General features: G+C 41.5%; 10 protein-coding genes across 12 annotated transcripts in view; 5 read left to right on the top strand and 5 right to left on the bottom strand.

Moving 5' to 3' along the window:
* The window catches only part of pusl1 (pseudouridine synthase like 1), a 14,085-nt gene extending 8,589 nt beyond the window's left edge, over positions 1-5,496 (top strand). The window contains exons 5-8 of the mRNA XM_069157551.1: positions 51-221; positions 3,966-4,020; positions 4,254-4,416; positions 5,372-5,496. Coding sequence (XP_069013652.1) covers positions 51-221; positions 3,966-4,020; positions 4,254-4,416; positions 5,372-5,412 — 430 coding nt within the window. The 3' untranslated portion in view covers positions 5,413-5,496. The remainder of the gene's footprint in view (positions 1-50; positions 222-3,965; positions 4,021-4,253; positions 4,417-5,371) is intronic.
* A 1,149-nt stretch (positions 5,497-6,645) lies between these two features.
* On the bottom strand, positions 6,646-12,979 carry LOC138203028 (ATP-dependent RNA helicase DDX19B). 2 transcript variants are annotated; one of them, XM_069157527.1, is made up of 12 exons: positions 12,783-12,979; positions 12,333-12,372; positions 12,153-12,257; positions 11,893-12,028; positions 11,632-11,724; positions 11,357-11,459; positions 11,082-11,196; positions 10,792-10,969; positions 10,460-10,697; positions 9,825-9,987; positions 9,213-9,404; positions 6,646-7,887 (listed from the first exon to the last, which is right to left on the bottom strand). In XM_069157527.1, the coding sequence occupies exons 1-12, from the start codon at positions 12,837-12,839 to the stop codon at positions 7,826-7,828; spliced, it is 1,482 nt and encodes a 493-aa protein (XP_069013628.1). In that variant the 5' UTR covers positions 12,840-12,979; the 3' UTR covers positions 6,646-7,825. The 2 variants fall into 2 exon arrangements, with proteins under 2 accessions (XP_069013628.1, XP_069013638.1); XM_069157537.1 differs by having other exon boundaries at positions 12,153-12,242.
* Positions 12,980-28,286: 15,307 nt separating this feature from the next.
* On the bottom strand, positions 28,287-31,246 carry camk2n1 (calcium/calmodulin dependent protein kinase II inhibitor 1). Its single transcript, XM_069157514.1, has 2 exons — positions 30,413-31,246; positions 28,287-29,613 (listed from the first exon to the last, which is right to left on the bottom strand). The coding sequence occupies exons 1-2, from the start codon at positions 30,579-30,581 to the stop codon at positions 29,540-29,542; spliced, it is 243 nt and encodes an 80-aa protein (XP_069013615.1). The 5' UTR covers positions 30,582-31,246; the 3' UTR covers positions 28,287-29,539.
* Positions 31,247-32,586: 1,340 nt separating this feature from the next.
* Positions 32,587-38,742, bottom strand: LOC138199335 (trypsin). 2 transcript variants are annotated; one of them, XM_069151363.1, is made up of 5 exons: positions 38,396-38,535; positions 37,327-37,486; positions 35,368-35,509; positions 34,751-35,017; positions 32,587-33,296 (listed from the first exon to the last, which is right to left on the bottom strand). In XM_069151363.1, exons 1-5 carry the CDS (start codon positions 38,451-38,453, stop codon positions 33,123-33,125), a joined length of 801 nt encoding a protein of 266 aa, XP_069007464.1. In that variant the 5' UTR covers positions 38,454-38,535; the 3' UTR covers positions 32,587-33,122. The 2 variants fall into 2 exon arrangements, with proteins under 2 accessions (XP_069007464.1, XP_069007473.1); XM_069151372.1 differs by lacking the exon at positions 37,327-37,486 and having other exon boundaries at positions 38,396-38,742.
* On the top strand, positions 35,372-44,846 carry LOC138199347 (serine protease 1-like). The gene is made up of 6 exons (XM_069151384.1): positions 35,372-35,395; positions 39,614-39,648; positions 42,735-42,869; positions 43,089-43,230; positions 43,685-43,939; positions 44,697-44,846. Exons 1-6 carry the CDS (start codon positions 35,372-35,374, stop codon positions 44,844-44,846), a joined length of 741 nt encoding a protein of 246 aa, XP_069007485.1.
* A 971-nt stretch (positions 44,847-45,817) lies between these two features.
* Positions 45,818-48,093, top strand: cdab (cytidine deaminase b). Its single transcript, XM_069157500.1, has 4 exons — positions 45,818-46,071; positions 46,773-46,884; positions 47,268-47,325; positions 47,672-48,093. Exons 1-4 carry the CDS (start codon positions 45,885-45,887, stop codon positions 47,792-47,794), a joined length of 480 nt encoding a protein of 159 aa, XP_069013601.1. The 5' UTR covers positions 45,818-45,884; the 3' UTR covers positions 47,795-48,093.
* A 747-nt stretch (positions 48,094-48,840) lies between these two features.
* On the bottom strand, positions 48,841-56,674 carry LOC138203012 (dnaJ homolog subfamily C member 16-like). The gene is made up of 15 exons (XM_069157486.1): positions 56,281-56,674; positions 56,009-56,075; positions 55,698-55,843; positions 55,116-55,291; positions 53,812-53,996; positions 53,445-53,549; positions 52,999-53,157; positions 52,770-52,900; positions 52,500-52,677; positions 52,123-52,305; positions 51,911-51,987; positions 51,584-51,664; positions 51,192-51,281; positions 50,732-50,902; positions 48,841-50,525 (listed from the first exon to the last, which is right to left on the bottom strand). The coding sequence occupies exons 1-15, from the start codon at positions 56,466-56,468 to the stop codon at positions 50,045-50,047; spliced, it is 2,418 nt and encodes an 805-aa protein (XP_069013587.1). The 5' UTR covers positions 56,469-56,674; the 3' UTR covers positions 48,841-50,044.
* Positions 56,675-57,470: 796 nt separating this feature from the next.
* On the top strand, positions 57,471-61,426 carry b3galt6 (UDP-Gal:betaGal beta 1,3-galactosyltransferase polypeptide 6). Its single transcript, XM_069157472.1, has 2 exons — positions 57,471-57,758; positions 58,535-61,426. Exon 2 carries the CDS (start codon positions 58,545-58,547, stop codon positions 59,562-59,564), a length of 1,020 nt encoding a protein of 339 aa, XP_069013573.1. The 5' UTR covers positions 57,471-57,758; positions 58,535-58,544; the 3' UTR covers positions 59,565-61,426.
* Positions 61,427-62,048: 622 nt separating this feature from the next.
* Positions 62,049-63,575, bottom strand: LOC138200161 (actin-associated protein FAM107A). The gene is made up of 3 exons (XM_069152653.1): positions 63,560-63,575; positions 62,988-63,192; positions 62,049-62,166 (listed from the first exon to the last, which is right to left on the bottom strand). The coding sequence occupies exons 1-3, from the start codon at positions 63,573-63,575 to the stop codon at positions 62,049-62,051; spliced, it is 339 nt and encodes a 112-aa protein (XP_069008754.1).
* Positions 63,576-64,922: 1,347 nt separating this feature from the next.
* Positions 64,923-68,566, top strand: tmem167b (transmembrane protein 167B). The gene is made up of 3 exons (XM_069157459.1): positions 64,923-65,070; positions 65,957-66,088; positions 67,045-68,566. The coding sequence occupies exons 1-3, from the start codon at positions 65,061-65,063 to the stop codon at positions 67,125-67,127; spliced, it is 225 nt and encodes a 74-aa protein (XP_069013560.1). The 5' UTR covers positions 64,923-65,060; the 3' UTR covers positions 67,128-68,566.
* The last annotated feature ends 208 nt before the right edge of the window (positions 68,567-68,774 follow it).

Below are 68,774 nucleotides of genomic sequence, written 5' to 3'. Positions count from 1 at the left end.
ATTTTCACGGTCCCTTTTCACTCCTTCCTTTTAATTCTGTCTCTCATCAGGGAACTGGATGTGGACGCCGTGCGCGAAGCCGCCACCCTGCTGGTCGGGACTAATGATTTCAGCAGCTTCAGGGCAGTCAACTCTGACATGCCCTTTAAAAGCCCCGTGAAGACGCTGGACGTGGTCACCGTGCTGCCTGGAAACTCCTTTGCACGTGCACACTTCCACAGGTAGACTACAGTATATATTCAGGTAGCCCAATCGCATTGGTTAACGGGAGTCTGCACATCTGCTGACTTCAGAAATGTCTCAATTTTCACTTTGAAGCTGCATGAATTTGGGGTAGCACAACAAAATGTAAACAAATCATTGATATATATCGTCTCATTTTACAATTTAAATGTGTAAATAAGCAAATGTTTGCCCACACGTTCGCCATGTCAAAGTAAAAATGACGATGTGAACACTGTGCTCACAACTTGTCTTAGTTATTGCATGTTTAACACCAAAAAATTACAACGTTTTAGACAGACTCACATCTTCTAAATCCATTTAAGATAAAAGTTAGTTGAGAAAATCAATATCACTCATGCAGTCTTATGAATATGGATCTGGAGCAGCCACTTATCTTAGCTTAGCTTAGCGCAGAGACTGGAAACGGAGGGCTCGCTAAATCCTCTCCATCAACACCTCTGAAGCCCACTAATTAACATATTTTGTAGCTGCTTCCTTGCTCTCCTTCTTGTAAAATTATATAAAAAAATGTCACTACAAAATATGCGCTTTTTACAGTTGAAACAACAGAAGATGTAACAGAGGAAATAGTGCTTACGACGAGCTAACACGTCCAGCTGTTCGATCATACAAAATCTAAACATTGTTTGTGTTAATGAATGTGTTGCGTGTGATTGTATGTCAAGCAGGTTTAAGTACTTTAGACAATGAGGGTTGAGTTTAATCCGCAGCAGAGATGGAAAGGTCGAGTGCTGGAAGACCGAAGCAGAGAGAGGGCCGCGCAGGCTTTGAGAGATTACACGTCCATGGGGGTCGCTCTGCATGCCAAATACCACTTTCATGGGCATTCATTATTTGCCCTGAAAATACGGTGCACAATATGGGCATGGGCAGACTGTTAGCAGTCTGTAAATGCCACACAGTCCCTTAACCCCAACACACTTGGTGCACGAACAAGCTGTGAGCACCAAGGTTACAGATCTGTAAAATCTTTTAGAGCATACTTGCACTTAAGCGTCTGTGGTTGCATTTTCAACAAACTAAAAACCTTTTCCCTCTTTTTACTCGACAGGTTTCCCATGAATGAGCCGATACGAGCTAACATTTGTACCAGTCAGGTTTTGGTCCTATTGAAAGCATACAGTTGAGCTGTGTTTAATTTTTCATGAGGGGTCACTATTCTAAGTAACAGGGATGAAATAAGAAGAAACTGAGTGATAAATTATTGAACAGCCAAACGTTGAACTCAATTTTTGATCCTAAAACAGGGAGATGTAGCCGAATTCTTTGGTCTTCTTTCAACACAGAAAAAAATTGGTTATTTCTTTTTCCCTCCTAAAATTGTTGATATCATTTTCATACACAAGTGAACAGCTTTCCATTTGCGTGAGCCGAACTGTATTAAGTTTGAGAAAGTGCATGTGTATCCCAGAGGATTACTGCTGAATGTGGACTGTGATAGTCATCAAATGTCTAGATTTGTATGTTTTATCACTATTAAACTCTACTGCCATCTACAGGATTTGAACATGTGGCGTTTAGTCGGCCACAGCTCTAACTCGTAATGTTAATGAAAGTGAAAAATGATTAGTGAATCCAGCCTGTGATTACGAACCCATCCAAATTCAATGGGCTCTTCCTTGGTTACACTCTTCCAACACATTTCTGGACAATCAAGCCGCTAGTTTTTCCATAATCCTGCTGACAAACAAACAAACAAACTGCACCAAAAACTTCACTTCGGTGGATATATTTCTCTATTTTTTTGGTTAGAATTGTAATCACAAGCATGTTAGCATGAGAATATTAGCATGTAGCAAAAAGCACCACTGTGCGTAAATACAACCCCAGAAAGGTGCTAGCATGCAGCCTCTTAAGTCTTGTTGATTGAAAAATTTATCTTTTATTAAAACATTTCTGAAAAAAGTAATTTAGTTTTCATAAACTAACTTATCTGTAAGTTTATGAAAACTAAATTGACTTTGACTTATCGTTTCACCCTACCGGCCGTCCATCTCAGTAAAACCAATAACTCAAAATAGTCTTGTATATCGAGACCGGAGAAGCAAAAACACATCTTAAAGGAGCAGTGTGTAGGATTTAGTGTCAACTAGTGGTGAGGTTAAATATTGCAACCAACTGCAATCCCCTCGGGGATTAATAAAGTGTATAAAATAAAAAAATAAATTAAAAAAATAATGTGTCTCATCACAGTTCAGTTGTCATCCATTCAGCTGAGACTTTAGAAAAAAGGGGCGGCACGGTGGTGCAGTGGTTAGCACTGCCACCTCACAGCAAAAAGGTTCCGGGTTCGAATCCGGTCCTGGGCCTTTCTGTGCGGAGTTTGCATGTTCTCCCTGTGTTTGCATGGGTTCTCTCCGGGTTCTCCGGCTTCCTCCCATCATCCAAAAACATGCACCTCAGGTCAGGTTACCTGGCGCCGCGCTAGTGGCAGCCTGCTGCAGCAGCTCCCCCCTGAGAGCCCCCCTGCTGTAGTGAGGAAATTTCCCCTCGGGGATTAATAAAGTGTATCAAATCAAAATCAACTGAACACCTCCCACCTCACCCTCCCTTTCCAAGCATGCAAGTGAATCTACACTGCGGAAAAAACAATTCTTAGTTTCAGTTGATTGTATGCTAATGAAAACAATTATGAATATTATATTACATTTCTGCCAAATCCTACACACTGACCCTTTAAACGATCACACTAGATGTCACTAGATGTCACACCAGACATTACATTATGCACATTTATGTTACACGTTACTCCTATTCATTAAAACAGACACACAAATAAACAACATATGACAACATGAGACAGCCATGCTTTATCCTAATTTGAAGATACTGTACCTCAAAGAGTCCATGAGATAACAGCCTGCTATATAAATCTGTCTCCACATTTATTACTCTTCAAATGTATTCAGACGGCAAACGCTGAGTTAAATTTGCATTTGACCCAATTCTTCCCATGTGCCTGTTTGTTCTTTTCACGCTTTCCTGTCCAAAATAAATAAAAAAAAATTTGTAAAAGTCAGGGAGTTGAAATAAGGGTGCTCTAAATCAGGAAAAGATTTATATTTTCTATGGCATTCTTTATTTTCTATGGCATTACACATAATCCTGTTGGGCCTAAACTGCAGTGGCGTTTTCAGTGACATTTAAACAATTGTGTGGAACGAGGAGAGTCCCGGGCTCTATCTGATGAATATCTATCTGCCTCCGACTCCGTCCACGCAGACGGGGATTGAATTGAAATGTTGAACAAAAGAGAGATAAAGGCATCTTTACACATAATAGACATGAGACAGGATTCTTTTACGGTTCGAATAAAAGATTTGTTTTCAGAGTTTGGTAAGGTACAGCGAAAGCACATTCTTAAGGAAACATTTTTATTTGTTGTCATCCGTTTTATTTATTTTTCTCTTGCAAAAATAGGTGTTTTTCTGATCCACCCTGCTCCTTTACTGTATAGTTGTTCCTATGGGACTGAATAATCCCACATTACATCTGACAACCGTTCAAGATACTGTTTTGGTTGCGATGCGACACTGTTACCCCCATGGTAACATTTAACCTTTTATAGTTTTTGCACATTTAGTGATGCCAAATAGACTTCCAGCCTGCAGGGCTTCTTCTTATTAATGTCACATTTCATGAGAAGTGTCGTGAACGTGCCTTAAAGACGTTTCTGTATAAATACTGAACATAACACTGGGTTTGGTTTATTCTTCCAGAGAGATACCCTTCTGGGAGCTGACTTTTACCAGCAGATCTTTCCTCTATAAGCAGGTTAGTTCCTCTTCATTCCTATAAAATGTGTGTGTCATTTATGTTAACTTGTGTGCGATTGTGTTGCAGTTTGTTGTGAGTAAGTAGCACCATCTGCTGGTGATGAATAAAACCCACGCATCACAAATAACGGTCATTCAGCATAAAGGGACCATTAAATGTCCAAGACATGCAAAGTCTTTAGTGGTGAATTCAGTGTATATGAAAGTTGTTTCTGTTGCCCTTTGCTGCAGGTGCGGAGGATGACGGGGGCCCTGGTGGCAGTCGGCCAAGGGCGGCTCTCAGTGCCCCAGATAAAGGGGATACTGGAGGCCCGGGACTCTCTGGCCTACCCACAGGGTCTGGCTGCTCCCGCCCACGGCCTCTTCCTCACCAGGGTGGACTACAGAGAGACGGGTGAGTAAGGACTGAATAACAAACAGCTCGGGTAGGAAGAAGTCAGACAAAATGTGAATCGGCTTCGCCCCAACATCTCAGTTATCCAATTATACTGTCAGAATAGTATTATATGCATTGTATACAAGTAATTACCAGCTGCTTGGTTAGCATAGTTCGACACTGTTACTCTCATGAAGTCAAGTTTACCCAATGCACTATACTAAACATATCAAAATGTATCACATCACAAAGCCATTCATTTTTCCACTATATACCCATTATTGGACTCATATTCAGACTGCAGGGAGGGGCCGGTCTCAAACCTGATGCTAGTTAATAAATATATCAAATAATACCTCCTATACCAAGATAATAATTTAAATAAAATCTTATCTTAAAGTCTTGTAGTCAAACAATTCAGCCCATTCAGTTGGATAACTCAATTGAAACAGCTGATAATGTATGAAGATGTGTTGCAGAATAAGTTGGAGGGCAAGTGTTTGCCTCAGAGATGTAAAGGACTCTGTGGGCCACATGACAAATCCTGTACAGGATCACTGACAAGACAGCAAAGAGGCAAAAAGAACCGCAGACTTTTGCACAATCTTCTTCTCATGAAAATCAAACCATCTGTGGACGCAGTTTAATTTGATGTTGAAATAGGTTGAGAATCACTGCTGTGGAGAATTTCAATGTTGCGCAAACACAGAGAAATCCGCTGTTGGGAACACACAACATGCGCACATCCCTCTGGTGTCTCTAGTTGCTTTCAACATTTATCTGCCAGAAATAATATTGTGAAGCAAAAAACAGTTTAGTTTTTGACTCCATGAGGTTTTTCATAGAAGTCAGACATAAATTAAGTTCTGAGGTTGCAGCGCTGTAGTATCAGTATTAAATGCCCATTTGTTAGGATTTGTGTAAATCTTCCTACCAGCACGTGTGAGTTACCTCTTTGTCTCTGCCTCCTCAGACCTGCAGCTTTTTTCCTCCACTGGCAACTCAAAGAATTAATTCTACTCGAATACCTCAATTCATTTTAATATATTCCAATATTACTGTATGAAATCAATGTAATAAAGCTTGTGTTTATGTGTACACAGATTTTTTTTTTTTTTTTTTTACCAACAGCTTTACTTTGAATCAGTGGTCCACACTTGTACAAATGAGCATTAAGACTACATATAGATGAACTTTTAATTCAACATATTAAGAGTACATAACTGTGTCCATGAACGCAGCTCAGCTACAGAAGACCACACACCTCGAACCTATCATTGTCTACACATGACCTTCAGGTTACAACAGACAACTCACTTTGAGCCCGGTCAGGCATCATATACATTTGTGAACTGGGTTTTCTAGGTTCTCAAAATGATCAAACAAGGTCTACAACATGTGGGGAAGAGTGGTACGTTCTAAAGCCAAAACTGCTTTGTGTCCATGTTCTCTCGTACAGTGGCATTACATCACAGCTCAACAAAAGTGCACACTCTCACTGATAATGTATACATCCAGTTGTCCAAATAAAACTGCATACACTGCTTCTCCTTTCCCCCCCAAATCTTCAGGCCATTCTCGTCGATTCTCGGCACACTCGTCGCTTCACTTCCTTCCAATTTTGGCTGCATCTGTTCGTTGAGTTGAGTGATTTTTCAGCAAGTTGTCCATAAACAGTCCATTAAAACCAGACCGCCACCGGCAGTCTTCTCTGTGTCGCTGGGAGCCAGATGAGGTTTGCAGAAGGTTCAGACTGACCGACCACAGGTCCGAATGTCCCAGCGCATTGATCAAACACACCAGACATCACAGACTTTTTCTTAATTTTTGTACAGTCACCCAACCGATGCAAGATTAGCTGATTTAGGCTCGCCGTACACCAGAGTGCTGCTTCTGTAAAATTGAACCTCATGAGGAATGTTTACTTTTGCACTTCTTAGAAGTGACAATCTCAAGAACTCAGTCACACTATTTTCTTTAACATAAAATTTTAAGTATGTACACAAGTACATGTTTTCTATCCACGCAACCATGTTGGAGCAACACAGTGAATCTGATTAGCATAGGTCCTCGAGTCAATTCAGCATTTGGTTTCAAGAGGATAATTCACACATCCTAAAGATGCCCATAATTCAATATATAATCAAAATTTCAAGTGTTAGTCAGAATATTAAGCCCAATGTCTTAGAATATCAATGACAAAATCCTATGTATATATAATGCACTTGAGGAAGGCATTGCGTTATGTTTTTTTTTTTTTTTTTTTTTTTTTTAATTCACAATCCTTAGTAACAGCACAGTCTGTGTGAAGAATGTAACTGAAGTCAAACTGGAGACCCTGATTGAAAAGATTGTGTGGGACAGCGAGACACAAAGGAAACTCATCAAACCTTAATGGTCACATTTTGAATTCAAATGAGATTTTATGAGACAGATGAAGGAAAAAAAGAAAAAAAAAAGACTTAAGAATTGCAGCTCAGCGGTGGCGCCAAGCCTGTCCTGATCGTGGCCATGTTCGGCATTTTAAAAATGATATAAATAGCATGCGTGTGAGATGTGTGCTTGGCTGATGATGGATTACTGGCGAAACACAGAATAAAACATCTAAATGTCAATGACTTGGAGTTAGTAGTGTGTTATCACTCGAGGCAGCCTTTTTTTTTGGCATTTGACTACACACCCTGATGCTAAAGCTGAGGTTATTTCAGGATTAATTTGTGTCATGTAAATACAGGTTGATAGTATTTGATAATAGCTATCACAGGTTGATAAGTTTGCATAGACCCTTGAACCCCAACCACCACCATCCAATAACATATCTCAATGATTAAACTACTACTCTGAGCAGCATACCCAACTTCACCCTTTGTACTGATTTTGGTACTCATAACAACGCACAAGACAGCTGTAATAGTCCACATGATACGCTTACATTCAGTTATACTTTGTTTCTGTTCAAATTAGAAACCTTGTGGCACATAAAATGCTTATTTTCCTATTAGGGTTTTTGTGAATCTCTTTAAAAGACAAGTTTGTATCATGCCACTAATACAGCCGACACTGAAAAGTGTTTTTGTTTTTAAATTTTATTTATTTATTCATATTTATTCAATAAAACAGAGTCGATTATGCCTGCTTTTACAGCATCACAATACACAGCGATAAACTCAGAGACTTTATTCAAAGAAGTACAAAGAGTGAATTTGGGGTATGTTCCAGAGACTTACAAAACGCTTCTCTGAGAGGAGACATATCCACATGTAAACATATGCTGTGTTTGTGGTTCTGCTATTTCCTCTGACGGCTAAAAAAAAAAAAAAAAAAAAAAAAAATCATAATGAAAGCATAAAACACTGTAGGAGCGTACAGTCCTCGGAGAGCGTAGAGGGGGAAGGGAAGTTAGGCCGGCGTCCTCCGTGCGATGTTTTTAGCTGGCAATTTTCTCAATTTCATCCAGATCATCTGTGTCTAGTTTTTCAATTTTTTTATCTGTAGGGGAGAGACCATAAAATATAAGGGGGGTCATTTACAGGGGAGACATTTGGCTAATTACTGGAAGGCTTCATCTTCCTGAATTAGTAAGTACTCTTAAGAAAAGAAAAGAAAAGAAAAGAAAAGAAAAGAAAAGAAAAGAAAAGCTGACTGCTACAAGGTGTGATCAAAAACTTCAGAGACCGACTGTATAACTTTATTGACCAGTTTATTACTGGTACTGGGGTGGGGGTTGCAACACGTTACAACTGCCCATCAGACTCAGCAACAAGCACACAGATGCCCCGGAGGAAATTAAACTAACTCGTATAACCATCTCAACCCCTAAATAAGGGATTAAAAACAAGGTGGAATAACTTTGGACATCGTGAAAATTAAAATGAGGTTGTCCTCGAGGACTGATATCCAGTTTACAAACAATATCTCCAAATGAAGAAACACATCAAACATCTTTAAGCAGCCTTTTGCACAGATCAAAGTACGCTTCCCGTTTATAATTTTAGTACCAAACATAAAACGGGTGTGTTTAAACGTCAAGAAGAACAAAATGCCGTTTACAGTGACACCGTCAAACCGTGATATTTTCTGAGACGGTTATCACACTGAAAAACTTCTACCCTCGCAACGCTAATTTAAAAGTTACATCGCTGGATCAATATCAGCACCTGAGATTTCTCTCACCACTGACCACTGAAACGGGGACATTTAATAATTATAAACCATTCACCTGAAACGTGAGCAGAGAGCGCACATCAAGGTTGGTCTCAAACTCTGCAATTCGGCAACGGACACCTTTGAATTGCTTCAGAAAGCCTACGGCCACAAAGCAATGAGCTGTTTCGAGTGACATTTATGTTACAAGAAGGGCAGAACGTCACCTTCCAGACAAAAGAAGGCGCGTCAGGTCAGGAGCACAACCAGGTCGCATTTCTTTTGACATTCGCAGAAATGTGCGCCGTGAATTTGTCCCCCGGGGTCAGACTGTCAACACCGAGTTCTACTGCGACGTTCTGAGGCATCTGAGGGAAAACATTTGCAGCAAACGTGCTGAAAGGTCGCCGTTTTGACACTTTGGAGGAGATCCAGCATGTTTAGCAAATAGTGCTTGACATGCTTACAGCACAGCGCTTCCAGGGATCGGTTCAAGAGTGGCAGGAGTGCAGGAAGCGCTGTATCACTGCACATGGGGGACTCCTTTGAAGGGGGGGTGGCGGTAAAATTTAAATCAAGTACGGTTTAAGGCTATGATGGGGCAGTCTCTGAAATTTTTGATGGCACCACGTATGAGAACGAGAAGCGTGTAAAGCTGCTGTCAGACTTACTGAAATGCTCCTGGATCCTGTTGAGGATGTTCATGCTCATCCTGCTGTCCACCATGTTGATGGCCAGTCCCCTTTTCCCGAATCGACCCGTGCGTCCAATCCTGTGCAGGTAGGTCTCGTTGTCTGGGTTACCGTCCTTGTCGACTGGCAGGTCAAAGTTGATGACCACAGAAACCTGCTCTACATCGATGCCTGGATGTAAAACACGCAGAAAGAGAGATGAAGTGTTACAAGAAAAACAATGTGACCGGGCAGTTCAGTAATATTTGTATTTTACTGCAGAACAAGCACACAATCCACACTTCATTTTAGTGTCAAATGCATTTAATTTAAGTCAGAAGATAATTACTCTGTGAATTTAGCTCCCCTTAGTCTAAGAGTAATTAACACTAACAGCTTATTTAAGATCTGTATTCCTGTATTTAAAACATCATGGAATTAATTTGAGGGTTGTACGAGGGTTTGAAGATATTGCACAACATTTTTAAAGATTATCTGACTCGAGTTCAAAGCTGTGATTATATATGGAGATAATGCATTTTCCAAATGTAAATGTAACAGCAAAAAAGAAAAAAAGAGAAGAGATTCTTCCTGACGGCGCTTAGACAATACCTCTAGCACAAACATTTGTGGTGACCAGGACCTTCTCCTTTCCATCTCTAAAGCGATCAATGACGGCAGCCCTCTGCTCCACCTGCATTTCTCCGCTCAGCAGCGCCACCTGGTGGCCTTCCCGGGACAGCTCCCCTGCCAGCCAGCCTGCAGTCTTCCTTGTCTGAATCACACAAGAACAGAGCGAGTGCTGTAGCTACTTCACAAATTCTACCAGACCCACATTCACAGCATAAATGTGTGGGTCTTGTCACCATTTTTAGGGTATGACAATATGTGGGCGGAGCCAGCCAACTTTAACTTAACCAGCCAGTTAGGTGTTCATCATTCAATAATAGAAGTCATGTGGAAAAAACAACAACAGTAGCTTATTTACAGGAGGAGACTGTGTATGAAAGCCCTTAGGTGATATACGATGGTTAAACAAAGAACCGGCTCTTTCTGTAAATTTGCTTATGTTTTCATTATATAATCTCTGAATCACAGATAGAGAGCTCTCTGCAAGAAATGTTGTAGGAGAGCAAATTCTAATGAGGTCACAAGAGAGAAAAACTTAAAAAAGGATTTGTTATATTCAAGTAGAAACTGTAGGCTAATCCAGATCCCGTTTGAAAATGTGAAGCGAAACAACTCACATGGCAGAAGATCATGGCCTGGGCGATGGTGATGGCTCCGTAGATGTTACAGAGGGCCTGGAACTTCTCCTCTTTGCTGTTGCACAACACGTAGTACTGTTTGATGGTGTCCAGTGTTTCCTCCTCTCTCTTCAGCTTGATGATGTTGGGATCGGGCACGATGCGTTGAGCAAAGTTCCACACCGTCTCCTCAAACGTGGCGGAGAACAGCAACATCTGGCAGTTTTTAGGCAACATCCTGTGTGGCAAAAGGTTCAGTTTAAGAAGTTTACTTAGCTAAGCAGTATAGACGTGTGAAAGATGATCTATTATCTACATTTACTTCAACTTGCCTCTGGATGCGGATGCTCTGGTCCTGGTGACCCTGTGTGGCGATCATGACGTCGGCCTCGTCCAGCACAAACACCATGACCTTCTTGGGGTCTATAAACTTGAATTTACTGCACCAGTCCAGCATCGTACCAGGTGTGCCAATAACTATCTGTTCCTGCAGTTTCATGCCCCGCTGCACTGCAACAGACACACAAGAAACACAAGAGCTCATGAACATGCAAAGCCATCAACAAGAACCTTTCAATCCACGACAGAACAGATGTCGAGCAGTAGAAAACAGAAGCCTTACATTTATTTCCTCTGATGGCGTAGACTAGTCTGACCTCAGGATAATGTTTGCCCATCTGCTCGATTACTTTACCAGTCTGAAGAGCCAGTTCATAGGTGGGTGACACACACAGGCACTGATGGAGAGAACGCAGCGTTTAGGTTGAGATAAATGCTCTCCTCATTTAGTTGAAATTGACAGGATTAGATAAACAAGATAAAGAGGAATTAGGAGGAGGCAAGCCACACACATCAACTAAAAACCTTCGTGGAGTAGTGAGGAGAGTGAAAACCAACCTGGGGATACCTGTTGTTGGGGTCTACATGGCTGAGCATGGCCAGGACAAAAGCAGCCGTTTTCCCTGTTCCTGACTGCGACTGAGCAATCAAATTCTGTGGACTGGAGGAAACAGAGGATTAGATCACAGGCTGTTCAAATCGTTTTTGGTGTTGGCACCATGGATGACTCGTGCAAGCTGTTAATTCATTTTGAAGTTATTCAGTATCTCCTCAAGGGTGAGAGATTTCAGTCAGTCTCTGGGAACACAACACGCTGTAATGTGTATACTCACGGTTCAGCCAGCATCATAGGTAAGGCAGTTTCCTGGATTTTGGATGGCCGATTAAAGCCCATACCGTACACTCCCTGAAGCAGCTGCGGTTTGCTTTACAAAAGAGAAAATAGTTAGATGTCAAGTCTCACACAAGCCTTTAAAAGATCTAGACAGAGTGAGGGGACAATCATGAAGCAGGTATGTTTGGAGTCTTGGTCTTAGTGGGAACTCTTTCTACCCACTGTAGTGTAACAAGAGCGACAAACAGGAGTCACTTACAGCCGTAATTCTTCAAAGGACTTGACGGAGTAGAGCGGAGAGTTGGGATCTTTCTGAAGGACTTCCACTTGATTAGTTGTATTGACGAGATTATTCCGGATCAGTTTGTTCAACAAAGACTGTGCCGCTTTGTCATCTGAAACAACAAGTGAATGTTACGACACAGGACACAACCAAGCATCTGACTGAAAGACAATGCAAGGAACTGAAAGATCACTGGATGAGTCATTTTTGAGGCATGTAATTTATTAACTACCCACCTTTGTCGTCATCGTCTGTCGTCTTGACTTCTCCTTCGGTTTCAGACTTTGGAGCTGAACTGATGGATTCCGTTGCATTTGCAGCTGTGCCTGCAATACATAAAACTATAATTTACATTTTTGGGATGGGTGATTTTCTGAATATTGCTTCCTTCCCCCATTTGAGTTGCATGCACTTACCATTTTCCTCTGGTTTCTCTTTTATTTGAAGGCTACCGATCTGTAAAGTAGAACATGGGGAGGTTTAAACTTGTTTTTCGGGAGAGTAACTAAATCGCGGTTACTCCCTCACCAGTAGCGATATTGTGGCGCCTCTTGGATCATTTCCCTGCTAACCAGCTAACTGCTAAAGCTAGTAAAACATGGAGCACGCAGCACCTCAGCTCGAGCTAACTCAACTTAGCTCTGACGCCGAGCCGGTAGTTTCGTTTTTCGGCTGACAAAACTTCACGGACACAAGCTGCCTCAGGGGCCAGTTGAATGACTGACAGTGCTGTCAACAAAAAAATTCCAAATGTCCAAATTAAAAATGTACAGCTTATTTTCTGTAACGTTGTGACAGACCAGGCCACAGCATCCACTGAGCAGGCTAACAACAGGTTAGCTCGTGTTGCGTAAGTTAAGGCTTACCGATTCCGCCGCGGCTTCCTGCTCGTCCACTGCCTGGGCCCACGAGTCTGTAGCCATTGTGGGACAGTTTCTTCTGTATTAATATACTCAAGATAAGTCAACTAGTCAGTGTAGCTCAGACTGAAGGGTCAATAATGAGAGAGTAACTATTTTCCACAATGGCGTGCCGAAACCGATTCGGGACAACTGTGCAACCGCTCACGTTGCCGGGCAGACTCCACGTGCTGGTATATTATGGTTCCTAGCGTAATGAATGTTCCTACCTTTTTTTTTTTTTTTTTTAATATATATATATATATACGGAAAGCCTTCAGCACGACCAGCTCTTCGATCTAAATTTTGTAGAAATATAATGAATTTAAATTTTGCTGAACTATTTTGTTGAGAATTAGCCGATTTCGAGAAACATGACCCTGCTGGGCCTGTAGAGGGAGCCAAAACACTCTGAGAGGACACTCCTGCTAAACACTGTATATGCCTGACTGGAGAGTATAAGAATCTGAAAACATACACACACACACACACACACACACACACACACACACACACACACACACGCACGCACGCACGCACTGACAACAACGATTATTCATAATCCAAGCAAGAGCAGGAGGCTGGGCAGTCCATCTGTCAAACAAAAATGGGGTTTGGATTACAAATCAGGCAACACAAGTAACTGCCTCCTTGGCCCTCAGGGACCCCAAAGGTCCCAGGCTCCCGGTGACAATTCATTAAAAAAAAATTCCATCTATCTCAGTATTTTTTTATTTCACATTTATTTGCTGATATAAAAACCAGTGAGACACAATGGAAGCTTTTTTTTTTTTTTTTAATTGGTAAGGGCCTTAAGGTACCTCCAGGTTTTGTTTTTTTTAACCTGTTCTTCTACATACAGGGATAAAGTCTAGTTCCATATACCTCTAATATTTCAGTTGCTTTCACATTTCCTAAATAAATTAGAATTTAATCAACTAATTACAAGGGTAGACCTGAATTGGGGCCCCAAAGCCCTGCCTTTCATGGTAGTTAACCTAAAGCTGTGAAGCACTGGAAGACAGTCTTATCCCTGAGATGTGATGAGATCAATTAACTGGAGCTACAAAAGTCAGTCTGACTTTGGATTTGAACATGTTTTCATTCCACTACTGTGAACATGAAGTATCACCTCCTGATGATTGCTAATATGGTTGTATGTTCGAGAAAAAAATACTTTCCCTTTAAAGTTTCCATCAATCTAAAATCCCCAAATACTATTCATCTCTGATTTTACCTTCATGCATCAAACTGAATCAGGGTCATCATCATCTGCCCCAGATACCAAAACCACAAAATCAAGAATCTCTGAAGCCTGAATGAACTTCTGTGATGCAACCACTGTATCATCATCATTAAAGAGTAACAAGCAGCACAGAGTGAAAGGAGCTGGATTCCAGGATAAAACAAACTCCCTCTGAAAGTGTAAATCACTGCAGTTTTTGAGCTGCTGGTTGACCACTCAATCTTTTAGATTAAACAACAAATCAGTGTCTAACTACCAAATATTATGTACACGTTTTATTGCCAAAAGTTAGAAAATGCTCACCAAAAAAACAATAACTTTGAAGTAAAATTGAACTTCTCAAACAAATCTTCCGTTTTTGCTGACCCTGAAATATTTTAAATGATTACATACTTAATGAGAGCCAGTGATTCCTTGGTCCTGCATTTGCTGCTTTCCCATTGAAATTCCACCTAGTTTTGTGTTTACCAGTGACATTGCAGGAAAGTACCCAAAATGTAAATTAATCCATTTTAAGGTCTTGACTTAGTTTCATGATAAATATGATTAATGTTAGTTCAAAGTTAAAGTGAGGGTTAGGGCTATTCAGAAATTACACAAATTCACTTTCATTTAGATTATTTACCTGTAATTTTCAGCTGGTCGAGAATTTAGTCCTGGGTGAGGCAGTGTGTGACATATGTTCATGTAGCTACCCATGCAGTTTGAAGGGGGAGAGTGTAACCAAGATTATTTTATCGCTACAATTTAAAGCTGTCCCCTGAACGTAACGCACGCCTAAGACAGGTTTGGCCAAAAATAAGTTTGAAAAGAGGTAAAAAATAGTTCCAATGGTTAACAGTGATTTATTTACCTAAGTTGGTCACCCAAGTCGGGCCTATTTATGAAATGGCTGTATGATGATATTTGGTATTGAAATTTGATACTTAATGAAAAGGCTTTGTTTGATATTCATTAGTAATGAGGTAATTTGGTTGGTGCCATAAAAGCATCAAAGTTTGCTGCCCTGTCTTATGTTATTTATTCATGTTTTATTTTACTTTATTTCATTTACATGTTTTGAGTTAGTCTGAAGTTTATAGTCAGTCTGCACTGAACTGGACTACAGGAGGCGTGTTGCCGTGACAATAACATTCACATGACAGGGTTTTGCCCGTTTTTGGACACAAAACAAAAGTGAACCGGAGATCAACATGATACACCAGCGTCTAGCATCTTATTGTGCACTAGAACAAAATGCATTGTAGTTGGGACCTGCAGATTGGTCCGGCAACACCAAGCTAACGAGCTGCTGATTGCAACTTCCTACAGAATGACTGGTATCAGTTGTCTCGTTTAACTCAAATCGGCATACAGTGTTTTCCTATTTTACAACACTTTACAAGTGCAGCAAGGAATGACTTGTTCTACATTTTACTTGGTGTGATATGTAGAGAGTATGGACTCAAATGCACAACTCTGACAGGCAGTTCAGTTTAATGATCTTTACTGAGAAAATAAGGAAAGTGACAACAGAGGAATCAAAAGGGCAATCCAAGCTCAGAGTCACAAGTACCTTCCACAAAAAGTCCAAAACCAGAGTCAATCCACACAGGCAGAGGTACAGACACAGAGCAGGCCCAAGCAGATCCAGAAATAAACAGGGACAGGTCATACACTCTCTGACACGAAACACCGCTGGAACAAAGAGGTGTGAACCGCCAAGAACTGACGAAGAAGAGAAGGGAAGACACAGGTTATATACACAAGAGGGCGGGAAGAGGATTAGACGCAGGTGGAAACAATCAGGACGGGGCAGACAATCAGACGGAGGAGAGAAGAGAGAGGACAGGAACAAGGAACAGGACAACAGAAACAAGGCACAAGTTGAGTTCCCAAAATAAAGCAGGAAATGAACACGAAAAACTCGGGACAGAGAGAAAGAGGGCCAGAGGACGAGGAAAAGACAGACAAGACTAAACCACTAGAACAGAGTAAAGTGGACGAGAATAATCTAATAAGATCAAACTAAACAACAAGGATCACTGCAGTTTGACAGAAGAAACCTTTCAGTTATGACACATGTACCCCTTTTTGCACGATTAGAGCTGCAGCATAGTTCACTCAGTTTGATACTTTTGTGGAAACTAGGCTATCAGCCACCACTAAGGACCATGCAGGAGCACCGGGGTCACCCCTGGAGTAGGACTGCTGTGACTGGCTGCTCCTTAATTGAATGCAGAATTGATTTCACACATTTCGTCTGCTCCGCTGGGGTAGATAGATAGATGATGACAGTGGCTTTGGATTGTGCTGAAGGAGATTACATTGATCTCTGTTCCGCTGTCATCCACCGGTCAACGCTGCTCTGTGTGCGCCTCACTTCGAGTTTAGCTGCATATTGAGTCAATAACGAGTCAGTTGATCCTGCAGTGTTATTCCACATTAATATGGCACTTTGTGTGTACTTTACAACACGTGTGTGTGTGTGTGTGTGTGTGTGTGTGTGTGTGTGTGTGTGTGTGTGTGTGCGCGCGCGTGCGTACGTACATTAGCATGTCAGCATGTGAGAGAGGACATATGAAGCCTCCTAGATGGTCGGTTTGGAGGCAAATTTGTCAAAGGCTTGAAAGAGCGGAGTTTATTGTTGCCTCCAATCAGCTGCATTGCTGGAGGTATCCATGGTAACTGAAAGAGTATAAGTAAGGTTTGAGGTCTCCAGAGAATTTGGAAGAAACAGAGAGAAGGACTTTGTTTTGCCACATAAGGACTCATTTCAAGCACTGAATATGACAGAAAAGGTATTGAAGTGGTCACAGTGTGAACAATCTGAAGAAAGATGAACACACAGCCCACGAATACATAATGTAAGATCACTCAAACACGACTCCATGCTCTTTACAGTATGTCAGTGTTTATGTAAGCAGCATATAAATGCTCTTATATTCCATATATATTTAGACAGTAACACTTGAGCCGTGTGCCAAAACTCTGAGCTTGAACTTGTGTTCTCAGGTTAAGAGATGAGTTGCCTTTAGTTGAAAATCAAAAATATATACAAGCATTGCTCTGAGAGAATGTAAAGAGATTTAAAGACAGAGGAAGTAAAACATTGTTTCTAAGTATTCTTGAGTGAAATATAAACCCACAACTCCTTTTTTTTGGCACTTTTTCAGTCTATAAAAGAAATGATAATTACTTGTTCCCAGGCAACTGAGGTGTTGTGTTTTACCACTTCATCTGGAAACTGGACATTACTGTATGTTAATATTGTAAATAATGAAAGGACTCTTATTTACTCGATTATATGGACAATGTATGGACACCAAGAAGGTTTCTATATAAGGTTGTCGGGTTTATTAGTTACACAACAGTTATTGAATGTGAAAACATATAGGGGTTCCTTACCTACATACAGTATATTATATAAGTTTGGACAGACACGGATGTAAACTGCATCTCAGGTGGTTGGCGAAGGCCCACAAACACGAAGCACTAATCTAATTTGTATAAAACATGCATACTTTTAATTTCTGTTTGAAAAGTATGTGGTATTCAGCTATCCTTTGTTTTTCCTTGGAACATACTGTAAATGTCAGCTGCTGAAAGTTTTTATTCTGTGTGGTCTGTGAAAGTGTGACCAAGCAGTTCAACAATGGTCCTCAGCTTTGGAAGCAAATGTAAAAGGGTTGGATTGCGTCAAATTATCTATTTTCTGGTTGTTTTAATTCTGAAGGCTCCCTGTGATAAGGAGAAACAGTTACTAGTTTATGACATTTAGAGAACAACCTAAACATAATTTTGTATCCATTCTTACATTGCAGAGCGTGAAATAAACACACTTAGACACCCCAAAGTGTGGATATCTCACATTTTTCTGTAGTGGACGGACGTGTCTATTTCCTGCTTTGCTGTGATATCAGATTGGATTATCTGACCACAACAGATTGTTCAGATGAGGTAACAGTCAAGACGAAGACATGGACCCAAATACAGACTTAAGAGATGGGAAAAGTGTGATAATGTCATCTTATTTACTTACATGGCAAACTTAGAGTTGGCAAAGAGAAGGCTATCCTTTCCAAAAGGGTCACAAATGCAGACAGAGAGTAGACAACAGGCTGACATGGAGCCATAATAAGTACAGACAGGCAGGACTGAACAAGAGGTAACAGGCTCAGTCCACTCTGACTCCCAGGGTTGAGCTGCTGGGCTGATAGATGACTGATGACAAGTGAGATGGGGACTCTGCAGTGGCAGTCGGTGGACAGGTGCACAATGGCAACTCCGAAAGACGACAGACATTAAAGCAGGATTACATTTTTGTCTATTTTTTTCATTAACTTTGACGCCTCATAAAGTTTGGCAGCTAGCCAGGCAGTTATCTGTTTACACATTCAGCAGACATTAGCATTCATTTGTAGTGATGATTTGTGCAACCAGGTGAATGCAAAGTCCAACATTCACTTCTTTAGGTTTGTTTGTTATACACGTGATGATTGTCACGAACCGGCTCAATGCTTGTGATGAAGAGGGGAGACAAGACAGGTTCAAATGCCAATGTAAAGGTTTATTTAAAATTAACAAAGTTAACTATAGAAGAAACATGAGGTGTGAAGATGAGCAACATCAGTGGTGAGTGTAATGCATGGATGGGTGAGAAATGTGTGTGCTATAGGAAAACGTCACCCAAACCAAAGCAGGAGACATGGAGCCTCTAGGAGACAGAGACAGACAATGAAACAAAGCTGGTATTTGTAGCACTGGCAGAGACCTACACAGGTGCCACCACGTTACGACCCTCCCTGACTGCAAGTTCATGCGGGAAGAGGCAAATTGAGCCACAGCAAGCAGAAACGGAAGGGTCGTAACATGATAAACTGAATATCTTTGGGGGTTTTTGGGGACTGTTGTTGGGGATAAATTTGTTGCTATTGAGTCACAGAATGAGGTCCGATGCTGATGGTTTCGCTTTCAGTTGGCATTCCAGAACAGTTCTTTCACAGCATTTTTATTTTACTTGCTTTGTGCAGTGGGGTCTTGTTACTCTGAAACAGGAAAAGGTCTTCCTTAAACTGATGCAAAGTTGCAAGAAGACTAGAATATGAAATACCATTGTATGTTGTAGCATTAGATTTCCATAAAATGGAACAAAACCCAAGACAAGAAGTATAAAAATGTATATGGATGAGGTCATTTGGTGTAAGTGATTTCACCTGGGGCTCCATTTGGTTGTAGATCAGTTCAGCAGTACTTAATTGTCTCAAAAAGTGAAAATGCAAAACTCAACACTCAAATTGCGACCTCTTAAGTCATTTGAGCATCGCACTTAGTATGGCTACCAACAAGGTACAGTTAGGCAAAAGAGCTCTATTGTGTATCAAATGGAAAACTATACAGTAGCACAGGCTTCTGTCTCACTTCTGCTTTGTTCACTTTGTCTTTAACATGACAGCGTTCAGGTCCTCGGTTGTCCATTGGCAGCAAATGAATCAGAATCAAAGAGAGACAAATCCTGTAAACACAGAGAAGCCGCCGGGGTCCACAGGTGGGAGAGAGACAAGCAGAGGGGGAGAAAAGGGAGATCAAGAGCACATTCTCCCCCGGCCTCTTCTCCCCACTCTCTATAGGTATAAGTCATTAAGATTCATACCCCTGATCCTTCACTCTGTGGCTCCTCCTCGTTGCTCGCTCCATGCATCTCTCGCAAGATAAAATAAAAAACAGTACCAGAACGCCCACACCAGAATTAAAATGGTGATGCAGCACTTGTTTTCTGTCAACAAGAGAGAGCATACTGAAAGAGAGAGAGTGAAATAGCAGGAGATAGGGCCAGAAGAAGGAGGAGAGAGCGAGAGAGTCAGGGGCCGACAGCTGGTTGGTATTCCTGAGGCTTAGCCAGAGAGGCTGATGGTGCAGAGTGGACATCACCAAGGAATTTCAATGTGGATACAACGGCTGGCTGTTGTCAGAGCCTTTATAGTGTTTTACAAACTACTGCGTGTTTCATGCAATAAAATCTTCTCTGATTAGTAACGGGAAAAAAAAATCATATTAGGGCTTATTAGGGCATGTCAATGAATAAAAATCTGACTGGTATCTTATATAGAGTGCACAAAGTAAGACAATTTTGGAATAATAATTTTTTGATTGTGGTTTAACATTTCAATACCAGAACAGGTAAAGGTTAAAAAGACTGACTAGCCATCAAAACCAGTATCTGATCAGACCAACATCCCCTCATTTGTTCTAATGAAGCATGGTTACAATTCTGTGCACTTTAGATGAAAAGCGAAAATAATTATTTTCATGATATTTAAATTATTTAGCAATAATTATATGTGTTTTCATGAATTTTAATACTCACTAACCTGATGATTTATAATCCCTTGGCATGTTTAGACTGTTGGCCTCAACATTATTCTACCACTGCTGTAAAGATTCAGCGGCCCATTTGAGTGTATAACTCCTGAGTTCAAGTTATATTGTTTCAAGAGTCTAATACTAGAAAGATCCGAAAATGGATTTATCTCTTAAGATGTAAGAAAAGGTGGAAGAATCAATATGCTGGGACTCAGACGAAGCCTCCAGGACCCGGCACAGTCTCGGTCCCAGCGTCGGCCAGGCAGCCATGAGCATCTGGATCCAGCCTCCCTCCCCTCTTCAGGGGAGACTCAGCTCTCACTAAACCCAACCAATTCACTCAATAAACAGCTGGATTATTACATAACACATGGTGGGGGCTAAATAGCCCTGAGTTCTTTGAAAGACCTGAAAAAAGTTTCGGCAGACTTCTCACTCGCTCATGCAGCTTGGAGTTCAGCAGTCACTGACAATCATGCGGCCATGTTCATTCATCTACTGGGGCCAAAGAGCTTCAAGGCTGTCAAGCCGCAGCTCAACAATTTTCAATTCTTTAATAATTTATTGATGGCGGGCAGTCAAATTGCATATCAATAATGTAGAAGGGCTCAGTACAATGTTGATACAAAATACCCTTTCAGTCGGGCTCATTCATGCTCACAGACCTGCAGACATAGCCCATGTTCTATGTTTAGTCCCACGTGGTCCGGCGCTGGCACATTGCATGAATGCAATCTGCATCAGTGAGCTGTGTAATGTTAGTTGATGATGGAGCAACTAAAAAAAAATGCTTCTCATGTTTTCTTTCATGAATCTGTCTTTGAAGATGTACGTAGCATAAAACCCCAGAGGTGAAGAATTAGGCTTTTTTTCTGTGGGGGGAGCTGAGAGAGAAAAGCAAATGCTCTACAAAGACACTCATAAGAACAAGGACAAATTGTTCAGCTCGTAAACTGATACAAATGTGATACAATCACAACATATAGACCTAACTCTGTCTACAAACTGCTGCGTTTTTCCCTTTTCTGTCTTCAGCACAATATCTCTGTTTGCACCTGTAGGAAAAAGTTTGCAAGATTTCTTTACTACATTTCGCACACTTACACCGTCACCAGTGCTATCAGTCAATTGGACAGCTATACTGTGCGTTTGGGAACGAGCCAATCACGCATGTAGGACAAATTAAGTGACCAATGGCGGATTTCCATCTAGGTCAGCATCTTTTATTCAGGAGGCACGCGTACACAGTTACATGCCATCCCGCCCCGGGGGCCCTGCGGAGACCCACTCTGCCACAGAGAGATGGCCCACCATTTTGTTCTGTTTTGAAAATGATCTCCATGCATGAGATTAGCTGGGGGGCCTGCAAGCCCTTCCCTTTGTTGTGCATCCCAGTTTGGATATTTCCCGGCTGGTGTCTGCGAGTGTGAGCAAGCGTGTGTGTGTGTGTGTGTGTGTGTGTGTGTGTGTGTGTGTGTGTGTGTGTGTGTGTGTGTGTGTGTGTGTGTGTGTGTGTGTGTGTGTGTGTGTGTGTGTGGTGGGCCGTGCATGGTGCCAGGCTGCATTTGTACACAGCGTGCATATGTTTGAGCGTGAGGGCGTGTTTAATGGGGGGTTTTGCTCATTGCAGGGGCGAATACAATCTTGACAGAGACATCCGATGCCCATTCTGTGTATGAAACTGTAGTGCTCTGCTGCCGAGCTCAAGGATAACACTCAATCTGCAGTTCACACTTTGCAATACAGACCCTACACATTTTGTACGTGCAGTAGATGCCTGTGTGTTTGGTGAGTGAGTGATGTCAGGGGTATTTATTGAAGTCAGATTAGACTCTCGTGGTTGCCTTTTTCTTGAACTCTCCCTGACCCTGGACTGGTCCACCATGCTATAATGTAAGACAAATCAATCCCAACACTTAAACAGTCATAGACTTTTATAGGGGAATTATACCATGAAAAGAAACCACTGCATCAGATGGCACAGACAGAAATCAGAAATCCTCATTAAAAGTATAGCCACAAGTGGGTACCCAGGTATGTAAAGTTGGTTTTAAAAGCTTTATGATGCCACTGCACCAAAATGTAAAAAAGCTATCTCTCTCTCATCAGTTGGTTTCCCTCCACAGACTTAAAGCAGTAACAAAGCAACGAGACAGAGAGACAGAGTGAGAGAGAGAGAGAGAGAGAGAGAGAGAGAGAGAGAGAGAGAGAGACAGAGAAACAGAGAGAGAGAGACCGAGAGAGAGAGAGAGAGAGAGAGAGGGGAATGTGGTTGCTATGGTAACCATCTGGTGGGTCTGAACTGTTTCTCACTGGCATTCATTTCATCATATTGAGCCCCTGTCTCTCTTCCTCTCGTCACCTCTACTAGCACTTTTGTTTACCCCTCTCTTTTCCTCCTTCTCTCCCTGCTCTCCATCTCCCTTATCTCCTCATCTCCATCTCGTGCTGCTCTCCTCCGAGCTGCCCGCCCGCCCGTCGTCCCTCCTTCTCCTCCGTTCCCCACCTCTCCTCACTTCCATTACAAAAGGAGCCAGAGAGAGAGAAGAGAGAGAGAGAGAGAGAGAGAGAGAGAGTGAGAGAGAGAGAGAGAGAGAGAGAGAGAGAGAGAGAGAGTGTTTAATGTTAATGTGGAGTGGTCTTTCAATCTCTGTCTCTTTGGCTGTCTGTCCATTTTTATCACCCAGCCCTGACAGAGCCATCTGTTAAACCGGGACCTTTTAATACCAGAACAATGCACGAGGACAACGTCCACTGTGCTAGAATTTGGGTTGGATTTTTTTTTTTCTGGATATGAGTCAAAGCTGGACCGACATCTGAGAAGGGAACTTGCTTGAAAGATTGACGTCATCTTGTAATCACGATTTAAATGCAACCAAAGTGGCTTTTACAATCATATCAGAGGCAGGGTATTTTTTTGGTCAAATGTTTGGATGAAGCCTCGGCCAAAAAAAAATTTCCCACTCAGGAGAATATTCTGGTGTGACGTCTAAGGGGATATTTACCTATTTCCCCAACCAGCACAGCATTTCCCTTTTCCCTCTTGTCAGCAGTCGTCCTTGTAAATTCCCAGCCAAATCCCAATGCCAAATGAGCTCGCCCACCACACAGACATGTACACACAGATAGTTTTTGTGTGTAAACACAAAAAAAGGAAGAAAACGGAAGAAATTAATGCATAGTGCTCACATGCAGTGAAATAAAATGCAAATACTGCCTCATGCATTTGCATGCCATACACATTATGTTACTGTGTCATATAAAGCCCATTGATTCACACCAAGACAGAGAGAGGGTGATTTTCCCAGAGAGCGGTTCAGCATGTGAGGCCACAGCGGGTATTTCCCTGCAAGACACAAAGGTCAGACTCAGGAGTCCAGTGGAGAGGAGCCCTTGCTCCGGGTTTCCACAGGGACAACGATGTGAGAGTCTGTCAGGCCAGTGTATGTGTGTGTTATAGTGTGTGTGTGTGTGTGTGTGTGTGTGTGTGTGTGTGTGTGCAGCTAACGGAGAGTTTGTAGGGTGTGGTTGTGCCCTCTCTTGTCAGTGACCACTAAATGCTCTCCTCTCAGTCTCTCCAGCTGGAATATTTCCTTTTGTCCTTCATGGTGCTCCTCTTCTTCTCTTCTCTTCCTCTTCTTCTACACCTGTCAGAGCTTATGTAACCTAACAGCTATCCAGCGCTTGACTTTCATCTGCCCCCTTCCACCGCACTGGTGATTACTTTCTCATGAGTGCTCACTACAACCTGGTTGCCACAATATTATTCAAATAGTAACTGCAGTGAATTAAACCTGCCATCACATTAACGACAATAACGGAGGATTTATTATGAAGCGTAATTTTGAGGATGTTCTCGCGGTGACGGACACTCAGGAAAAGGATGAGCTTGAATTAGAGGGGACCTGCATCTGCTGCATCTCTGTGATAACAGCATTAGTGCTCAGCATCTAAATATGCTAAACACGTAGCCTCAATTCAAGACAAGTCTGCATGTTTCACTGGTAATATTTGTTATGTAATCTGGAAATAAGAAGACATATTATCTTAATTAGATGAGAATAAATGTATTTATATTGTGTCTGTCATTTGTGAGTTAAATGGATAATAAAAGATTCTTCTTCTTCTTGTGAAGTCATATCCAATATTTTGATATTGCAGTACATCAAAATCTTTGTGAGGGACAAATAACAAAGACAAATTAAATGGACATCAAAGAGGACATTCAGCTAGAATGTCCTCAGACAAAGATAAAACTAGACCTTTGGAAACTTTAATAAATCCACAGCTGGATGAGGCTTCATCTGATGGTCTAGCACAGGATCTTAACAGAATTTTAGTTTTAGTCTGTCAGGAATCAAAGAGTGCATGCTGTCCAGTAGTATGTGAAACATAAAGCTGTGTGTGAGCTTTTCTCCAGGAGATGTGGTTAATAATTTCAATTACAAAAATTAAGTGATTAACATTTCCATGATTGATTTCTTACTTCTACTTCAAACACCCAATGTCTCTGGCCTCTTCTGACCTACAGGCACTCACTTAGCCTTTTTTTTAATCTTTTTTAATTTGAAAGTGGTCATTGAGAAAGCTCTGCAATCCACTGAAACAAGCAAACCAGTAAATCTGGAGGGCCTCATAGGCATGAAACATAGTTAAAATTGCACCATTTGTAACATATCTTTTTAATTTGTCTGTTATATTCAATAAAATTCCTAATGTTTGGGAATAGGACTTTGTCTTACCACTACTGAAGTCTGGTGATTTTACATTGCTAAATAACTAAAGCCCTACCTATCAATTGTCAGTCCTAGTTAGATCCTGGAAGCTTTAGTAGCTGGGCAATTTGAAAAAAATATAGACTGATAATATTCAATTTAACCACTAAGAAAACTCCAAACAAAACCAAACAAAGACATAAAAAAACAATCACACAAACCAACCCCCCACCCCCCCACCCCCCTCTCCCTCCAAAAAAAAAGAAGAAAAAAACAGGTAGCATCAGTATCAGTAGCACTAGAAGTTATACATCGGACTCTCTGGTTATGGGACAACAAAGAGAAGTTGTATTAATACAGTAGATCGTATAATTATTAAATACACACTAATCAGTCAAGGTTGTCCAAAATTGTATTTGCTGGTTTGATAATTATCTGTCACATAGTTGTGTTCAAGCTGACAGCCATAACCTCAAGTTTACTTACAGTAAATAATGTGAACCAGTAATCTGCCCTTGAGATTCTCTCAGTCATTGTTTACCTGCTGCTAATGGCTACTTTTATGAAATTGACACTGTTGTTTATTGCCGACACCCACGTAAATCCAGGATCTCTTACAGCTTCAACTCACCTTTGACAAAGCTGGCGTTGAAAGCTGACAAAAGAAAAACCTCTTAACTATATTCAACCCTTGAGCATGTTCCTTCTTATAAAAAAAAAAATCTTGATTCATCAGGGTTTTATCTTTCTTAAGTCTTTGTCTTCTTTAGCTTCATATCTAGCAACTTGTGGAAAAACTGAAGAAGGCTTTCTTCTGTTGCAGTTACTTCCCCTCCTTTGCTTAACTGTGAGGATGTGCTGTAAATGCGTGCTCTCTCTCAGTCCCTACAGTCCTTGGATACTGTAGCATAAAGCTCTTCGATTCACTTTTAATGGGAGGGCTCTTGATGTTTCTTGTACACCTAAATGGAAAGTTACTTTTTAACCTCCTGTAGATTGAAACCCTGGATTTAACTATGAAGCCATCCCTACCTATGTTATTACATAAAGCAGAAATGGTTTAGTAGCTTATATTAATAGTAACAATCGACTTATCAGAAGAGACTGGCACTGAGGGATTTATTCACTCATAAATCACTGAGAGCATGCTTTCATTTTCAATTATGTTGAATTTATAATACATACTTATGTATTACAATAATTATATATATATAAAAAACCACACAAATTATGATTTTTGTATCAGCAGAGCAGTCAGTCAGATTATTCAAACTGTAAAAGGAGAAACATCATACAGTATTGTAAAAGTCATGTATATATCTGTTGAAACTGTCTGATGCAGTGATTTAACCTGATGCTAGAGTTTGATGAAATGATCCATTAAAGTGTGCATTAAATGGGACACCTGTTCCTTCTTTGCTCAAATCTGCCACTTTGTTATCATGATTACCGACATGCAGTGTAATTTTGCTGTGTTCGTGACTGATGCACCTGCAATCCAGCAACTCTAACGGAGACTCTTTGGCATGTTTGTGACTCTGTTGACCCCCCTTATGCTGCATTGCCTTGAAAATCAACTCTACAAAGAAAATTGGTGTACTTACTGACAGTCACAGGTGTGATTTACGTTAAGCACTCACTGCCTGGACTGATGGTCTATCTTTTACAAAAAGTGCACAATTATGTAAAGTGGGAAGGAGAATTTCTTATAAAAGAAAGTCAAATACAAGAAAATGAAATAAACAAAGATCAATCCCCAACAGCTTGACTGAAGGGCAAAAAACAGTCAACATGCGGCACAAATTACAGCTTTAAAAATGACTCGGTATTTTCATGAATACATTTGGGGCTTTGATTTGTTGTAGGTCTCCTGTAACATCTTTCTGCCCCCCCCCCCCCCCCCCCCCCCGATTACATATGACTCATTAAGCCCTATAGGTTTGGTAGTTAGGAGTAGTATGTGAGCCTGTGTTGAGATTGAGCAGAGCTTAGTGCAGCTTTCACTGCATCATTTTGGATGAAAGGATCCACCACACAATCTTAAACCATTACTCCCAAAATGTAACATCCTCTGATCCTGTGTGACGGGATAGGCTGTTACTGCAGTAGGCACCGCTGTCATGGTTGACTGCCGTCTTGGAAGAAGGGACTATTTTGGCAGGATAATGCGGTCACGCCACTGAGTGAATAGGGGGTCTTGAGAGAAGAGGGCAGAGATAAGAGAATGGAGAACATTCCATTAAAGCTAGCGATGGTATCACGTCAAGGCTCGGGGAAGACTATTCTGCACCGAAAACCCACCGCAGCACCCATTGAGTGCAAGGTGCATCTGTTACCATGGTACCCGTCGCAGGCAGCCCCTTTCATGTCTGTCAAGATGGGAAGGGAGAGAGACTCGCAATATGTTAGTCTCGCCTGCAGTTGCAGCTGAAACGGACACGTGAGCGTCTACTGGATGTGTGCGCACGCTTTGGAGCTACATGTATGTGTTCCCAGCACACGTCTGGGCGGTCCGGGTTTAAGATGCTGTACGCTGACAGAGGCTAGTCACACAACATGAATCATTTAGTCACCACAGCAGAGCTGGAAATGTCACGTCTCGTCAGAGTTCCTCATGCCTCGGTGCCCCGTGCACCATTTACATCTCTGGCTACGGAGTTAAAGGGACGACTTCATTAAAGAGAGAAGCTGAGATTTTAAATGCAAACAGACATTTATTGCATTGGGAAGCAGTGGTGTACATGTTCCCCCAACAAAACCATTTGCAGTACTGTAGCATTTAGTGAGATCAGTCTGTTGTGCGGTTGTCCGAGCCGAGTGCCTCAATTTAGGACAAAGTGAGCGTCTCAGATTCTTGATGGGATTGTTTTGCTCATCATGCTTCACATTTCTGTCTCCTTTCATATCTGATCTTTTCCAAGGAATGGGATGCTACTTCCTCACAGTGGAAAACACTGCCTTGACCTTCCTTGGCAGCCAGATAGGCAATCCAGTAACAACAGGAGAAACTGTACAAGGAACATGTCCAAAAGTAAGCCGAACTGTCTGCTGTTGTCTTTCCGATACAAAACTATATTTTTGCGTTTTTGCTAGTTTTTTTTTTTTTTTTTTTAACATCGAGTACATCATTCCTTATTGTAAATCACAATCAACACTAACAATAAATAGTACTTTGTCATAATCTTTATTACAAGATATTAGGCCACTGTACAAATCAGTGTGAATCGTACAGTACAACGCAGAATTAAGACTGTTTCTCGAGGTTTGTCATTCAAAGCTGTATATGAGGTGCTTCAAGAATACACAAGAGTTTCAGAATTTCTGCCATGCATGCATGATTTCATATTTGCCATGCATGAGTTGGTATTTCAGTGTTTTAAGAAAGAGCCCTAAAAAATGGCAACCCAACGAAATAACAGAACTCAACATTAAATGTATAAAGCACAAAAAAGAACAAGTAATCCGGTACAGTATATCCCTCATGAGGTTTGGCACACACAATAATGCACAATGCAATATAAATAGTTTTATCAATAGGGTGTGTACAGTCAAGTTACAGTATCAACCAATCCAGGTGAAAGCCTGGGAAGCTTACAAACAGGTGGGAGGTACACGGTATATAAATGACTCGTTAGCTGCAAAGTATGGTAACAAAAAACACTCAGGCAACATCGAGAATTGTTAAGTGAAAAAAAATATCACTCGCATTTGCTCAAAGTTTTCTTAACATACAAAATAAAACACTCCCTCGGGCCTTCAGTCACTGCAAAAGACATATTCCAGAGGATCGATAATAAATAAAGTCTTCAACACAGAACAAACCAGTTTACCAATTCCCACTTTGTGCAAGAAAATATGGGCTACCCTTTCCATATTTACAAAGTCTGTTATTCATTTGCCCTCAATCAAAATGAAGAGCAGAAAGAATGGTACCATAGGTTTGATTGATAGGAGATAGGAGATAGGAGAAGTGTGTGCTTTAGTTTTTAAATTAGATCCATTTCTGTATCCTGTCCCTGATTTCTGTATTTCGACAGCATCACCTCCCTTCTTCACCCCCCTCCCCCCTCCTCTGTCTTCTCCTGCGTTTGGATTATGGCGAAACCCTGTAATCGAGGGTGTGTTTGTGTGTGTGTGTGTGTGTGTGTGTGTGTGTGTGTGTGTGTGTGTGTGTGTGTGTGTGTGTGTGTGTGTGTGTGTTTGGGGGGGTCCACCTGGGGGTCTCCTTTGCTGCCATCTCCCACCCCTGCCAGTGTGTGTCATCCAGACGGCCATGACCGACTGGGAGAGGAGGGTGTGGAAGAGCTGCTTGCTGCCACATGAGAGAAAGTGCTTATATACAGTGTCTTTGGATTAAAACTGGTAAATATCGCCATAAAAAATTTCAAGAGTGTCTTTTGGGGGGTGGTGAGCTGAGCGTTCTAAGCCTCTGCCGGGGTCTTCTCTGTTCCATTTTTCAGTGCTCCATCGTCTCCATTCTCATCCTCGATCACAACTGTGGATGACAGGGGAGAGAGTTAATGACGGGGGGGGGGGGGCTCATCTTAGTGTGGCGTCCTGAAAATGCACCACTGACTAACAGGAGGGCATTAAAGCCCACAATCATTAGTACTGCGCTGTATGAGCACAAGTGATGTGTGCATGCATTCGAGAGTAACAGAGAGTGGTACCATGAGTGTGTGCATCTGATGCACATTTGGAAATGTGTGCGCATGTGACTATGTGCGCATCTTTGTTGTGCACCTACAGGTGCAATTCTTACATGTCTGCATGTTTTTCCATGTTTGACCATGTTGTATTTGTGCACTACTGTACATGCAAGCGAGTCCCTCTGTCAGAGCATGTATGTGCCATCACATGGGAGCCTCACTTCTCAAGGACTATCTCCAGGGTTTTTATCAGGAATGCAGGACACAAAAGCAAACACACAACCAAACGATTTTTAGCACTGAAACACAACAATCTGAATTACACGACGTATAAAACTCAATCATTCCAGCCATTCATTGGGGAGAGAACATTCGGCACAACTCTGAGAAGCAACATTCAGAAGGCATTTAACAACACGCACTGCGCATCCAACTTGTGTTGCAATGCGAATAGAATATTTAAAAACCCACACAATGCACAGGCATGCAAACAATAGATTTGATCTGTGATACACACTATGTCAAGGCAACAGAGCTGCAGTTCTGGTTTCACATGGAAATATCCTTAATTATGGTGCACTAGTAACCAATGTGCGCATTCACCACATCACCATACGAGCGAAAACGCCTTAATTATATAATTACCCCGTTTGCTCCTGCCTATTTGTCCGAGTTTTGGCGGACGTTTGTTCTGTGAGCCATTGAAGAAGTTGTTGGTGTCTTGAAGACGACAGGTGAAGGAAAGGTGTCCCTCGTCGCCCTCATTTCCATAATGACTCATTTTTTCTTCGTTGAAAGGCAGCACTTCCGACATCTCCAAATGCGTCTTTATCACCAAGGCGCACCAGCTGAAATGTATAGCTCGCCGCCAAGCTTGAACCAGGTGGTCTGTAACAAACAAAAGGGAGGAAAAAAAACAATGCAATCTGCTGGCACGACCTAGCCCTTTCTGTTTACCTCGAAGACACGTGTCTGCCTCCGAAGGTACGCAACAGAAATAAGAGTAAATCAAAAATGTCCTCAATTTCCCCGCTCGTGGAGCTTCGGCAACATTATTCAAAGATTCCAGAGGTTTTTCTGTCTGTGCGTATTGCTTTGGAAATGGAGGCGCACATACAATGGAGCCGTGAAGCGCCCGCTGGTTTCGAGCGGCTGAACCCGTCGCACGGAAAATCTGAGGAAGAAATGCAAATTGAGGAGCGATGCAAAACACGGATCCCGGGGAGACCTGGCGAGGGAGCTGTACGGGGGTTTTCTGGCGCAGCCCAGACGAGCGTCCAGTTGGAGACGTGGTGTGCCAATGCTCCACTCTCCGGGATCTAGATGCAATCAAGTAAATGGCGATTTTAAATTCAAAGATGGCTCATAAATGTGAACCAATTCAGAGCTTAGAAAAACGTCGTTTTCGCGCCACCACTCGACGACTCAGGGATAATAAACGCTCAAGTCTCTTTAACAATTTTACAAATTTTGCTTTGCATTTGCCAAGGAGGGGTTTTAAAGTGGACGTATATCCACCAAGTCAGAGCTCACCAGAGGATGGCAGTATTTTCATAGGCTGGGATTTGACTTTTGGCCCCGTGGCGCACTTTGTGTTCCGTGCTGAGGCCCTGCACTGTTTTCACCACACTTTGAACTGCAATATCAATGCGGATGGGTTGGATGAACGTGTATTCGCCGAATACAGCACCGAATAGGTGTTTTAAAGGGAAATCCATGCAATCCAGATTAGAGAGGGGTCCAGGTTTTCCTCCCATTGGATAATTTTCATAATTTAGCTAAATATCAAAGAAAGTCTTTAAAAAAATATGACACAAAAACCAGCCTGAAAATCTCTTTTGATAAGACACTGATTTGTAATAGACATATTGATAATGTAATCATACCTACAAAAAAAAGATCCATTTTGGTGTCATGTTGGCACTGAAGGTGTAAAGTTTCGAGATCATAAAGTGATGTGAAAACCAGTTCCTCCTGGGATTTATTTTATCTAAAGGATGAAATAAATTCTCTGGGTTCTACGATTTACATTAATCTGTCTTCTGTAGGGACAGAACAAAGGGGTGTCTTCACAGAACAGATATGATTGTGGGGTAATGGATGGGTAGTCAGTCTTGACATGGACTATTCTTTCTCAGAGTAACTTAACCAAATATCATTACACAGACAATGAAATGAAAGATGAGACCCGGGCCTGCAGCAGAGCTAACTTTTATATGCTGTCAACTATTCATACAGGAGGTGCAGCTGTGATACAACTACTCCCTTTGGGCTTTAAGGTGGCCATGATTTTATCACAGGTTTCACCTTTCATATCAGAACATGTCAGCAACAACTCTTTCAGCTGGACGAATATTTTTCCACATGTGGTTATACGATCATTTGAATTGGCTGGGAGTATTCAAGCTGCCAACCAATCAAGATGAGTATATTAAAATATTAATTTGTAAAGTAAAGGTGAGAGTTAGATTGTTAAACCTACAGAAACAAAAGCACAAGTGGAGAACAGTCTCAAAGGCTGTGAACTGATCCAAAGATTGTAAATATGAGCTAATATTCGCCAACATTTGCTATTGGACTCAGTATGAGTGTGCAAGGGTGGTTAAACATAGCAAATTCTTTTATTCAAAAACTCAGATAATCTTCTCCATCAGGCCTGCGTGGGTGTGGTTTGATCAGGTTTTGGTGACAGTGGCCTCAAAAAATAAACAAATGACTCCATGAAGCCTCGTGTTATCAGATTCTAAATCAAGTGCTGCGAAATCCAGATTTTTTTTTATTTTTTTTGCATGAAAGTTTGAAAAGTCCCCATTTTTCCCATCTGCACCTTGACTACATCAAACCAGATAAAAACACATACAGACATTGTGAAATAATGTGTGAAATAACTGAAAATGTTGTGTTTGTGTACGACCTTAATACTAAAAGAACAGATGCACAATTTAAAAATGGAAAATTATTTTTTTGCTGATCATAAACATGCAAGAAGTCAACCTAAAACCAAACATGACTGCAGACTTTCAGCACTTAACTCTGACACAACTCCACACCTTCTCTAAATTCTTATATTTATTGCCATTACAGGGTCATTTTGTGAATATGCTGGAATCACATGTACAGCAGGTGTATGAAGTGTACACTGTCCCACATTTACTGTAAATGACCAGAAACACAGTGTTTACAATGAGTTTATTTCTAAATATGAGATGCAATAACTTTATTTTGGTAGTGAAAACATGTGAGGAATCAGAGCAGGGTTTCATCAGACCAACCTCTGATCCACGGTAGCCTAAACATTTTAAAGGACATGACTTCTGACAGTCACTAATGGCTACTTTCAGTTGTATCGTGATCTTCACCAGTTTGTGGAGCAGCGTCGGAATGAGCCGTAGATAGTTTGATCTATCCAGCGGCGGAATCTGGACACGGCCGTGTAAACTCCTGGAAACTTAGCATCACCGCAGCCGTTGCCCCAGGAGACCACGCCATAGATCCGGCCGCTGCACACCAGCGGCCCGCCTGAATCTCCCTGCAAGCACAAGACCACACCCTCTTACAGTTACCATGTCACAATGTGCCTCATTAAAAGCTTGTCTGAGCCTATGCTCTGTGGGCAAAGGCGTGGTACACCCTGCACAGGTCACCAGTCGATCACAGGGCCAACACATAGAGACAGACGGAAACAAAGACCATTCACACCTAAGGGCAATCTGTAGAATCACCAATTAACCTGAGGTGCATGTTTTTGGATGGTGCAAGGAAGCCGGAGTACCCAGAGAGAACTCACACAGGCACAGAGAGAACATGCAAACTCCGCACAGAAAGCCCCAGGCCCAGATTCTAACCCACAATCTTTTCGCTGTTTCGCGACAATGCTACCCACTGCACCACTGTTAAAACACAATAACGTCCTATTCCCAAAATGTAACAATATAAAGTCAATGAGTTTTCCAACACAAATGTACTAAAATAGACACTTCTTTACAAAGAAAGCACCTGCAATCAACGTTTTTCACATATAAAATGTACCTGTTAGATTTAAAATGTGAACTGCTACATTTATCGTATAAATTGTCAGTTGTCTTAACCATGTGAATTGAGCTCATATATAAGGCTGTTTCACATATAATAAACCCCTCGGTCTCATCTGGACACATCACATAAAAAAATTAAAAAAAACATTAAGTAGATGTTCTTCTTTCAGAAAGGTCTGACAATTACATACCTTCATATTTAAGTGAATCTTATGTGAGCTTGTGGCTTTTTAAGGATGAGGTCATTACAACACATTAGATCTGGCCAGCAGAGACTTTAGATTTAAAGCTGACCAAATATAAAAGGCTGGTCTACATTCCCATTTGGAAAAAGCCCAGTTTATTGTTATTTTCTTTCATAGTTTCAAATAAAATATCTTGGAGTCCTTTATCATTTGCACATGGAAAAGCCAAACACACAAAGTTGGCTGCAGAGTTAAATAAAGCACTTTTTAATTAGTCATTCGGTTCTTTACCTGAAGCAAAATATAGCCTACTGGTATGTCACACGTTCAATTTCACGTCATTTTTCTCTCACATCACAGGCTGGGCAGAAGCTCTTTAACGATACAAATAAGCAGGCTGTTGTTTGCATGAGTTTACCTCAAAAATTCTCAGTCAGGTTTTTTAGTCCTGATGCTATTTTAGGGACTTTTTTTCTGCCTCTGCTGCAACTATCACAACTAATATCATTCTTGAGGATGGAGTGCCACGTCTGCTTAATGAAAGCCTGTAGCTGAACCAACACTGACATGATGAACTGTATCCTCGTATTATCAGGGGGAGGAGCTTCCCAAAACGGTGTTACAGTTGTTCTCTCGTGTGAGATGATGAAGAGAGGATCAGCTTGTGCTACCTGATACTACCTTGGGGAATTTATTATGACAAATTGGATTGAGTTGTGGTCTTTTCAGCAGCTTAATTATTTTAGTGATAGTGTCCTGAGTACCTTGCATGCATCTTTTCCTCCAGTCCTGTAGCCAGCGCAGATCATGTTTGCTGTGATGTTTCCGTCAAAAGAGTCGCTGCTGTTGCACCTCGCAGCTGAAACAATGGGCACCGTCACCGTCCTGAGCGAGACAGGGCCCTGGCCTCCGCCCAGACTATGGTAGCCCCACCCCGACACCCGACACACGTGGCCTTCGACCACACCTGTCCCCTGTCTGGGAAGAGGTGCCAGCGACACGTATTTGTTCAGAACCATGGGGGCCCGTAACTGGATGGGAAATCAGAGGACAGTTTCCACGCGGGCATGTAAGGAAAGAAAAAGCAGGTCAATTATAAAGTTAATCATTACCGAAATATACAATGTTGTCCTTATAATTAGTATGAAGCAAAAGAGAATTATTATCATCTCTTCTGGACCACTGTTTGGTTTTCCAGCCCTAAAACAACGCTCCAGTCAACTCACGGTCAGAGCAGCAGCAGGGAGCTATTTTTAGCAGGAAGCACTAATGCACGCTACCTGTCCAGTATCAAACAGCACCCAGACAGAGCTAGCAACGTTATTATTACATTATATTATTGTAAACATTGATAAGATGGCTCTCTCCGTTTCTGCAGTACCTTGATGAGCATGATGTCAGCGTTGTTGGTGCTCCTGTTGTAAAGCGGGTGGCTGACCAGCCGCTGGGGTTTGGCGTACTGCTCAGTGCCCTCGAAGACGTTTACTTTGTAGTCGCCCGCTACTATCATCATCTGCTCGGCCCTGAGAGAAAACACATTTCCGTTTTACATCACATTCATCAACAAAATCCGCACAAACTGCACATGATGTTTTAGCTTTTCATTTTTTTTTATTTTTGTAGTGTATCACTGAGTGATATAAAAGACAAAACAAAGTCTGAGCTCAGAGTACATTGGTTTGACCATGACCACCATGAACTGTTGGTCTGCCAGGGAACAACGGCGTACTGTGGCCAGGCAGGACTGGGACGGTACAACAGAATCAGGTCCAATTTCCTGGATGCACACAAGATTATCACTTCACTGTCTCTGTCTCTTTCTCTTAACCACACACTGACGATGCACCAAGGTCAGCTGACTCTTGGGCATCTGTGTGCTGTTTGACTTCCCACTGGCCTGTATAGAGGCTTACTTTGTGTCGCGATCACGTTGTGACGTTACCTTCCTGTAGCAGAGTGAATGTTTGCTTTCAGGCATCTGTTTGGACCATCTGCTCACAATATAAAATCACGCCAAGTGAGCCTCCATACAGGGATGACTAGTCCTCTGAAAAAATGCCAGGAGACTGTCACTGGGTGTGAAAATGTTTCAAAAACAGTTTCAGACACAACTGTCAGGTCACATTTTAGATTTGTAAGAAAAGTACACTGGTGTACAGCCGTGATTTATGGCTGATAGACCTTGATTTTAACCCGTTTTTGACTAATAAAACAGAGAAAACACTGGACGTCACAAAGTAAGCAGAGGTTTGAACTTCTTCCTCTCTGGTCCTCTTTTTTGAAATTCATTACATAAATATTTGTATCACTTTTCATGTGACAAAATATGATGGCACCACTATAAACACTTTTTATTTCCAACACGGTCGGACAATACAGCAATATAAGTACAAACAAGTTCTTCGCTAGCATAGCTTGGGCTTTGATTTAGCCTAGTAGCAACGTAAGTTGCTAACATTTGCTAATTAGCACTAGAGTGGTAAAGGTAATGTCCTTATGTTTGCAGTTATCCTGTCATGTTGGACCAATAAAAGTTTTTACAATATCTGATGGAGCAAACTAAAAGGAGCAGTGCGTAGGATTTAGTGGCATCTAGTGGTGGGTCTGTAGATTGCAACCAACTGAACACTCCTTACTTTCAAGTGCATGAGAGACTCTGCGGTGGATGCAAAAAATGCAGAAGGCCATCTCTAAAGCTAATATTTGGTTTGTCCCCTCCGGGCTACCGTAGTAACATGGCAGAGTAAAATGAGGGTTTCTGGGATAGAGGGCCTGCTTCCTACGTAGATATGAAGGACTCATTCCAAAGTAATGAAAACCGAACAATTCTTAATTTCAGGTGACTAAACGCAAATATAAACATAAAATCATATCCAATTTCTTCCAATAGTTCCATTTAAATCATACATACTGATCCTTTAAAACAAAGGTGATCTCCAAAGTCATATGGTTTCATTATGAGGGAAAATAAAGGCTTGTATGAATTTTCTTTGAAATCCATGCAATAGATGTTGAGATATTTGATTCAGACCTCATAGTAGCACAAAAGAAAAATTCACTTAATCACGCAAAAGTGTTAGGAGCATTAGGATGCACATAGGCGCCACAAATATCTACAGGAAACTTCATGTCAATCCCTTCAGTAAATGCTGAGAAATATTACGGTGACCGACCAATCACAGAGGGCGGCTAGCTTGGTTGACATTTTTTAGGGCATACAGACTATAACATGTAACTTCCCCAACATAGAAATAAGGAAACTGTGGTTTTGGGAGTTTTCAACCAACAACAACTGCACAAAGGTGAACAGGCATTGAAGATAGCCATTGAACCTTCTCACCCGATGTTACAATGAGCTGCAGTCAGCACCCAGAACCTGTGAATGAGTGATCCGCCACAGAAGTGTTGGCCGCTGGTGCTCTGCAGTGACACGATGTATCTGATGGAGTTTGGTGCAGCGGCGTGACCACCTACTATACGGCCCTGCGTGAGCACACGGCCTGTAACACACAAACAGTGGCAAGGCAAGGAGGAGCATTAGCTGTTTCGGCAAGTGAGGAGGGTGGTTAGTGGTTTTCTGTCACCTGGGAAGCTGCTGCATAATGAAGGTAATGCAATATAGCTTGACCTTCTAGTGTCACCACCTCACTCTGGGCTCTGAAACATTCAAGTGGGGAATTTTCAGGCGTGCCTTGCAACATCTCGACTACTGTACACAGTTGGAGATATGGGGCGAACTGTGGGAACTATTTCCTGCAAACATCTACAACAGTGGGCAGAGATATATTCTATATTTTTGATTGACACTTCTTTTTTTTTTTTAAGGAGTATCTGCAAACTTTAAACTGTAAATTAGAAGAAAGCAATTTAAAGGAATAGTTCAACATTTTGGGGGAATCTGCTTCTTTGCTTTGGATTGGAAAACAAAGGAAACAGACAAAAACATATTCATCACTTTCTATGTACCAGACGAGTTTACAGGCCAGCAGCTGGGAGCCTGAGAAGATCCGTCTCCCAACTGAGAAGTATGACAAAAAAAAAATCTCAGTAAAATGCAGAATTCTAGTTTTTGTTTTTGCACAAATTAAAGAAATGCAATATAACAAACTAAGTGAGCTTAAGAGGTACCGGTAGGTGGATTTTGTAATTTTAGTACCAAGTCTTACTAGTTGTTTCCCATCTGTTTCCAGTCTTCATGCTAAAGCAAATTTGACAAAAGTCCTTTCAAATTAAAAGATAGATACATGTAAATAAAGATATCTGCTTCATAAAAAGTCCCACTGCCTGCTTGTTGTTGCTGTTGGTAAGCAAGAAAAGAAAGTGCCAATTTTTATTTGTTCATGCTAAAACCTTTAGTAATTTGTAATTTGTTTGTATATCCAATACAAAAACAAAAAAAAAGTACTTACTGTGAACTGTCATAAGATCCAGGAGCACACAACAGAACCACATGAGCAGGTTCATCATGGCAGAAGAGGTCTTTATCCTGCACCGTACCAGCAGCTGAACCACTGCAGCCAGACAACCAGTGTCCTCTGCTCCTGTCTGCCAGCCCAGCCTGCTCAGTCATTCCTCTCTGGAAACGGCGAGAGTCGGTCACATCAACCTTTATCCTCAAGTTTCCTCTGGAAAAAAAAAATAAAGTTTTTCATTTCAATGTTCGTCAAGAAGCAGCAGGGTCCATCACTGTGGCATTGATTGAGGAGGAAAAGGAGACGAGAGCGCAACAAAGTTCACATTCAAGAAGTATCTACTATCACGACTCTTTCTACTGACCCTCCTCACTTGCCGAAAGACCTTACATTGTTGCCATGGCAACACAGGGTACTGTGCAGAGCAGGTTCATCTATACTGTATCAGCACGCTCTGTCTGTGTCATCATCCAGGCTTATCCCTGTTGAAATGTCTCAATGGACTACTGTGTGTGTGTGTGTGTGTGTGTGTGTGTGTGTGTGTGTGTGTGTGTGTGTGTGTTGCATTGCTTTGTTTTCTAGCTCTGAGGAGATTCATGTCTAAGTCAAGACAACACAGAAGTATCCACACACAAGTGTTTGTCTGTGTGCCTGTGAGTCATCGGCCATCATTGAATCGGTGTCAGCAATGATGATTACTCATCATCATCATCATCATCATCATCATTATCATCATCATCGTCAGCCTTATGGCAAGTCAGCATCCTGCACCGCATGGGGGGTGAATCTCGCCTGACCTCCTCTTGTCCCACATTTACAGCGAGCTGAATAATTGATGCTTCACCCGGTGGAACGGGAGAGGCGGCTTTGTGCGGCCTCCCACCATCACATGTTTTTAACCGGACTTCACAGACACTCCACGTCAGACTTACAGCAATCTTCTTTTTTCTGTTTCATAAATAAAGACAAAGCAAAGATGACTCAAGCAAATCTTTAGTAAATAATAAAAAAAAATCTAACCTTCAACCAAATGATAATGCGACTTACCCTGTGCCGTACCTTGTAATACAAAAACATTTTGTGTTATTTGCACAGGATATTTCTGCCATCATCCCAGTGCAATGAACGTAAATGGAGATTTATATTATAGCAAGGGCTTTAAAGCTGCAACTCTTTAAACTGGTGATTTGGTGAAGTTGTACCACGGACGCAAAGCTCCACCTGGTGGTCCGCAAAAGTCTCGCTGAAAGGCCTTGCAATTGCACTCCAAATACCCAAATTGTCATTTCATTTCATTTTCATACAGACAATAGTTACTACATAAACACATCCCAGTACAGTGACGTAAAAATTTAATGTTAATCGTTTAAATAATTTAGGAATAAAGTTTGCTTTAGCTTAGTGACGTGTAGGGTGATGACCCATAACGTCCAACACTAATGTTAGCTCAGGTTTCTGCAGTGGGAAGCTTAACATGTGAAATCTGGTTTGGTACATAGTGGTGGACAATCTGAAAAGTTTGGGAGTGATTTTAATTCATGCCAAAAGGGCCTCACCTTTGTGCAAAGCCAGGTACAGTGTAGGAAGGAGCCGACCTCTACACCACACCTGAGACACATTTCTGACAATTCAGGTTTGGATTTCTGTAGCTTCTGTGGGGTGAGGTACAGTTGATGAAGAAAATTATAATTTACAAGTCTGTACTGGGCATTAACCGTTGCTGACAAACTGTTTTAACATAAATCTGACCAGAGTTGTTCATCAATTCATCAATCAAGTTGTTTTTAATATTCTATGAAAACATGCAGATTGATTTTCTTGAAAGGTGTTAGATGACAAATTTGATACCACTTTTAAAAATATTATTTTCTTCATGACTCCAGGAAGTTCCTGCTCCTGCCAAGAGATAGTCCACAGCACATGACTCTCCAGGAAACCAAAACGTGTCGTTCTTACATTTTGTTTTGATGTGTCTTCGTCATTATGAACCGACTATGAACACAGTGCAAACATATAAATCAGAAAAAAAAATGGCATGCAGTCTTTTTATATCGACACAAAAGTGTGCTTAAGGAAAAAACAAGTCTCCGTGTCCCGTCTACATTTCTGTGACACGTGGTGCTCAGACATATCACTGCCATGTCTAAATTGCACATGCAGTTTTGTGCAAGGCATCTTTCTCAGTCTCACTGCACACACACAACACACACACATACAACACACACAGACACACACACACACACACACACACACACACACACACACACACACACACACACACACACACACACACACACACATATACAAAGGCATCCCGTTTGTCATATCAACGTTGCACCTGAGGGAGAGCGGAGCGCTCTATCGTCTTTCACCCTCACAGCTGGAATGACACCTTGGGGAGGGTAGAGTGAATGGAGGCTGAGTTACAAACCCACAAAAACACCGCCATGTGTGGGAACTCCAAATGGAAAACAACTGCTGGGAACCATTTATGCGAGTGACTCCTGAGGGCGATGAAACAGACTGGGCGAGAAGAGAAAGGAGCTACACCACAGTGAACCCCAGCTGGATCAGAGTTATCAACACAGACCAGACAATAGCAATGACATAGCACTATTTTTTCCCCCTTCAAACATGACTGTTTTACTTTGACTCTGAGACGGTATGAGGGGGGAACAGAAGTACAAAAGACTTCCACGGACACTATCAGCTCCATTTAACAGCATTTCTGAGAAAACATTTTCCTCGTTCAAGCAAAGAATAAATGCTTTTATGTTCTGCCACATCTCAGGTTGATGGTGCACTAGAGGGCAAATATATCATGCTCAGCCATCATGCTTTATACTCACGCTTTTGTCCCGCTCCGTCAAACATTATTGTATAGAGCGACAACATGTCGGGCAAGTATATTCTATCATTTCTCTGGCCTGTTGGGTTTCATCTCTGTGAAGCTCCACTTTGTCTCCACCACTGAACAATAGGCTGAAGCTGTGAGAACAAAGGCCCAAGAAAGAAAGGTATAATGAAAGAGAATACTTTTTTTTTCCTGTACTAGGTCAGAATCTCTCCTTTCTGTGTGTGACGGAGACATTTAGGTAAATGGCGGATAATGGTGGGGAATAATAAGAGTGACAGGCATGGATACAGTATAAAAGAGGCCAGGGGGTTCTCCAGCTTTGTCCTGCACGAGAGGATTGTGTCAGAGTGTGTTAGAGTGCCACTGTGTGTATGCTCGACTATCGATAAGGTGAGGCAGCTTTGTGTATAACAGCGTTTAGTTTACTTGTGTATTATTGTTCATTAGCTGTGGAATAAGGGTCAGACTACCAACTGATTGTGTAATAGAAACGTTTAATCAGGTTTTAGTTTTTTTTTGTGGCAAAAATGAGTCCGTTTAAACTTGACACAAGTTAGAAAAACGTATTTTTAATAGAAAAACTCTTCCCGTGTTTATACTTATTTTTTCTAAACTATGCAATTGTAATTATACATTTTAAACCACTGAACAGAGATGAGCTTTGTTGTCAAAGATCATGTCTTAATGCTCACCAAATGTTGAGACATTAAAATTGAAAACTACGTGAGAAAAGAAAGGTGTTGGGGTCGGTTATCTAACACTAAACAAAAATTTACAAGGAAATTCAATCAAAAGGATTTTTTTTCCCAAATAAAAATTATTTTTATCACAAGAAGATTCCGACTCACTCTGCAAGACCCGATGTTCAGTCAAGAAACCGCCTGTATTTACACAGTATTTAAGAATCATTTGGACATTTCATGCACTGTGAGACTTCTCTTGCACTCTAATCGGATCCTTTGGAAGAACAATCAGAGCAGGAGTGAATATATTTATGCTGTTAAATAATGTGAGACCGTTTCGAATTTTGACTACTTTGGTTATTGTGGTTGATAATCCAGGACAGATTAAAACTAATATTACCTTTTATGTATTATACGTACAAAGGGAGTGCAATATAATGTAGAATGCATTGGATTTAAAACCTCTTTCCAGGATTTTTACCATTTTATGACCTGCGATATTGACCAACGCCTTTGTTTGTTTCTCATTTTCTTTTCAGTAGCTACCATGACGAACCCGGCTCCATCCTGTCCCCTCTTACTGGTCCTCCTGCTCGTTGTTAACCTGACAGGTGAGAACTGACGGTGTTAACTACAGAGAATACAATTTAATTCTGTCCTTTTGACACATGCATTTAACTCTGGGGAAAGATGTAAAGATAATTCAGTGCTACAGAATAGTGAGATGTTTGACATGAGCTAATCTGCCTCTGTGTGTCTGACCTCCTCCCCGGCTCCCAGGTGTGTACGGGTTCAGAATCATCGGTGGTACAGTGGTTCAGCCTCACGCCATCAAGTATCAAGCGTCCCTTCTGTACAGGAACTCTCACTTCTGTGGAGGCACCCTCATCCACAAACAGTGGGTGGTGTCTGCTGCCCACTGCTGGAGACCGTGAGTTACTGCAGCTTTCCACCTGTTGAACCCAAACTGAACATCCACTGAAGCTATGGAGCATTAAAATCTCAAATCTGTGAGGTAGAAAGAATATTTGAATTATAATTCAACAGAAAAGTCACTGAACCACTTATATGTGACTTTGAAAGAAATGATAGATTGTCTGATCAATCGTCAATAAACAAGTTCCATCTTGGCTTTTGCCTTCTACTGCAGGAGCCACATGATCGAAGTGGTCCTGGGTGACCACAGCATCACCGAAGCGGAGGGATTCGAGCAGATATTCAACGTCTCCTTAGTCACCAGACACTACCAGTACAGATACTGGCTGCTCGACAACGACATCATGCTGCTTAAGGTAAGAGACGACCTTGGGTGTGACACAAAGACGCTAGATCACATGTAGTGTGATCGATTTTTTTTTTTTTTAATACTGAAATATAACTGTTTACTCAAATATTAATTTCAATGCTAGGAGCACGGGTTCTGAGTGATATATTGTACCAAGTGTCAGTCATGAGCCAGTCACGGGTCAGCAGTGACATGTCAGGGGTCCACTCCCCAGCTGATGGGGGGGTTGCATGCATCTTAATTACAGTACATTTAATTAATCTGATATATATATATATATATATATATGTATTGCTCCCTGAATCCACCAACCCCCCTGAATCTACCAACATAAACACACTGCGGATTCCAGGTTGCATGATAAAGTGTGACTGAATCATGTTTCATAATGTGAATGGAGAATGTACACAGTAGTTGCCCTCTATGTTGCCTGATTGAAGGATCTGCTCTCTGTGGGTCAGTTAGACCGTCCAGCTATCATTAATGCCATGGTCGAGCCGGCCTCTCTGCCAGACAGGGACTCACCCCTGCTGAACAACTTCGCTCTGTGCACGGTCAGTGGCTGGGGGTTGACTTGGGTCTACGGCAGTCTGTCACCTGAACTGAGGTCTGTGGATGTGGAATACTTCTCCGATTGCTGGAGGTACTACTACTTCAGGATCACAGAGAACATGATGTGTGCCGGCTATCGCAGTGGGGGGAAAGACTCCTGTCAGGTGAGTGTGGGTGAACATTTGAGAGGGACATATTTCTTTTGGGGATGGTATGAACTGAAAATTATAGTAGTTATTGTTCCAGGTAGTGAGATAACATGTTAAAGTTTAATACAAATCTTTAGTAAAGGATTCCTGAGACTCATTCATTGTTTACATTATTAAAGCTGCATTAATTGATTTTTTTTTTTTTTTTTTTTTTTTTTTTTTTTTTTTATCACATGGGAGCAAAGTAACAAGCTGTTAACAGGTTGCTGACATATTATCACCTTATAAAGTTAGCAGAAATGTTAGCAAATAGTTGTGGAGTATTTCTGTCCACTTGATAAATTTAGGGCCCAAATTCATGGTCCTTGCAGATCTGTTTTCATCTTCACCAGCCCCTGACAATAATGTCCTCCTTAGCTACTAAATGCTCTACTATATTCACCAGCTTCCTGCTAAATGATCCAATTTTTTTTTTTTTTTAAAGGAACAAAATAATCCATACAGAGGGGAAAAACTACAAAGTTGGTGCTAATTGTCTCTATTTGTTACTACAAGAACCATTTTCACTTTTTTCATAGTCCAATTAATAATACAAAAATATTGATGAGGGAAGCTATAAAGTTTTAGAGTCAGAAAACAAGCACACATTTTCACTTATGACACAAAATTTAGATTTCATTACATTAAAACCTATCTTATGTTAAAATGTGTTACACTACACCCTAATAAAGAAACCCTCTGAAGACTTTTTTCCTTACTTCTCCCTCCTCAGGGTGACTCGGGAGGACCTCTCGTCTGTAACGGTAAATTTGAAGGTATTGTATCTTGGGGCATTGGCTGCGCTTACGCTTACTACCCCGGCGTCTACACCAAGGTCAGAAACTACCTGGGATGGATCAACTGGGTCATCCAGAACAGCTAATGATACTCTGAACGACGAGCTCACTGAAGACTCCGCTGTGATGAATATCTGAATGGCTCCCAAAGGCCTCAATGGATATTTTAGTTTCGTCTTTTAAATAGCACTTTTCTACAAACAAGAATGTATTTGGTCAGACTATATTACCAGGCGCCTACACCCCATGATAGTGACCGTTTTCACCTGATCATTCTCATTAATATAAAAAACAAATCTGACATTATTTGTTCAGCTAAATGCACTTTGTGTTTTATAGTTATTATAAGTGTTTTTCAGAAGTGATGTCAAAACACGTAACAGATCATTTTTGCTCTTTGAATCCTCCATTTTTCCACTTACTCAAAACAAAACTGGACTTGATAAATAAAGATACATATTTTCTCAGACTGCCTCCTCAGTTTTTGGTCCTTTAGTGCACACACGGGGACAAAAGCAATCTGGAAAATAGTTTTCCACACTTTTAGTCAGATGATTTTATGTGAGAATGATGAAAAGAAAATAAGATGAGTTTTATTTTCTTTGCCTGTGGTTTAAGAAGTATTTACAACGTCATTTACAACGTCTTTTATAACATCTTTTACGACGTCCATATGTCCTTATCTTGTGACCTACAACTGAACTCAGATGTAAAGGGAATGGGGGTGGATGTCAACTGCTTGTCACACTGTATAAAAGCTGCCCTACGGAGGAGAGACGTTGAGCAATGCTGGACATCCTTCTTTGAGTGTACACGTATTTGCTCCTTCTTGCAAGAATAAATGTCCGATGTGTTTGATTTTGAATCCAGCCTCTGAGTAATTTTTCTAACAGAGAACTACCCAACCCTCTCCTTTAATGTCAAGTCTGCTCAAAACTGTTCACAGACAGTGACAACCACAAAGCCACCTCCCCTTCCTTCGTGACTGGTGAAGACATCCCAGCAAGTGATTGGCTGTGACTGTACCCTCTCCCTTTTCCTTCTGTCCCATTCACATTTAAAGCTGAGCCACAACAGATTAATTCACTGTCTCAAAAACAACCTTAAAAAGCCCAAGAGCAAGTATGGATGAAGTTAAGTTCGGCACGGAGGTGGTGCATATTAAGGAGCGTGGCTCCAGAAACTTGTCCCCAGAGACGGTCAAAGACCTGATTCATCAGTCCCAGGAGGCAAAGAAGCAAGCCTACTGTCCTTACAGCAAATTCAGAGTGGGAGCTGCTCTCCTAACCCTCGACAACTGTGTGTTTACAGGTAAATTACATGTGAAACTTTGCATCTTGATGATTTGATGAGAATAATTGTTGATATTAGGGTTAAAAATTAGGTTCAGGGTGAACAGGAAAGCAAACATATTTAACATTTTTATTGCGTAATTGTTTTAATTGTGTACATTTTTTGTGATGAGTGAAGTGTTTTACTAAAACATACTCTATAAGTGGACTTCACTGATAGCAGGGAAGACAGGAGATCTACTGTATTATGCAAGTCAATAATCTGACATTTTGATTCATCTGAACATTTAGTATTTTTTTTTCCAATTAAAAATACAGTAAAATGGTACACTGTCTTGACCTGAGTTTCATTTTAATTAACTGAGGTAAAGATTAGCTGGCAGTTCAAATGAGTGGACTGGGTGACACCAAATCACAATTTCCTTTGATCTCAGGTGAACTCTTGTCATTACATCACCTGTGTCAACAGGGATGTCAAGTCAGTGTCAACTAAAAAAGCAAAGACACAAGTATCCAGCCAGTGTTGCTGGACTATACACAGCTTTGAAAGTCACGTGTCGCTCTGCAGAAATGTCCTGAGGGGGGCAAATGACAAGCAAACAGCTGAGTGCAAAGATCCACACAGAGTAAATATTTGTTTAGGCCAGAGTACGTAAACAGGCCCTTTTAGTAGCACATGTGCTCCAATTTAATCCATTTCTATACTTGTGTCTGCGACAGGTTGCAATGTGGAGAATGCGTGTTACAATCTCGGGTTGTGTGCCGAGAGGAACGCTATCTCAAAGGCGGTGTCAGAAGGTAACAGGAGCTTCAAGGCCATCGCGATCGCCAGGTAAACGAGCACCACAGACTCACACGGACGTCTGGGAAGTTCTCCGTGTTTCCCAAGACACTTGTACCCATCCGGCACTTGTACAATCATTATTCCTGTATTACTAAATCATGACTGCATATTGCGGGACTTTTTGCTAAATCTTCCCAGGCTGAGTCAATACCTCATTTCCACATTAATACGTGAGTCGGTCTTATGTTGTAATGCTGAATGACAGATGAGACGTGAACTAGAGGCGAGTCTGTCACGCAGCAATCAACACACCTGCGGTCTAAACGTTGAACTGCGGCTAACAGGGCTTTGTGTTTAACTTAATTACAATTCCTCAGATGCCTGTTTTGTTTTGTTTCCCTGCTACATATTCCCCCCTGTCTTCTTTGCAGTGACCTGACCGAGCAGTTCATCTCCCCGTGTGGAGGCTGCAGGCAGTTCATGAGAGAGGTATTACTGCGTCTCTGTTATCTGGGTTTACTGCAGGTTTTTTTGGTGTTTTTTTTTAAAGGAGTCTCCAATCAGTTATTGTAAACTTTTACACTCTTCGTTTGGGCAAGTGTAAACGTTTGAAATGTAGTTACTCATTCTAACAGACTGGTAGTGAACAGTTTTTCCATCAGTGCATGTTGGTTTCTTATTAACTAGAGGTTCAGTGTCCCGAATGCGTTGTAAAGTAAACGGTACGAAAAATGTCTGCAGAGAGAGAGAGAGAGAGAGAGAGAGAGAGAGAGAGAGAGAGAGAAATACTTTGGGCGAGAAAATATTGACGATAAATAATTTATTCCATTTCCAGTTTGGGTCGAACTGGGACATTTACCTGTCGAAGCCCGACGGCTCCTACCTGAAGATGACGGTGGACAAGCTGCTGCCGATGTCCTTCGGTCCCGAAGACCTGTCCATGAAGAAAGTGTTTTGACAGTCCTAAGGAGAACTGAGCCTCGAGTGTACACACACACACACACACACACACACACACACACACACACACACACACACACACACACACACACACACACACACACACACACACACATGTATTTGCTGAACATGTATGAATGTTTAAAATTAGAAGCTAATACAAGAATAAACAATGTCATATATTTAAATGAAATATTAATTAGTAAATACAAATGTAGTTGGGCCTTAATCATTGACCTATTACTATATTAAATGGTGTGTTGTGTTGGACTTGGGCTCCTGTTAAAGTAACCAAAATGTGTCAGCCCCCAGTCCCGCGTGTTCTTTAATGAGGCAATAGGAGAATATGTCAGGCTCCAAGATATTTATTTAACAGCAGCAGAATAACCATTTTACAGAGCTCTGGGTCCAGACTATGTTTCCCTGACCGCAACAGAGTATGTGTCAGTTCACGAAGTCTGAGCTCCTGACTTTCCCTCACCCAGTCTTCTTATAGTACAGACACCAAAAAGTCATGTGTATTGATGTATCCTTTGTTGGCTGGAGGAGGTGGTGGTTGTCTTCCACCAAAAAGTCATGTGTATTGATGTATCCTTTGTTGGTTGGAGGAGGTGGTGGTTGTCTTCCTTCACATCCTGGAGTCCTCCAGACAGCCGTCTGTTCCTGTTTGTGCCTCAAAGAACAACAGTATGTGACCCCACAGGTTGCAGACCCCCTCCTGTGACCTTTTGGTTTGGCCAAGTACTCTCACTCTCATTCACAAACACACCCTGTTGTCTACGCCTTCATTCACAACCACACCCTGTTGTCTACACCTTCATTCACAACCTTTCGTCTACACATTCATTAACAACCACACCCTGTTGTCTACACCTTCATTCACAAACACAGCCTTTCGTCTACCCCTTAGGATTAATAGTTGATAATACGACATATATATAATTAATATAATATGGCATATATATGTTGTATTATTGTAAACATAACCTAGCACAGAATCGCACAGTTGCTGTTGAGAAAAAAAATGACAAATATCAAAGCAGGTCAAACTTATGCACACATTTTAATAAATAAACTTTTAGAAAGGGGTTTCTTTCAACAGTTACACTTCATTTGTTCCTGTTACATAACTTTGGAGTTCAAGGGACATACAAGAAAAAAATGTTGTAATATTATTTCAAATTGCAGTAAACTGCAAATTTGTTGATCAGCAAATTATTCAAACACAGAGAAAAGGGAGACAGAGGGGGGTTAAACATTTAGGTCACCAGTGGAAATTCACTACTCATTTTTTAGTGATTTTAGGTCTACTTATTCCATGCATTAACATTTGCTGTAGCTTAGGGCCTCAAAACTTAAAAAGGACGTATAAATTACCTAAAATGACCTTTAACCTCATCAGATTTTGCTGGTAGCATGTTCAATATTTAATCCTAAAACAAAATAACAGCATAACTTGGCAAAATAATCATTAATCACTGCTTAAAAAGTTGCCGAATATAATGATGTTAATTTGGCTACTGCTTTTTGCAAATTCTGTTTGTCTTCAAACCTGTAACTTTACAGAAACACATTGTTCATCTATAAATTCAGTGCGACAAGCTCAGCTTGCAAGCCATTTTTAAACCTCCCTTTAAAAGATCTGATCACGTGAAGCAGGATTTTTCATTACCGGCACATCATGCTAAAACAGCTGTCAATTCTAAACACGTGTTCAGGCTCATAGCAAGTTTTAGCGGCTCTATGTTGTGTAAAGCAAATGAAGCTGCATGTTTCCGATGCTGAGCCTACAGAGACAGCAGTTAGAGGAGACAACACAAACACCTGCCGTCAATCTGAAGTGCACACATACATGAGCGCACGCCAAACACACGGCGAGCTAACAGCTAACATCTCAGGATGTGAACATGTGAACCAATCCAGTGATATGAAACTTTGCATTGTGCAATCATAACACTTCTTTGAAAGGTGTTGTTGCTTCCGAACACCACCTGTGTGTGTGTGAGTGTGTGTGTGTGTGAGAAGGTTGACGATGTGTTGACTCCACTAAATCATTTCTTTCCATCTGTTCGACACTAACAGATAAAATAAGACATTTTGTAAACAGGCTGCGGCACTTCAGTGGCAGCCTACATCTGCGAAAAATAACTCAAATAATCATCAGAAAACTGCAACATCGCGCCGTAGTTTCCCATCTAACGTATTTGAGGAGGCAGGAGTACAGGATGTGACTTCCTGACTCTTGGCCTCAGCTCTCTGGATGGGTATCGTCGAGCGTCGGCCATGCAGGGACCTGTAATCTGGGCAGGGTCCCCTCCATTAGCCTCTCCATCCACAGTCCCAGCCTGTCCAGCTTGTGGTGGACATCTATGCTAGTGGCCCTGCTGGAGCCTCTCCTCGGGCCGACCCCGTCCTCCCTGGAGTGGGACCGGGATCGAGAGCGGGAGCTCAACCTGGACCTGGAGCGGGACTTTCTCCGGCTGTCAGAGGAGGACGAGACCTCGGACGACGAGTCGTTGGGATCGTCCCCCGTGAAGACGGGTCGAAAGAGGCAGAAATACTTCTTGTATCCGTTGAGGGCCAGGACGTGACCTGTGAAGTCCGAAGACTCCTCGTCGTCTTCTGAATGGCTCTCGCTCCATGCAGCGTCGCTGGCCGAGTGAAGGAGGGACGGCATCCACAGGCGGTGCTTATCAGCGTTGAGGAAGGAGAAGTGGAGGGTCTGAGTCCTGCAGGAAGCCAGGAGGTTTAGGATCATCAGGACATCTCAGTAGACTAAATAAATACTTTAAATAATGATCTTAATATTACTCCATGACTTACCCTTAGTTTCAGATTTATTACAAAAATGTTACAAAAGATACAAGAACACAAAGATTCCCTTTTAACTTTTTTCCAACAGAAAACTTCCACGACACTGAATGCTGACACGTACCCTGAGAAAGAGAAAACCTCCTTGGCAAATTTCCTGAGCAGAGCGTTCTTGGAAGCATTAGTGAGCACCAGTACAACGTTCATGTGGCCCATTCGCAGCTTCACCAGGTTACTGGTGTACGTGATGTCCGTCAGCTCTGTCACTTCCACAAAGTCCTTCTTTGGAGGCCGGCTGCACGGACCAATGACAAAGACAAAGACAGAGGGAGGAAAAGAAAAGTGCGAATTATGTGTCAATTTGGATTTTGTCCATAATAGACATAGCTAATAATAATTAAACAGCCACTGAACCACAAAAAGAGTTTTAAAAACCATCATTCAGACAACTTGCATGAGAATTCCCAATTTCCAAAACCCATATGAGTCTCTAATGGAAGTAAAATCTCCATGTGGAACAGGCTTTGCTTGCTGACCTGATGTAACCTGTAGGTTTTCCTGTGCCGGTCTAATGTTAACGTTACCTTGAGGTACTTGCTCTGCTTGATGCATCCTCCTCAGTTTGTGGCTGCTCTTTTGGCTTCTGGTTTCGGGGTTTGCTCTCACCTGGCTCACTGAAAATACACCAAAGACGGGAAATCATCAGCATGGACGTCACAATGCTACTCAGCCAGCAAACCTTTTTATTTTATTTTACACAATTACCACTTGAAAGGATATTGCGAATAACAAGATAATGCAAATCTTTACCTCTTTACTGAGGATTTCCTTTAGCTCTTCTATTTTTTTAATAAACCAAATGAACCAAATCCCACTAAAGAGGAACATTTTGCGAGATGATATTCTGAATAAATAGCAATTTTTTTTTTTTTACTGTTTGATTAAACTGGAATCAAAATCACTGAAAAGATCTCACCTGAATGCCTGAATGATGACGGTGCCGAAAAGAATGAAGAGAGCGGAGAAGATCAAGGACAGGATGGGCATCATCTCTCTCCTTCAGCAGGAAAAAAAACATGTTATTAATGAAACATACAGGAGAAATGACACAGCGCAGCCTCTACGTGGAGGTACGGTGCATCACCGCTATGACTGAACACACTAAGTGGGTACAGAGTCGCATTGATCGTGATGCAGAAAAAATATTCAGCTTCTGATCTGATTTCAAAACTATCAGCAATAAGCATTGCATGACTCTCTTTGCGTTTGAATGTGCAGACTTCCAGGGTGAGCATTGTCTTACCAGTTTGAGTAGAGAAGGTCATCATATATCTGAAGGATGTAATCATAGGCAGCATTCATCCACTGAATAATAAAGATCTGGTGAGGGGATCGGAAACAACAGAGAAAACACTGACGTTAATCCCAAAAATATATATTCCTGTTAAAGTAAATTCACGCTCAGATTACCGTGTGTGCAGGTCAGTGGCGATGAGTGTCTGTCTGCTGACTTACGGGAGCCATCTCATTGTTGAGCTCTGGTAAGGTGGCGTCTGAGCTCAGATAGGTGGGGTCCTTCTGAAGGAGCTCCAGCTGTTCGTGGAGCCGGTACTTGTCTTCCTCGCTGCCGTTCCAGCCACCGCTCACGGAGCGGTACAGCACCTTCCCGGCCTGGCTCCGCCTCTCCAGAAGCACCACCTGTCGGCGTTATAAAAGAGCCCTTTGGCTGTAAATTGAGGCGCTGCAGCATCTTAGACTGCAGTAACCTGACACATTAAATCTGATACAACCGCTGGGTGTTCCGGGTAAAAATGAATTTTGTCCTTGAAAACTAGGATTTGAACATGCCGTTTGTTTTCCTGTGTGTGCTTGTGTGCGCTTTGACCCCCGACCTGAGGTGAGAGAGCGGCCTGGTTGAGGAGCAGTGCTTGACAGAGAGGCTGCTGCTGACGCTGGTAGACGTACGCAAACCGCAGCACATCTTTCCTGTTGGCGGAGGCGAAGTCCAGGAAGGCCTTGTTGCCTGGAAGGAAAGCCTGGTCCTCCCCTGTGATCAGCAGCACACAGTATCTGCAAACCAAATACATGTCAGTGCACCTCCTACGGCGGTCTGGCCTCAACTACACAACATTTCAAGACCAGCGGCTACCGCGACGCCTTACTTCCTCCGTCGGTGGAACTGCTTGACGGGACACAGCTCGTCAAAGAGCTGCTGGCTGACCAGCCGTGGCACCTGCAGGAACTTGTTGTTGGAGACAAACTCATCCATGATCTGTCGCTTCATCCCTCTGGCCTGAGAGAGAGAAAGTTCAAATGTTCTGATATGACAGGAGAGGATGTTTTATTACAGTAAGGGAGCGGATGTGCGCTTGCCGGTTACGCTGGTCGTACCTGGATGATGTCGACGGGCTTCTCCGTGTCCTCCTTGAACAGCAGCATGGTGGGAGCGTATGTGTTTATGTTGAACTGCAGCAGGAGCCGAGTGTTGTGTGTCTCGCCCTGGTCCACGTAGCCGAAACGCACGTAGTCTCTGAAGGCGAACGCTGTTAACTGGAGAGAGGAGAAGGAAGACGAGGGCACGTGAGAATAAATACAATGACTTACAGGAGAGTTCAAGGAGTTCTGTGTCATAGGTGAAGATATTTTATATTAATAAACTGAAGAAAAATCTGAAACAGATGCCCCTCTAGTGGCTGTTGGGGTTGAATTTATTTACTCTTGTGTTCTGGGGTAAAATAAATCAGATTTCTGAATATCAACCAGCTTGCTGAACAAAGTGTTCTCCACTAAAATATTTGTCTTTATTTGTGCCCCCATTACTTGTGTGCATGTCTTACCTTGTACAGTAGTGGAACAGTGGGGACTTGGTCAAACAGGAGAAGGCTGGGCTTATTTTCCACATGCCAGCTATCGAGGAAAGCTATGTAGTTGTTATCGGTGATCTGGAAAAAAAAACTGAAATTAGTTTAAAATGTGTTGCTGCTAAATGAAAGTACAGTTTAATTTAGATAATCTGAAAAGTCGTTTTATCAACCACCCGTTTGTAATTAGTCCTATATGTGCATCGACTATAAGCTGAGAAACAAGCCTAAATATTTATCTAAAATTACTCATCTATAAGTTCCACTGAAAGTATCTGACTTGATGATGAGAGTATAAAGGATGTAGTAGTATTAGAAGTACATGTATGTCCGTCGTAGTTACCTTCTCCACCAGTTTGTGGGGCAGCAGATCTTCAACAAACTGTCGCAGGTGTTCCCGTACGACGGCCTGGTGGAAGAAGGTCACTCTGCCGTTCACCAGTCCGATGATGGAGGGAGCGCGGTGAGCTCCCAGCTGATTGGCCAGGCGACGCTCGTAGCCCAGGTCCACAATGCCGATGCCCACACCTGATGTAATGATAACGATAGGTGGCTACTGTATCAGACACAGCTGAGTAAAACAGAACTTCTCTTGTAAATGAGTCAAAATACACCCAAAATCTGAATTTGTAGAATTGTGCTTGTCCAGTTGTCCATTTTGGGAGGTTAAAGTTCCAACAAACTAAGATGGATATCAGAACTTTAAAATGTGAACTAGAGTCATTGAATGTCACATTTTTGGCTCCAGTGACTGCAGCTGAGGCATCATTCTCTAAACTCAAAGAGATTTTACATTCAAATGAGTCACAATGTGGAAGAAAATAAATCTCCCAAAGCTTGCTGCTTATATTAAAAAGGGATTTAAGTGAATTCAATTTTAAAGTGAATTCTCACTTTCACTCCTTACTTAAGTCTTTTGAATTCAGTAAAGGACTTCCTGATGACAGGGTTTATAAATTATGCGTACATCTGTTTGTAGAGTCTCATAGAGGTGCATTTAATAAAGAGGCTAATGAGTTAAGATTGTCTTCAGTGACTTAAGTTTTTCAAGTCACCAGAAAAACACCTAGAAACTAAAACTGTCTACAGAGTGTGTGACTAGCCAGCTGATTTATAACATAACAACTGCACAAGGGCATAAAAGTTATCAATGCCGCTTTAAAGCGAAAGCAATAAACTCAACTACAAAATGTTAAAGCTTTATTCTACATCTTGTTAAAAGGTTCAAACTTTTTTTTATATATATATTTAGTACAAACTCCAGTAGTTCTAATTGGTGACTTTAGCGTAGCAAAGTACAATGGGTCACATAATTAGGGCAGGCCACTTATTCATTACAGACTAACTGTACTTCTAATTAGCAGAGTTGTTTCACGAGCTATTCATCTCCGGTGTCAGACAATTATTTCACAAGGTTAAATTCCTCCCTTTGCTTTACGCTTCGTTCCAAGGAAGCAAGCAGAAAAGAAGAAACCCCAAAGAATAATTAAAGAAATGGCGGAATCTGTGTAAAACATCTCAACACTCCTGATGACCTTTAACTGCGCAAGAATCAACCTTATGTCGTGATGCTTTTAGGAAAAACTGGCCCTTATGCCGAGAGTGTGTTAGGGCACACTGATGGGAGTGTTATGACAACATCCTTACCCAGAGGCTCCAGCTCCATCACCGTCTCCTTCCACACAGGCTCAATGTGGATGCATGCAAAGCACCACTCAGAGGTCACTTTGATTAGGTACGGCCTCTTGTGGCTGTCTGGAAGGACGTCGCTGTTAAACTGCGCATGGTGCAGCATGTACTTGCTGTCTGCAAAGTCTCTGGACCTGGAGGGGGGTTGAAAGCACAACAGGGACTGATTGTTTATTTTTAACATTAGGCCTACAGGATGCTGTCAGCACACGGCCTGAGAGAAATCTGTCTAAGACTCTAATTCCTTCACTGGTTCTATTATTACTAATTGTCTATTGTCAATGACAAGAAAAGCTTAACATGTCAGAAAAGCCATCAATTTCCCTGGGTTGTACTTACTTTTTCACATGACTGTATGCATGGTATTGTTCATTTTTTGGTTTTGTTACCATGGGTTTGAATGTCCAAAAGCAAACACAGGAAGGAGCCCAGATTACACCACACACTATGGACTACCAGACCCAGCAACATGCTGAGAAAAACATATTTATAGCCACGATTATCAGTGAGAAGATGAGACCTATTTGAGTGTAGGGTTACCTGGGGAAATGGAAAAAAGACTCATCAAAGTAGAAGCTGCTGTGGAAGTTGCGGAAACCATGATGCTGTGACTGGCCGAAGGGCTGGTTTTCATCCATCTGCCCGTAGCGGTCGAAGTTGGACCTTCGCTCCTCATTAGACAGAATCTATGTTCAAAAGAGAGTAAAATCAAAAGTGACAGGGTTTTGATATCAATGTGAAAACTTGGGAAGGAGACCATGATACAGAAAGTGAAACTAAGTGCAGCAATCTGCCCTGTGAGGGAGTCTACATAATATATATTACATATGTTGTGATGCATTTTCACCTACCTCATATGATTTAGAAATCTTGATGAACATGTCCTCAGCTTTAGGGTCCTTGTTCTTATCTGGATGCCTACAAAAGCCCATGTGTGACATCACAAATCACCACTAGGTTCACAGAGGGTTAGGAAAAGCTTCCCTGATTAACGTTTTGCATTGGACCGGCTCGTTGTGACTATTTCAGGTGTTAGGTGTAGATTATTCATTGAATGGGGGTGTTTCTACAGACAAGATGTGATGGCCGTGTGATGTTAGGGGACCGGATTTCAGTCACTCACCATTCTCTGGCGAGGTTCTTGTAAGCCCTTTTGATTTCTGCCTGACTGGCACTCCGGCCGACTCCCATGATTTTATACGGATCGTATTCAGTAGACGGTTTTGCCAACTGTATACTCAAAATTAGCAGCAAGGTGGCAAACAAACCCGGACATGTCCGAGGATGTCGGCTGGTGGTCCTGACCGTCATCGTTGGCTGCTGTCCTCGTCCAACGTTAGTCAAGTTAGCTAGCTAGCGTGCGATGCGGTAAAGTAACGTAGCAAAGCTATCCTATAACGGACAAAGACGTCCAGCTGTTAGCTCACATTGTCTTGTCTGTCAACTCACTGAATGCCAAAGTTCAGTACGACATACTACTGATGTACTGCGACGAGGCCATTATTTCTCAGGGAAGTGATTGACATTAGCAAAAAAAAATAGTGGCAGTTTACACTGAGCTTCCGGTAAAACATTTCAAAATAAAATCGTCATAAAGCCTTTCTGAACTGTGAACTGTGTAAGTCAAGAAGAATTTGCAATAAATTAAAAACAAATATTGACCTATGTAAGATAACAAAAACACTGCAGAAAAACACATAGGCAGAAATGGTGTATGTGAGTGCACAACTGGCCTCTTTGAAAAGGTATAGAATTAAGTAGTGTGTGAATTAAGATAAATAATCACAGTTAAAAGGTGCAATCATACAGGAAGAGAAATACTGTATACTGCCTACTCTACAAAGAAAAACACTATTACAAAACATTTCAAGTAAAATTGTCAGAGTTGTGATTATCTTCTCAAAGTTAACTTCAATCATTGCAGTTACGCCACAGGACACGTTTGTGCTTTTATTTCGAAGGAAACAACATAACATCCGGTCTTACTCTGCAGCATGTCTAATGCGCGTGCTCCGGTCAGTAGCTGTTCTCCCTTTCTTTTGACTTTTTTTTTTTTTTTTTTTTTTTGCTCACACGTGTTCATTTTAACACCATATATTATTCTGTAGTTCTTACATCCCTTCTGGTTTTTTTTCCTACATGAAATTATATATGTAAGTTCATTTTAGTGTTAGTATATGTCATGCTTACGTTTATTGAAATATAATACACAGGAAACAAAATATCGGACCGTATATGTTTTCTTATGTGTTTTTTAATTGCCTTCCTTCGGGGGCTTCACTTCCGTTTCCTGTTCGTCACGACACTTATTCGTGACGCTGCGGGGCTGAAAATGACTGCATTGACACTTGGCCATTATAACTCAGCTAACGACTTAACTTACTAGCTGTAATCTGCCCGACGGAACCCGCTAAACCTGCAGGTTCCCATCTTGTGTTTTAACCAACATGAGCCTGCTGCCTGTGTTTACATTCCGCGGAGTGAGCGCACAAAGTGCGCAGATGCGCTTATCTCGGTAGCTAACGCGATCTCTGCAAAGCGGCTATCTGTGGCCGCTGTGGCTCCTTTATTTACGGGACAGGGACTTTTCAATCTGCTAAGGTAACTAACGATTCCTCTTTAACTCATAACTGTTTACAACATTGCTGTGACACGTATATGCGGTGCGCATTCCAGCTTCCAAGCTTAGCAAGTAGGCTGTGCTACAAAATAAAAGGTGTGCAGCTGAGAGGTTACCTTTAGCAAAAATGATAAACTCCCGACCCAAACTAAAACCACGGAAATTGCAAGTGCTGCAGTCACTATAATGCCATTTGGTACAAATCTGAAAGATCTTTTTTTTTTTTTTTTTTTTTTTTTTTTTTTTTTTTAAAGGCTCATACATATTTGTTTACACCTGTAATGTATGTAAACACAGCAGACACAAACATAAGCACATTTTTCACTGCTCTGTAATTACCAACTGCATCTTCATGGAGTCATATGTCAGGGTTTCTGGATCATTACAAGGCTTCGGTGCAGCACCCGAGTCATTTTGGGCACCACCATAGTCAAATCATAGTTTAGAGCATCTCAACGTTTCTTTTGATCTGTTGTTTCTATTATGGACTTTCTGTAGGAAGGCACCTGCTGTCACATGTCTATTATGATTCCTATTTACTTAACACACGCTTGTCCTAAATCCTATGCATTACAACACGTCTTTCATGAATCCTATTCACTATTATCAAAAATGCCGGCTTCTGCTCATCCGCTGTTGTTTCCTGTGTAGTGACACAATGGGTCTTGTCAGTTTGAGTGACCCACTGACATCACGGCTGACTTTGTGGCTATGTGACTTGCATATACTAACAGTCTTTTGTGTTTTTTCACCCCAGAATCAGCACCATGAATCTGTTCCGTCTGGTGTGCCGCCACAAGACAGCTTTGGTCATTGGCACGGTTTGCAGTTTTGCTGTGGTCCTCGTTTTCTTGGCGAAATGTACCTCAGAAACCCTGAAGCAGGGTCACCCAGATCCTCCAGGCCTCGCCCCCCGCGCCAATGCTTTGCAATCCCCTTCAGAGCAGCACAATCCCCCCTCCACATCCAAAGACTTGTCAGCCTTCCTCGTGGTCCTCATCACAACAGGACCTAAGTACACAGAACGCAGGAGTATTATCCGCAGCACCTGGCTTGCCAAGCGGGACTCCGATGTGCTGGCCATGTTTGTGGTAGGAACTCACGGCCTTTCCAGCGAGGACCTTCAGAATCTCAACACAGAACAAGGCCGGCACAAGGATTTGCTCTTACTGCCTGAGTTGCGAGATTCTTACGAGAACTTAACGCTGAAGCTGCTGCACATGTACTCCTGGCTGGACCAGAATGTTGAATTTAAGTTTGTCCTCAAAGCGGATGATGACACATTTGCACGCTTGGACCTCCTTAAAGAAGAGCTGAAAGGGAAAGAGCCCAACCGGTTGTACTGGGGCTTCTTCTCCGGGAGAGGCAGAGTGAAAACAGCTGGGAAGTGGCGCGAAAGCTCCTGGGAGCTGTGTGACTACTACCTGCCCTACGCTCTGGGCGGCGGCTACATTCTCTCAGCTGACCTGGTGTGTTACGTGCACCTCAATGCGGGCTACTTCAAGACGTGGCAGAGTGAGGATGTGTCACTGGGCGCCTGGCTGGCACCAGTGGACGTTCGGCGGACGCATGACCCGCGCTTTGACACGGAGTATAAGTCGCGTGGTTGCAACAACAAATACTTGGTAACGCATAAGCAGAGCTTGGAGGACATGTTAGAAAAACATCAGACTCTGCAGCGCGACGGCAGGCTCTGCAAGGAGGAAGTCAAGCTGCGGTTGTCATATGTGTATGACTGGGGCGTGCCACCCTCACAGTGCTGCCAAAGAAAAGATGGGATTCCTTAACTGTTGTACGTTTTACGAGGCTGAAGTTTGCTTTGATCTTATATATTCAAATTGTCCAATTGAGGAATGTTAAAGGATATTTTTTCACCGAATCACAATTGTTAGACCTTTCAAAGTTGTGTGACTGGTACTACAACATTACCTGGAACTATAATTTTAGTTTACATATTTTAAAACTGTAGTTCTGTTTGTGAAAAAACTGAAAAATCAGACAAATTCACTGCTTTTTCTCCAGTTCTCGAGCAATTCTAGCTCAAACATCACAATGTGAGAGAAAAAGCCTTGAAAGTGGCATTTTTTGTAAATAGCAACCCATTTTCACCCATTTGAAACTGTAAAACTGTAAAAGTCTAAATCTTAATCTAGTCTATGTTTGACACTTTTTTTTTTTTTTAATCAGGACCTGTTTCATGTAGTCTAATGACATAATGAAATCCCCTTTGTTCAGTTTTTACAAATAGAGCTACAGCTTTTATTATTAAGTCAAGTACCAATTTTACAACTTGTGGAACTTTTGTCTCCCTTTTGTGTCGATGAGAGTAATTACAAAAAGCCTGTTGACTTGTGCTTACATCATGGGCTTTTCTGTAGCCTGCTCCGTGATTACTGCTGAGGCTGTGAAACGGTGGATAAATGGTGGATTAATGACATAAAAGGTGTCACAACCCCCAGTGAAATAACTCCATTCACTATTTGACTACGATCTATTTGGTCCTATTAACATTTGAAAAAGAAGAGATGGTCGTAAACTCCATCTACATTGTGTTTAGTGTACCAGACATGTATTTATATGTAAAAGTCCTGCACGGTAGCTTTTAAAGTTGTTTACCAACATTTTGCCAAGAAATACTTCCCATCAACTCTTGAATCAGAAGCAAACTTCAGTCCTGCATAGTATTTCATCTGTAAGCTCCTTTGGCCTTGCTGTCAGCGCTCTCCTTATCGCCCGTTTACCTCGTCGGTGGCCTACTTCTCTCCTCTGTCTGTGCTTCACCTGCTGTACCTCTTGCTTAATATTCTCCAACACTATGAAATATGTTTTATGGTCATTTCAATGTAATAGATAGTACAGGGAAACACAGACGGGAGATTCTCACCCTGCCATGATGTGTAATTTTTTTTCTTATTTTGTAAATTAAATTTTCTGTATTTAATTTATTGTTAATTTATTCCGCAGTAAACACAACACGCTGGTATTGAGTTTGGACAGAAGTGCGGTGGATATGGTTGCTGCTTGTGGGTAAAGTTTGTATTTATGACCATGTTGATATTTCACGGACAAGAAATGTTCTCTTTTTAAATGCTTCTGTTTACGCTCGACGGTTTCATGTGTTTGGAGGTGCAAAGAATTCCTTATACTGGAGCCGACGCGAGAAGTTTGTGATGGTACTTACATTTCCAATACAACACTTTCAAGTTGAGGTCAGTGCATTTACTGTGCAGAGATATCAAGTTACTTGTGAATATTTGTTTGCAGCACACTATAGATTTAGAAACAGACTACCTGCCGGAACTTGGTCACTTTTCTTTTAAGCAAGAAACCTAATTTTAAATTCCCTTGTTTATTGATCATTTGCCTTCTCCTACCCAGACTCACCCTGTGATGTCAGCAGCTGTGTCCTAAAACAAGTGAGATTTTTCCAACAGCTTTGAACAAAGGGTACGATAAGTTGAGGCGATGAACAATTGAGGAATGCTGCAAAAAGCTAATTTTTACAACTGTGTTCCATTTTTGTGAATAATGACACGACTCTTTTCTCGTTCTTGTCGCTACCACATTTTGATTGTGAAACTTTTTCCGTGATTGTTTTTACAGACATGGTCTGCCACCCTGGATGTTTTAATAAAAAGTTGTAAGTGTGTTCCTATTACTTTTATATGTTCCATGCATACATGATGTAAAGTTCTCTATCAAAGGCAGAATTGCGACCAAGAGGACTTAAAGAAATGCTTCTTTTACAGTTCTACAAAATGCACGTAACTCTGTATGTATTTAGGAAGGATTCTTGTGTAAAAATGCAATTTTTGGCTTTATGATTTGTACATGAGAATCATTTTTGGATTCCTTATGTCCACGCTGGTCCTGAAGCTTTTCCCCCGATGCACGTTGCTGTAAGAAATGGGGATGAAATGCTCTCTGAAGTTTAGCTGAGTCTCATATGATGCATTTTACTCTCTGACAGTATCACAGTGGGAACATGCCACGTTACCCGTGTTTATTTGCCCCTTTGCTCTGCTGGTCACTGGGTGAAATGCTTCAGGGTTTCTCTCACGAACAAACTCTGGTACTTTGTTCAGACCCTCACTCCTCTTCTTCTCCTCCAGCTCGTACTGCAAGGAAGGAAAACGTGTGTCAGTTCATCCTCCTTTACAAGGTTCTATATTTGCCAACACACGTATGCTTGCTCACAAATACTCCAAAACCAAATACATTATTGCATAATTCATAGGCTGTGTGCTTTTCTTAACCAACATACTTACAAGTTATATTCTCTGCGGTCTTGTTCGCAGCTTCACCTCCGAGTCGGAGGGCGGGTGGAGGGGAGCCAGCTCCCGCTGCTTGTGCTGCTCTCTCTGCTTGTGTTCCTTCGCGGCAGTATACCTCTGAGGACACAACAAAATACAGACAGAAGGGCAGATCTCGAGACGAAGAACCAAATGTACCGTAGAAGTTCTTCCTTGGAGTGATATTAATCAATCAGTGCAGTTTAACATGACGCGTTGGGCATGAATTTACTCTGAATTCTTTCTTCCGAACAAAGAAACACAGCAGTCTGATGTATTTTGTTTGAAAGTAGTCTTTAGTAGAATTTATTTATTTGCGTTATCATATTGATAGCTGGACAAAATGTTGTGGAGTTACCAAAACTTGTTTATAGCTCTAAACACAACAAATGCAATTGATTGTGTTGCAGTTACTTTGTGTTCTCAGACATGAGAGTAATAGTTCTTATCCCCTGTTGAGAGATCAACAGTGATCTCTAGCGAGGTGTTGTACCTTTGACTCATTCAGCGTTAAACACCACCTAAGCATGTCTAAGCTGCCCTGGTCAGCTTGCCTGGGAAAGTCTAACGGCTGCGTAGGGTCCCAGGAGTAATAGGACTCTCTGATTGAGAAAGTAGATAGCTAAAATGCTGACCTACTAACTACCTTTAATTCCTGACTGAACTTATGACCTGCTTCGACCACACACGCCCTCAACATCCAAGATCAGACCGTTCGGACCACCCAGACTTCTAAAATAGGGCCACTTGGAGCTTTTTCAAAAATGCAGAAAAAAACAGGACTAGAAAATAAAAGGATATGTGAATGAATTCCTATAATTTAACTCTCTGGTCGATGTTGTTGACGAATGTCACACAAGTCTGTGTCCAGGGAACAGCATGTACCTGCTGCCTCAGTCAGAGCTCGGTGTTTCTCACCGTCTGTGGCAGAGCAGCAGCTCCTGATGAAGAGCTCTGTGTTGGGAAGAAGCCAGGACGGGATTTGGCGGCTTTCTGGGTTTGATGAGGTCATCAACCTCCTGTTGGTGATTTTCAGTCACCTGATGAGGCGGAAAGATCCAGCAGTGATGTCTGCCTGATGCACACAAATACAAGCCTGTGTTTTTTTTTTGTCTAATAATATCTTTTGCAGCAACATGATCTCAAACAAACATGAAACTAAAAGTTTCAATCACATGAAACTAAAAATTGTTAAATTAGATTGTATCTCAAAACTAAAACTGTCAGCAAGGATGTCATAGGCACACACTGTTGTTCAAGTCAGAGTTGAAAACAGTTGTTTTGTCTTTTTTTTATAGTTCTAATTTACTGATAACAATATATGCTACATAGGAGACATTGCTTAATTCATTGTCCAAACAGAAACACAGACAATTCAGCCATGTTTATCTCGACAATGCTTTCTGCCTCTGATATTTTTACCATTTTCTATTATCATTATTTCCCCACCTAATTGTATGAAGGTGATAAAAGAAATCTTACCTGTGTGCTCTGGTAGAGACGCATTGCTAAAAAAAAAAAAGATAGATGCCAAAGAGAGTCTGCTAAAGTTTGCTCCCGCAGAAACAAGTACAGCAGAAGAAGAAAGAGGCTTACTGTTGTAGTCAGGATACACCGTGAGGCTGATCAGAGCAGGTGTGTCACACTGTCCTGTGATCAAATCTCATTAACTGTCTTACAACCCTTTGTTCCACCCTTGTTCCCTTTCGGAGAGAAACTTCTGTTGTCTCAGAGCAGCAGCAGCAGCACCAGATGCAGGGATTCGGATAATGTCATAGAACGATTCGGATAATACAACATGGAACACTGATAACAAATCAAACATGCTGTGTCTTTGCTTTGTTCATCCATTTGTTCTCACACACGCTACCTAAAAGTCTATCTATAATCTTATTGATGGTTGTGAAGTTACACAGCTCGGTCCTTTACCTTCTATTATATCTAGAGAAAAAGTCAACTGACTGAAACAGAAGTATGACATGATGTGTTAAAAAAAAAATACCAGGCTTATAAAGACCAGTCCTTTAAAGGTTAGTCTGGAGCAAACTGTAAAGTAAGAAAAGGTGATTTGTTTAGGTCTTACATGCATTGGGTATTCTGAGGATCATAATACTGCTTTAACTGGCTAAATAAGGTTATTGTTTCTTTTCTTTTATTGAGAATTGGAGTGGCCTGATAAATTGTTCCAAAGTGCTCCTCGGGAAATAACGTGGGGGTGTGTAATGGTGTCAGCTCATTTTAGTGTGGGTCAGAGCTCACTTTAATCCTCATCCCTCCTTCTGCTACTGCTTGAGGTGCGTCTAGGTTCAGAGGTGCAGCAGAGCCAACTTTCTTTAACCGTTCGTTAATTCTGCCTTCCACACGTACACACTGCCTCTATGTTACTGTCATACAGAGTTGTACATTTTTTGATGATACATTTTCCTAATGGTAACACTGCAACTTTTTTAAATGATCTCTCCAGTGATGACAATAAAGAAGATCATGAAGAAATGTAATCCAGAAAAATGCTCCAAAGTCAGGAACAACTGTTTTTTCCAAATACATCTCTGTTTTGCGATCTTAGTTGTGCTGCATTTAAAACAGTTTATGAGAAATTAGTAACAGATAAAGTAACATTATAGCATGGGCAATGTAAGCTGAGAAAAAAAAGAATAATGTATAAAAAAAAAAAGTATAATGTGCTTGAGATTTAGAATTTGCTCATTTATTGTGTGTCGATAGAGTGATTTTATGGATAGCCCTCATTTATTTAACAGGTAGAGGTAGATGCAGGGAGCTGCAACTCGTAACGTCCACTAGATGGCAGTACAGCCAGCAGGACAACAACAAACGTAAAGCGCAGAAGAAGACTGTAAACTAGGGAAACGGAAATGTCAACCGAGGGACTTTGAAGCGAAGCGTTACATCTCCACTTTACAAATTTAGGATGGCGTGCTAATTCAGAGGAAGAAACAGTCACCTAACATCGTCAAAGAGCAAACTGCCAATATGACAAATGGTAGGTTGTCAGTGTTATCCGACTACAGCGAAGACGTGCCGGCAGCAGAACAGGACCTGCTGCTTCCAGGGAGGAAGGCTATGAATGCTAGGTTAGCTGTAGACGTGGCCCGGGACTGTACTGCCTGTCTGTTAGCACCAAAACAAAATCTCTACTCTGTCTAACAGTCTTATACACTTGTGTGCTGCTATTACAGACCCGTCGCTAAGCTTGCCTTCCCTCGTATGAATCTCTACGTCTCGTATTTTTGTCTGGCTGCGACGCTTTTGGCTAACGAGCTTTGACTGCCTAATGCTAATTAGTTAGGCTAATGCTAAAAATTCAGGATACTCGGGTAGGAAACACCTGAAGATCAAGGACCAGAAATCTGTCACCCGTTTCTGTTCTCGTCCACTGCTGATGTGGGAACACAACTCTTTCATGAACTGCACGAAACTCTTAACTTAGTAGAACCAACAATACTTCTTCTACATGTAGGTTAAAGAGAAAGTGCTCCAGAAGACAGTGTATTTCTGTATTATCTATTATTCCCTTCTGTCACGGTTTTTGTTTGTTATGTTACAGTACATTTGAGACATGAACCTGTGAGTGTCATCGCAGGGTTTTAGCAGCTGCTCCAATTTCACTGTTTACAGAGCAGCAGTGTTTGTTTCTTCATGTCCACATCAAATAATGATTCATCTGTGCTGCAGCATGAGTGGGTGAATGCCATTTCATGTGTTTAAATTGTCTGAACATTGTAGTGATGATTGTGCATAATTATGTCAAAGTATATAGTTTTCAGTCAAATAACAGCCCTCCACCCCTCACCACTACCACAGCACCGAAGCCCTCCAGAAACCTTGGGAACACCCTCTCCTGATTTTATCCTCCTTCTCTTCCATAGTATACTCTTTGGATGGCATCCTGGTGTTTGGGCTGCTGTTTATCTGCACTTGCGCGTACCTGAAAAAGGTGCCCCGCCTCAACAGCTGGCTGCTGTCGGAGAAGAAAGGAGTGTGGGGTGTCTTCTACAAAGGTCAGTAGACAATACATTAACAACGTGATACTTCATCTCTACACAACATCTTCATTTAGAAGATGCACCAACATCAAATGTACAAATTTTATTAATCTGATATTAACAGCCTGGAGTTTGGTGCTATGTTAACGTAGGTTTTATGACACAATGATTTCTGGTAGGTTTTGTTGACAGTTGATAAACCACAGGACAGCAGAAATCTGTCCCCCATCTGAGACTTTTCCACAGAGGTAATAATGATTTGGCTGTTAAGGATTTCTGGTTGTATGATGTCATTATAGACAATTCTTCATAACAAAAACATGGACAACTTCACTGTATCCATCAGTTGGCAGACTCTTTCCATCACGTGCAAAAGTACCTTCAATTTCTTAGGTTTTGAATTTACTGCATTTACCAAAAACAGTTTCACAATTTAAGATCTGGAAAATTAACTGTCACAATATTTCGCTGAATATATATTTTATGTCCGTTGCCCAACCACACACTACATATATACATCTCTTTTGGATAAAGGAATCTGCCAACCAGATGACTTACATAAATCTAAAATCAAGGTACACAACTCCTGCATGTATCTTCAGCACGTTAAACACCCGCTCATTTGCAATAATTTAAGGGGACTGACTTGTTACTTTTCAAGAACATTTGACTGTGTTTGGTTATAAGAAGATCCTTAGTTGTCTTGTCTGTATATTTAGAAACATTTATTTTGTCTTTGAATTTGGGGGTATTTTTAAAATTGGTAACAGGTTCTGCACTCTTCACCCAATATGGAATTTAAACCTTAATCACAGCGTTATTTCTAAACTAGTGTTTGAGAGTTCTGACCCAAAAGAATAGAAAATGAGTGGTACATGTTTGATTACAGGCTCGCCGTGCTTCCCTTTCCAATGATTTCTGTGTTTTTGGCTGACCAACTATTTTCTTTACTCATCCCATCTCTCGTTCAGCTGCGGTGATTGGAACGAGGCTTCACATTGCCGTGGCAGCGTCCTGCTTGGTCATGGCCTTCTACGTCATCTTCTTGAAATGATAGTCGGACTGGACTGTCGAGGACTGGACGGGTGCAGGCTGGGGATGGACTCATCTCTCTGGTCGTGTGCTAATCCTTGTTGTGGGACACCCCTTGGATTATATCCCAGATGAAACCCCACTGGGCCTGTGGACCTGTGTGAAAGTCAAGCCAGTGCTGCCCCCTTCTGGTGACTGGATACATAAATCCTTCCTTAATAATATGTGTGCACCACAGACATGAAGGGCACCGTGAATCTGCGCCACAGTTATTACAAGAGGAAAGTCTGCTGGTTTACGAGGTTTCATGCTGTTGTGGGGTAATACTGTTTGTTGTCTTCATCCACACCACAAAGTTATTTATACTGAAGGATGCAGAAGCTGGAAGGGCAGTGTGCATTATACCCTATATCTGTATACAACTCTAACTAGCCTACCTGTATATATTTGGAAGAGAATAATACCAATAGAGATTTGCTAGAAATGATATGTGATCAAATGGAAAATGACCAATTCTGTTCACTCCCAGCTGTTCTGTTTTTTCTGCATCACTTCTTCTGTCAGTGGTGGAGGGAAAGATAAACAAAGCTAATATATAGAGATGTCCTTGTCAACAACATATTTTACTTTTTTTTTTGAATTGCCTATCTTTTCCTAACAGTGCCCCTTGGAAATACACATTTTGCACAGGTGTATGTTGTATATACATCTAATTGTATACCGGCTAACATGTTTTTCAATGTCACAAATTGGACTGCAAGTCATTAAGGAGTCAACGTTGAATCAGAGTTGTAAAATGTCACTGAGAGAAGAGTAATAACTTTAATAGAGGTGCATATCAACATTTTGTAAAAAGAAAATTGGATAGCAGTTGTTTAGACTTGCCTGCAATGCCAAATAGAGACGGTGCTTCTCATGCCATTTTAGTTATAAACCGTTATTCTGACTTTAATTCTGCTACTTTGTTTATATGATTAAAACAAGAAACCGTTTAGTGGAGGGGGCTCAATGCAATTTTGAGTAAAATCTTGATCATACAATTTCTTTGTTTCTTGTCTTTAAAAAAAAACAATAGCAACAAATGCCAAGGTTTGTAGTTCAGTGCCTATAAAACATTTTCACCCCGGTCCCTTTTCATGATTTTGGAGTTGTAACCGTGACTATAAGTGGATGATCCACAGCACATGATTAATCCAATGCACTCTCCATCTCAATTCATATTTAATACAAATCTGGTCGGTCCTCTGTGTATAAATCTGGATGAGCTTTGCACATCTGGACAGTGCAAACTGAGAAATAAGCAGTGGTAAATACCTGCAACAAAAGATGGGATTGAAATGTGGAGCCTCTGATTTAGTCCATTACTTGAACCGTCACATAGTTATTTTTTTATAGTTCTGTCTTCATTTAAGGGGTTGATGCTAAACTTTAAAATAAATCATCTCTCATTTATAAAATAGATATAGCTGTGTTTCCTGCTTTTATTTAGATGTCTTAAGCCCTCCAAAATCTGCTGCAGAAACCCCCACAGCACCATACTGCTCCCAGCATCTATCAGTACATTGTGTAGACTTAGATTTAGACTTTATTAATCCCACAGTGTGGAAATGTAGTCGTCACAGCAGCATAGAAACACAAAAAGGTGCACACAATAGGACAACATTTGCAA

This window comes from Embiotoca jacksoni, unplaced genomic scaffold (genome assembly GCF_022577435.1).
Source record: "Embiotoca jacksoni isolate LCO1_2020_lvr unplaced genomic scaffold, fEmbJac1.0.p SCAF_1, whole genome shotgun sequence".
Lineage (NCBI taxonomy): Eukaryota > Metazoa > Chordata > Actinopteri > Embiotocidae > Embiotoca > Embiotoca jacksoni.
This window is presented reverse-complemented; position numbering and strand designations above follow the sequence as displayed.

Bases quoted from the DNA above. Each gene is read 5' to 3' on its own strand.
- LOC138203028 (XM_069157527.1), bottom strand. From the start codon at position 12,839: ATGGCTACAGACTCGTGGGCCCAGGCAGTGGACGAGCAGGAAGCCGCG. The intron at 12,029-12,152 runs GTGGGTAGTTAA...TTGTTGTTTCAG, and splicing joins GACAGACGATGACGACAAAG to ATGACAAAGCGGCACAGTCT. The intron at 9,405-9,824 runs GTATTGTCTAAG...TTTTACATCCAG, and splicing joins CACAAATGTTTGTGCTAGAG to GCATCGATGTAGAGCAGGTT.
- camk2n1 (XM_069157514.1), bottom strand. From the start codon at position 30,581: ATGTCGGAAGTGCTGCCTTTCAACGAAGAAAAAATGAGTCATTATGGA. The intron at 29,614-30,412 runs GTAATTATATAA...TGTCATCCACAG, and splicing joins AATAGGCAGGAGCAAACGGG to TTGTGATCGAGGATGAGAAT.
- LOC138199347 (XM_069151384.1), top strand. From the start codon at position 35,372: ATGAGCATGATGTCAGCGTTGTTG. The intron at 42,870-43,088 runs GTGAGTTACTGC...CTTCTACTGCAG, and splicing joins GCTGCCCACTGCTGGAGACC to GAGCCACATGATCGAAGTGG. The intron at 43,231-43,684 runs GTAAGAGACGAC...TCTGTGGGTCAG, and splicing joins ACGACATCATGCTGCTTAAG to TTAGACCGTCCAGCTATCAT.
- LOC138199335 (XM_069151363.1), bottom strand. From the start codon at position 38,453: ATGATGAACCTGCTCATGTGGTTCTGTTGTGTGCTCCTGGATCTTATG. The intron at 35,018-35,367 runs GTACTGCAGAAA...TTTCCCATCCAG, and splicing joins CTGACATCATGCTCATCAAG to TTACGGGCCCCCATGGTTCT. The intron at 33,297-34,750 runs GTACTCAGGACA...TTGTGCTTGCAG, and splicing joins GAGGAAAAGATGCATGCAAG to GGAGATTCAGGCGGGCCGCT.
- cdab (XM_069157500.1), top strand. From the start codon at position 45,885: ATGGATGAAGTTAAGTTCGGCACGGAGGTGGTGCATATTAAGGAGCGT. The intron at 46,072-46,772 runs GTAAATTACATG...TGTCTGCGACAG, and splicing joins CGACAACTGTGTGTTTACAG to GTTGCAATGTGGAGAATGCG. The intron at 46,885-47,267 runs GTAAACGAGCAC...TCTTCTTTGCAG, and splicing joins AAGGCCATCGCGATCGCCAG to TGACCTGACCGAGCAGTTCA.
- LOC138203012 (XM_069157486.1), bottom strand. From the start codon at position 56,468: ATGACGGTCAGGACCACCAGCCGACATCCTCGGACATGTCCGGGTTTG. The intron at 52,901-52,998 runs GTACGACCAGCG...TCTCTCTCTCAG, and splicing joins AGCCCGTCGACATCATCCAG to GCCAGAGGGATGAAGCGACA. The intron at 51,665-51,910 runs GTAAGACAATGC...TTCCTGCTGAAG, and splicing joins GACCTTCTCTACTCAAACTG to GAGAGAGATGATGCCCATCC.
- b3galt6 (XM_069157472.1), top strand. From the start codon at position 58,545: ATGAATCTGTTCCGTCTGGTGTGCCGCCACAAGACAGCTTTGGTCATT.
- LOC138200161 (XM_069152653.1), bottom strand. The intron at 62,167-62,987 runs GTGAGAAACACC...GTGTCCTCAGAG, and splicing joins CTGCTGCTCTGCCACAGACG to GTATACTGCCGCGAAGGAAC.
- tmem167b (XM_069157459.1), top strand. The intron at 66,089-67,044 runs GTCAGTAGACAA...TCTCTCGTTCAG, and splicing joins GTGGGGTGTCTTCTACAAAG to CTGCGGTGATTGGAACGAGG.